Source organism: Cupressus sempervirens, chromosome 5 (genome assembly GCF_028749045.1).
Source record: "Cupressus sempervirens isolate cs-2001-9-10 chromosome 5, ASM2874904v1, whole genome shotgun sequence".
Taxonomy (NCBI): domain Eukaryota; kingdom Viridiplantae; phylum Streptophyta; class Pinopsida; order Cupressales; family Cupressaceae; genus Cupressus; species Cupressus sempervirens.
In genome coordinates, this window is record NC_143122.1 from 378,780,089 (window position 1) to 378,852,177 (window position 72,089).

A 72,089-nucleotide genomic window follows, 5' to 3' on the forward strand; every position below is an offset into this window, starting at 1 on the left:
TAAAGATTAGGTTAGTAAGGGAGTAGGAAATGGAATTTTGCTAATAGAGAGTAGCTTTTGCATACCTCTGCATTGTAAAAGAAATAAAAACTAACCAAATTACCAATATATGTATATTTTCTATATCATTCGTTATAGGAATTATAGAATCTTAATTAATAACATCAGACTTGAATTGAAATATCACATGAGCAATGACAAGCAATTAACAGAATTGAAATGTTTTCATTATCAATGTGGATACATATTATACAAGAATTATGACAAAATTCACAAGGCTCCAAGTTTCAATTATAAAATGAAAAAACCATTGAAACCATGTGGTTTCTTCTAATCAACATATACAATTGGTAGGTTGGTATTAAAATTGGAGCTGAAGTTTGAGCCATTTCTAGTATAAAGGATTTTTTAAGGCAATGGAAACCTAAGTCCATAATTCCCAAAACATTTTGAGGATGGGGGTACTAAGGCAGGGGAAAAGTCCCTATGGAGCATAGATTTGGGGTCATTAGCTCTCCATGGAGCTCAATATCCACTACCTCTATGCAAGCCCTAGAAACTTGTAGCCCATGGGATTAAGTCCATGGCAAAAAGGTGTATACAATAGGATGTTGAACCTATCTATTGCAACCATATTTTATCTTTCTTTTTCTTACTTCATGTTTTTTTGTTTTCATTACTTTTTAAAAATTTATATTGAAACTAAATATGATAATTATGATAAAAAAATTTAATCATTAAATTATTTTATTATAACTATATTATTAAGATTTTATTATTGTAATACAATAATATTATAATTAAAATATATCATAATATTAACATATTATGATATAAATATAAAAGTACTATATATTATATATTATTATATAATGATATAATTCTAATAAATAATTATTAAGAGTATATAGTTTATTCTATTTACATACTTAATTTAGGTAAAAGACATATTAGTCATAGTTTCATAGGTTGCATTACTTGCACTCGAGTAGTTTCTTTAGCTACCATCACATATTATTGGGAGACTAGTCTCTTCCTATACCCTATATTCATTATTTCCTTTCCTATATAAGTGCACTTGCATAGATTGTAATATTACCAATCAATCAAATATTCCTTTCTCAACACCTTTTGGTGGTCAACTTCTCTTGGTGAGATCCTAATGATTGTAGCTTTTGGTCTCCTCTTTGCATCTACATAGTATTAGAGTAGTCCCACTAAGACTCTAACGGACTTGAGAAGCTCCTGAAATTGTACTTGTAGAATCAATCTATCCCCTAAATATTTCTTGACATATACTCTACTTAATTTGGCCTTATTTTTTGTAGATTTTCCTCCAAGAAACATTTTAAAAATATCATTTGCATTTAAATTTTAATGAAATATCTATTTCTTCTATTTAGAACAAAATGTCAATTGGATTTTGTTTAGCCACAAATGATAATCTTCATTGGTGGTTCATTCTTGTTGCTAATCAAACAGACCCAATGTCACATCCCTCTAGATTATTCGTAGTTTGATATTTAGGTTATGTTGATTCCCTAAGAGGTATCTAATTTATTTTACAACATGGTTTTATGTGATTTAATACCATATATGGTTTCAAACACATGGTTTTCAAGCACGTGGTTTCAAACCAACCTCTCTCGTTGGTTTGAAATTTAAAACTTATGAATGAAATGATCCTTTAATCAAAGAAGAAAAGAGTATTACCTTTCTAAAATAAGGTAATAATGCTTGCATGCAAGAAAGAGTTTGTTTCTTATTTACTTGACACTCTTTATAGGAAGTCTCTAGTTCATTTACATTGTTAGTCATTTTAAGATGGAGTAAAGTTCCCTCTTTTCTACTAAAAAAATTTACATTGCAAAATGAGTATGTTGTGGAAGTTTCTTGCAAATATATGTATATTTTGGTGCATGTATATACTTTAATAGCATAAAGGATTCTATATACATTTGAATTGAATGGAAGAAATGTTCATTTGTTTTCAAGCTAAACACTACCTTTAGAGTGGTAAAATTCTATGATTAATTTCTAAGAAACTAGGTGTATTAATGTTGTAGTGGTATGTAGGTGATATCTAGATCAAGCTACCTAATTTGTGATGAAATTTTAGAAGAAATTACTTGTATTTTCCAAGAACAAGCATAGAAACTTTTTAGTTGTTCAGAGTGTACCTATAAGCTCTAGTTGTTAATCATTGCAATGGTGCCATAGCTAAATTTTTTAATAACAAACTTCCATTGAGTAGCTTTCTTATAACACCATTGGTGGGGTTTTAAAATTTATTGACTATAAAGCACAACCTATGGAAGTAGCACAAGTGCATGCACTCAATAGATTTAGATGAGGACATTGATTGAGTATATGAGCTTGAGGGAGCACATTGTGCAACTCTAGGTTGGGTGGAATATATAATTGCAATTAGTTAAAGTTAAAAACATAAAAATAAAAGAACCATGATAGATGGTCTAATGCATAAATGCTTGACACTTGTGTCAGAACATATAGAGAACAAAGAAAGTAAACTTTTCCTTGAGTTAACCACTAGCCTATGGTAATGTTAAGGTGCAAATTGGATAAGGTGAGAACCTGGCAACATGATACCATAAAGAGTGAATCATTGGCCAAGGTACACAAATCACATGCTAGTGCTTGTTAGCTCTTAAAATTTGAGTTACAATACTATATAGATGTTGACCAATCTCGCAGTAGCTATAGGGTATTATCGACTATGATCATAGGGTACTCCACCAATTTTTGTGTGAATTGTCATAACCATGATTCATTCCTTACAAAGGGTCAAGCTCACTTTGAGGAGGAACTAAGAAAGGGGGATCAATAATTGATCCATGGTTGTGTGGTTAAATTCCCTGGTAATATATTTTCTATCATGATGCAATATGGAACTAAGAAAACTAAATAAAATTCCAAATGCTAACATAAACAAAAAGAGTCTTTTCTTTCTTTTGTTTTGATAAGTCATTGACCAAAACCTAGATTATTTATTATTAATTTATTATTATTGTTAAGATTAATTATTATTATGTTAATCTAAAGTAGATTCAAACCAAGGACCTCCCTAATGAGAGCCTCACAATTTACCATTGTGTTGCAGGATCTTGCCTAGTAGTCTTTCCTTCCTTGTACTTTATATATGATGACAACTAAAGTTGAAGAACTAGTTTCCTCTTAGAATGAAATTTTAATTTATTTATTTAGTCTTTGTGAAAATTATTGTATTATCTAAAAAAAATCATTATCATGTTATAATCAATATATTTTAATTATTTTTTCAATTCTATAATCTTTTGTAAAACTAGCTGTAATTTATAGTACATTATTACTTTTCAATGCATTTTTACACCCACACTCGTCAACCAAAATGATCATTCTTTGTGATTGGTAGTTTGATGCCTTAGTTAGTGTTGGTGTTTGAAAACTACCAAGCTACAAAATACTCAGTACCAAGATGTAGAAGACAAAGATCTTAGTCTAAGGATAGCTACCTTCTATATTCAACTGGAACATCTTCAGATCTGGACCAACTTCAATAGAATCATAGGGATTCTCTACTCTTTTGGCTCTATAAGACAAAGGTGGGTACACCTTAGGATGCAATTTATAGGTTATTTGGATATTTATCTTTAGATTTTACACTATTAATTCTAGATCTATCCCCTATAGCAGATAATGGTCACAATTATTCTTGGATTTATATGAGTCCTTGACTACAAAAACCAACAATAAATTAGAGGGAAACAATTACAAACAAGTGATGAACAATAGTTAAAATCTTTGAACAACAAAATAAAAATTGAATTGATTTTGAAATTATGCTTTGTGTAATCATATGAACTCTTCAATATGCATCTTAAATCATGATTAGTGCCTTATCCATTGCTACATAGAGTCCAACCAACAAAACTTGATCTATTTAATTTCCTTACAATTAAATCATCAACAATTAACCCTAAACCCCATTCTTATGAATATCCCTCTGATATGATTGGAAACCCTATCAATTTATTGAAGCACTTACTTAATTCTTTGAATTAAAAGCAACACCAAATTGATATACAACCTATCCTAGTTGCATTAAATTGTATGAATCTTGCTCATTCAATTTCAATATAACTATTTTCATAAAAGTTTGCACCCTTGTCCAAAGTTTTTACCTAAGGATAATTTTGTGAAACATGGAAACAACCTCTAAGTTGTGGGACTTGAACTGTGAGGTTGAGTCTCTGGAGAAGGTTAACTTCCTTTACTATCAAGGTGCATGAAACTACACTTGGAGAGGTAAAGGGATAAGGAATGCATAAAAGAAAACAATCTAATCTGATCTAAAGGGGTGATGCACCAAAATAGAGTGTTTGACCTTATCTCTACCCATGAATGCATAGTTAACCAGTTATAACCTCAAAGAATACAAATTCAAACTTTGCTTAATTCATCAACCACATGTAGATTAGACAACAAAAGAATGCTATAGGAAGAGTCTTCACTTAATATCATTCAAATGTCAAAAGTAGATACAATCATGCAAATTGCAGAATATAGGCAAAAACATTAACCAAAGGCAAAGAAATCTTGCACATTGTGTTAATGGCTAAAAGAGACTGAGCAAAGGATTACAATGGCTCAAAGACATAAGAAATTACAATAGTACACATGGAAGAAATACTAGAGAATCAGAGAAAGATCCACTGTTACAAAGATTACAATATCTACCTTTATAGCTCAACCATAGCTAAGATATTTCTAATTGAAGTGACTTCACAACCACCATCATTAAGTGCTTAGAGAACAATCAAGTTGATGCAAAAACTAGATTTATTTGGTACACTTGTAGAGGCATGAAAATCATGAAACCCTGACTTGGAAGAAGCCTTGAGACTAGTGCATTTAAGCCTAAATTTTGACCAAAAATTTCAACCAAGTCTTTTAAATGGGTTGGTTGGTCAATTTATAAAGCAAACTTTTTTTTTTCTTTTAATAGCATGCCCATGTTGGTCTCAATTATGACCAATTATTTTGGTCTCAATTGCGATGCACATGACAACATGTAAAACAAAAAAAAGGGGCAAAAATCACATTTCATTTGAGTGCAAGTCAGTGTCGAGGGTTCCGGAGCATTCTAGCAAGTCGGCGTCGAGGATTCCAGAGCATTCCAACATTTCACATGAGGGCATAGTGTATCTTGGCATTTGACTTATCCTCTATTACTTTCAACTTGGCAATTTTCTTATCCAGTTCAACCAAGGTATCATCTTGAATTAACATTTTTTTTCTAGTTGCAACTAGATCATCCTTGGCATTGCTCTTAGACAATAATCTTTTCAATGTGATAATAAGTTTTCTTTACCATGTCAGAAATAAGAAATTTGTTTTGTGGGTTTATAAATCTGTCGAAAAGAGATGGGAAAAAAGAGATGCTCCCTGTGAAGCAGGGATTCCTAGGTTTAGGACACTTAGCTTCGCTCCAAATATTTTGATGTTGAACCAAAAAATCTATTGGGTTTATTCAAATGGAGATTATGTGTTTGTGTTTGATTTGAATGGAGATGGCATTATCAAGAATATTTTGATTCCAGTGGGGAGGCAAGGTATATGGCACAAGACCTTAGGAATTTTTATGTACAGGGGCAAAATTATATTGGTTTATAAAGGTGAGCCACCAGTACGTACATATGCTCTCATTTTTAATGAGCTTGTTGAGCTTGATGGTAACTTGAGATTTAAATATGAAGCAGTTGTATTGCCCAAAAAATTGTTTCTTAGAGTAACTTGTGTCAACAAGGATTTTATTTGGGGAATTCAAGAAAGCAAGGGTTATGGCAGTCATATAATTTGTTTAGATTTTGATAGTTTGAAACTGAAAAAATGGTTAGTAGAAGATTACCCATTTATGTTGATAGCCAGAAACTTAGTATCCATGTCACCAAGCTTTTACCCATGCACTTAGACTTTTTGAATCTATTGTTCTAGATGATTTTAGAATGTTATAGGGTATTGGAAGTTACTTTATGCGAATATTGCTATAGACAAAAGTGTTGTGAGGTTATATATAGCCAAATAAACCTACCTTAAAATAGTTGAACATACTTTCTTTAGACATTGAAAGGGGGTTAAGAGGTTTCATGAAAATGCTATATCAGTGAAAATAAAACCCGATTATCCAAATTTTGTCAAAGTTTCTTCAAGCATGTGTTATACATGTGAGGCATTTCATATTTTTCTCAAGAAAATGAGTGTGTGTCAAAATATGTCAGCAAACTAATCTTTTGATGGGGTAAACTAAAAAATTTTCAGCAAAATGTGTTCCTTATATTGTGAAACAATCATTTGGATATAATTTGCCAGTATTCATATGCAAGGGAAATTTAATTTGTTATCAACTTGACATCATAAACATAATATAATAGACTGAAAAAATAAGTAGTTTGTGGTTAGTTTAGGGGTAGTTACAGTTAGTTGTCGATTTTAGGAGGTAGTATAAGTTTATAAAATTTGCACTGATCAATGACATGAGGAGAATGAATGTAAACCCATTTTGAACAAATAAAGTATTGAATTTCCTGCATAATTCCTATATATTGACATTTTTGATAGTCTAATTCTTTTTTCATAGTTTTGTATTGTGTTGCTAAGGATTGATTAGTATAGATGGTGGAGTATTGAATATCCATTGCTTTGGCATTTGCAGGGATTAAGACCCTGTGATATTTGTAGAGATCAAATCATTTTCCTAGGAATTGACAAACCTTAATATAGGTTAAGTAAGAACATTATGAAATATATTTTAACATTATCTTACATGCAATAAGACCTAACATTTGGGAAATAATATGGGGAAACGTATATAATATCTATCCATAAGGATGTGGGATGTCATGCACAAAGAAACATGTGCAAAAGGTGCAAGAAGGGTCTAAGAAAATCATCTTACTACTAAGAGGATGGAGACAAGAGTGAGTAGATGTGGATCTGTCCATACAAGACAATAGGGAAGCATTGTGAGGGGTATCAAAAGAAGAATGTGGAGTCTAGAAGATGTCCAAATATATGTGTATTCAAATCATGTTCGGTTCAAAGACTATTTGGAGGAGTAATCAAATACTTGTTTTGATAATAAAGGACATTCAACATTGTTCTTGGGTGAGAGATTTTTGATAGGGTAGGTTAATAAATATTGAGGTTAGTGTGGAAAAATTCTTGAAGTTGCAAGGGTTGAGTTCCCAAGGGCAAGGGGAAGAATACTATCTATGAGGATTAAAGGGCATAAGATTGCAATTATTCAATATATCAACACTTGATGCATTATCTGAAGAATTTTATTTTGTGTGACCTTGTTTAGGATGATGATTAATATTTCTTTAAAGTGTATGACATTATGGTGGTTGCCACTACTTGTAAATCTATTCTTTGTTTAGTTAAGCCTATGCAAGATCAATCAAATGCAATTCTACTTGTCTAGTTCTCTTGATTAAGATTTCAAAATCCAATATGGCAATTGGCCATGGACAAAATGAGAGCTTGAGAAGCTTAAGCCTATGCCAAGTCAATTAGATGCAACATCACTTGTTCTAGTTTATTGACTAAGATTTCAAAATTCAATAGTGCAAACAAATTGACCATGGCCAAAGTGGAAGCTATAGATGATTTATCCAAGTATCCATCCTTTGGTCCTTAGGATGTAGTAGAAGAGGTTGTGATAGGGTTTAGGGTTTAGGGTACTATGATTAAGGTAATAAGTGCTATTGTCAAGTTTAGAAGACATAACCACCTATACAAAATTAATATGGTCAGTGATCAATTGGAAGGCATAATCTCCATTTTCTCATTGGAATCTAGATACATGTTAACTATAGAACCTAGAAGGAATGAAGCTGGTATCTAAATTTCAGATTCATATAGGCATCAAATTTAATGAACTTTGACTACAAACCATCTTTGGGAAGGATCTCCAATAAATATATCTTAGAGAATTAGTACTGCAGTTTAATGTCCCAAGGTGATGTATTAGCTTATTTTGTTAAATTTTTAGAAATAGAATACAAATGATAACACATTTTTTTTGTTTTGATCATTGAGATCCCAATATGAGAAAGTTGAGAATCTACAGTAGCTAGGATGTGAATAGTAAACAATTTATTTCACTTACCCAGTTTGGACAAGTTAAGAGTGCATGGTAGTTGGGGTGTAAACAAGAAGCAATTTATTTTGCTTATTGCTGTTAAGTTGCATAGTATATAGGTTAATCTAGAGAGTCAGAGACAATTGGTGGTGCACTAAAAATGTTGAAGTTATGATAATGCAAGAAACAAACTGGAGTTGTATCTCTCTCATTTTTTAGAAAAAGTTTGTCCACACATGCTTAGAAGAGAAATAATTCATTAATTAGTGTGTAGTTTATAGTTAATCAACACACACACACACACACACACACACACACACACACACACACACACACACACACACACACATATATATGGGTAGGAAAAGGAAATGAATGAGAGAAATAAGAATGTTAAATGATTACTGAAGATCATAATGATACTATAAACAAAATGCAATGGCCTTTCACAATTTATACACTTAGTGTATTTATATATCTTTATATACAAGTACAGACCAGAACCCAATGCTCTCAAGGAACTAGGCTATGGAAAGTAGGGGTTTCCACTACAGTAACAAAGAGCAAGCTATCACTCACACACACAAACACACAGTTAGTTAGTTTCTAGCACCACGATGGATATATCTAGTTTCTTTCATCAAACAGTGGATGTTTAATATAGCCATCGACAATATACATGTATGAATTGGTATAATAAAAGTGATGAATAAATATTGGAGAATATTATGATGCATAAAACAATTGCAGTCACCTCTCATCAAACAATTTTCCTTGTCTAAGTGTGTAGGCATGCACATTGCACACACATGATGACACAATTTTGTGAGAGATGACTGTAGTTTGTTTTATGCATCATCACGATCTTTAATGTTCAATAAAATTTTTATTGCATTCAAAAATGTCTTAATTCTTATTTATTGTTGATAACTACATTCTTATAACCAACCATTGTTTGGTAAACTGCTACATTTTTGAAAATATATTTAGGCAATAGGCATAGACTTTCTTGATAGAAGACTTTGTACATTACAATGTTCTCATGTATTGATGAAACTTTCTTTCCCTAGGCACATGTTGTAGGTTACATTGGTTATTAGTTTTATGTATTATACATATTTATGCATAATTTTTGGTAGTTTATATTATATATTTCATAATAAGTTATCAATTGTTGATAGTCTGCACATCTTATAAACCACTGATTGTTTGAGCCATTTCTCTTGCTAAAGCATTCTAAGGAAATAATGATAGACTTTCTTGAGGCAAGACTTTGCATATTATAAAATTTTCTTTCGATCTTTCAAATTTGAGCCTAAGGATTGATGACTTTTCTCTTCTTAGGTACATCAGGCAGGTTTAATTGACTATTATGTTTATATGCACTTTTAAGGTGGTTTTGTGATACATTTTTTTAATGTATAATCATTGATAGTCTAAACATGTATGTGTAGACTATCAAATTTGGAAGCACCATGCAAAACAGATTGCATAAATTTTCTAAAAATGTGCACATAAAGATGTATGAGACAATCAATTATTGATCAAATAGAAGTAAGATGTCAAGAAAATTGTTATTTTAAGGACAAAATTTTTAGGTAAACTTCAGCAACATAATAGGCATCTATAAAAGAAAAGTGAGGTTTTCAAGTCACTAATAAGAGAGATTCATGATATTAACTGCAATATTAGGAAGTATTGATGGCATCATTCTTAGAGTGACAACTAACACTAAAATAGAAAAGTGTATTTGAACCCTAATTGAATCTGAACACAAAAAAATTCAACAAAAATTATAAGAAGCCTAGGGCTATAGTAGGCTTTGGTATCATCTCTTGAAGTTTTTACTGCTGATTGGCAAAGGGTTTTATATTTTTGAATATGATTTCTATATTGTATCAATCAAATATAGAACTTTAAATCAATTTGAAAGTAATATGCTCATCACTATTTCTGATGTTCATCAATTTTGTGTATGTGATGATCCACTTTTTTATCCAAATGATGGCTTGATATAATGACCAGTCTGAAGTTTTTTATTGAGGTTTCTGATATTTAATCTCATTTCTTATGTGATGTTCTTGTTAAGATCATCCCCTTTGATTGAGGCTATATGCACATGCAATCTTTATTTCTTACCAATGGTGGATTACTTCACACCCTCCTTGGTTGTTGTAAGGCTCTTGGAGTTCTCAGTATGCTACTAAAATAAGGTTTAATAACTAAGTCCAAATATTCATGTTACTTTGGGTTTCAATTTAAATGTTTCAAAAATTTCCAAGAATTAATGAAAGTTTCTAAAGCCAATTTGTTTATGGTCATTTAAACTCATTCTATTTTATGCTAATATTAGGATTAAATGGAATTTATAGAAGCAGAAAGTGCCATCTGAATTTGTGTTTCTTTGTTTGTTTTGAAGTGTAACTTGCATTTCTTGGAAGTGTTCCACCACATAGATCTCCTTCAACAAAATTATCTATGCTAGGCAATTGGTAACTTCTTTTCTTTCTATGGAAGATCGTAATTGACAAAATCTAAGGCCTTTATAAATACTATAATGAAGCTTTTAATGATATGATTGCTCATTGGATAAGTGGATTATTGAAAAAAAAAGACCAAAATATTGTGTGTTTTCATTTGAGTGGCTTTGAAGATTAAATGTTATTTTAAAAATAATAACCTTATTTCTTGACAAGAGTATGTATATAACCATTAAAAATATCTAGAAATATATCTTGGATTAGAACTAAAATTAACATTCACATCTTCTTCTATTTTAAAATTTTGAATCTATAATATATGATTTTGATATCCTTCACAATCAATGAATACCATAAATTTGTCTTCAACTCGATCTGGACTATTACTATACTTTCGTTCTACTTCTTTTTACATCAACTTATTGTGGAAATTATTATCAAATATTGATGGTATTCTTTTTATATAAATTGGATAAGTGGCACTGGTGGAAGTTAAATAATCAACAACTCTTTTCTTTTCAAAATAGAGTTCAAGCTTCATTGCATCAAAGTCTACTTAAATAATAGGAGCTAAGAAACTAAAGATAGTACCTATGCCTTTCGAAGTCAAGTTGCACTTTAAAATTTGACATATAATGAGCATATTGATATTTTGATTAGTCACTATAATTCTATTTATCAAAATGTGTCATAGAGCTAGTAAGCATTCTATTTCTTTTAGAAAGTGAAATTCTCTTACCATATGCAACAAGACATCACCTTTGAATTGATTTCTCTAATGAATGGTCTTTAGAACCTTCTTGTTAAATTCAACCAAATTTAAGTTAAGTTTTTTGGGTATTCTACTATCTTCATTACTTTTGAAGAACAAATATTAGTTTTGTTCAAGGTTAAGTGAGCTTTATTTGTCTCCAAGTTTGTAAAATTATCATCCATGCAAAGTATGTGAAAAATAATCTGTTTGTGCTAGATGCTTCCCTATAATGTTTGGATTTTTAGGTTCTCTAAGCCATATCAAAGTGGTTTTTTTATGTTACAAGTGATCTTAGATCTCATATATTACTTAAAGCTCTAACTATTCCATACACTCCTTTGGTTCTGACTATTCCAACATAGTGACCTTCAAAATGACTTAAAAACCATGAGCTTACAAAGCAACTACACTCTGTTTGTATCCTTATCACTCCAAATCATCAATAGAGTCATGATCAATCTCATCTATGAAGCATATTAAAAGCTAAGGATTTGGAGTGACTCTATCATTTCATTTTTTTCCACATCTTGTTCAAACCATATAATGCAATCTCATCTATGAAGCGTATTAAAAGTAAGGATTTGGAGTGACTCGTATACAATTCATTTTTTGTCATTCATTATATGGTTTAAACAAGTGGGGAAAAAAATCAGATTTTTATTATGAGTTTTTTGTTCATCAATCTATGTTAAACTAGTCAACAAAGATTTGGTCCTTTGAGCTGCAATGATTTTTGAGAAAAAACCTAACTTTTAATCACCATATCTTAAGTGAATTTTGATGTTGAGGTGATCCGAGTTTGATCATTTATTCTTGATACAAGTTGGTGTCGAGTTTCCTTTTTATTATTTTTTAGATATGTTGCTATTTATTTAATGTGCAATTGTGGAGAACTTTTCAGATTATCGACTTTTGTGTTTCTGAGGTTTTCTTACAATTAAGAAACATTACTTGATTAAAAAGTTCACAATGTCTTTTATACTCATGTGGGGCAGATGTTACACATCCACACCCTAGAGAAGATTCTAGTCCATCAATAGTGGTAGTAGGTTTTCACTATAGATCATTGTTTTCTATTGTTCTAGTTCACACAATTCATATGAGAAATGCTTATCTTAATATTTTGGGTTTGGTGCAAATGTCAGGTGGTTGCATCTCAAGACTAGCCTGAAGTCACAAATAATTAAATTGGGGAAAACTTTTACAACTTCACAGACGATGGATTAGGGACGTGCTCTAAATTACTAAATGACGAAGAGGAGAAAACCCTCTAGAGCACAATTTCTACCCTGATTATTATGCATTTTATTAACACTAAACCAACCAATGAAATTGAAAATTCTTAGACAAGTTACTACTTCTCAAAATTAAAAATATGATTTTTGGAAATTCACTTGCTACTTGAAATTTAAAGTATGATATTAGGAAATCCGAATGATTATTTCACTTTGATTCTTTGTAGGGAGCTACTAATTTCTTTTCGCAGAGCAACAGGACAAAGGCTTCTACGAATCATATTTTATAGGTAATTTATTTCATTTTGATTGGTTTTTGTGGTGAGATTTAGTTCTACATTTCTTATGTCTCCTTAGTGATAGCTTTGGTATTTATTCAGAGATGGTGTAAGTGAAGGAAAATTTTACCAAGTTCTACTTTATGAACTAGATGCTATTCATAGGGTAAGTTACCTAATACTCACTATAGTACTTACTATTCAATTGAGATAGACACGAGTCATTAGTTTGTTTGTATTCTCTTTGGATTTTGTTAAAGAAGACAACTGAATGCTATATGAACTAAAAATTTTGTGGTGTCAATAGGCTTGTGCATCTCTTGAGCCAAATTACCAGCCCCAGTGACATTTGTTGTTGTTCAAAAGTGGCACTATACTAGACTATTTGCAAACAACCATGTAGATAGACATTCTATAGATAGAAGTGGGAACATCTTGCCAAGTCTTTAGTACATAATAAAGCAACTGAATTTCATAAATTATTTTTTTGATAGTTGATTTGTTTAAATATTGCCTATCACAAAAAACTTAGTACATCTCATCTTTTTTCTGCACAGGAGCTTGTAGTTTTAAAGAATCTGAAGAAGATATTGTAGCAAAGGTATATTTGGTGTCCTTTTTAAAGTGAAAATGTGACTGGAAATTTTGTATGTTGTCATATTTCACATGTAGAAAGGTCGAATTGTAAATAGAGGTGAAGCTATATGGATTTAAGTTTCTTCTTCATTATTTATAATGCTCTCGATTCCTCCTTTATAGCTGTAAAAATATTTGTTTATTTTCACCTTTCCAGATACTGTTTACTAGGTTCTTCAAGATTCCAAAATATTCTGGGCTAACCCCACTCCAACATGTCCTAACTCCTACTTGGTTCAGAGACCTAACTCCTTTCTATATGTGTCTTCCTCTTACTACTCCATCTGCAGGTTGGAAACAAATCATCCTTCTTCCACCAATGAGTCATTCCATTCAAGAAAGACCATGTCTGACGATATCAATGCACAAAAAAATAGGGAGACAATTGCTAGACTATGGTCTAACTTAAAAAGAAAAGGTGATGGAAAATGTTATTGTCCTTGCAAAATGTGTAAGGGCTTAATGACTCGAAGATATCTAATCACAATAGCTAAGCAACATTGTAGGCAACATGATCACATTGAAGGGGGAAATGAATATTGTCCATTGGTATGTATTTTAATAGTTTATAAATTACATAAGACATGATTTGATGATGATGTCATGGTCATGGTTAATATAAGGTCATCATTTTCATATAGGTCAACATCCTTGAGTTTCATGTTATGGACCATGACAATTTAGAGAATGCAGATTTCCAAACGAGGGAACATGGAGGTGTGAATATTGAAGTAGAAGGTAATGATACCATGGAAGATGACCAGGATGATGAAGATCATGATGATCAAAATGAGCATGATGATCAAGATGATCACGATGATCAAGATGATGATGATGATGATGATGTTGACGCAGAGCTTGATGTACCTATACTTGAGAAGGCACATGAGTCCCTATATGAAGGCTCCAAAACAACTCTTCTTGCCACTGTATTGTTGTTGGTGAACTTGAAGGTTATGAATGGTTTATCCAATGTAGCAATGACATGTATGTTAAGGTATGCCATCTTCTTTCATTATTTTACTCGTAGTTCCCTTAAAATTAACATTGGGTTCATATAGCAATTAATATTCTTTAAATTAATAAATTATATTTTTAGTTGTAGGTTGATAGGTGAGTGTTTGTTACCACCATCAAACATTCTAACTTGCTCATATTGAGAATTATCTGCCATCATTAAAGATATTGGAATAGAGTATCAAACAATACATGCATGTCTGACTGATCATAGTATATATCATAAATAGCATGAAGTTGCAACACATGCCCTACTTGTCATATTAGTAGATATCAATCAGATTGATTAACAAAAAAGGTGCCTCGCAAGGTTCTTCGGCATATTCTCATTATTCCATGTCTGCAGCGATTATTCAAGTGCAATAGCTTGGCACAATTTATGGATTACTATGCATGCAATAGAAGTCAAGATGAAATTATGTGAATGCTTGTAGATGGTTTGGAATTTAAGGAAATAGAGGAAAAATGGCCACACTTTAAAGAAGAAACTCATAATCTCAAGCTTTCATTGGAAACAGACGGTGTTAATCCTTTTGGAGAGATGAGATCTACTTACTTGGTGTGGCCTAGTTTTGTTATCAACAATAACATACCTCCTTGGTTGTCCATAAAGAGAGAGCACATAATGTTGACACTGATTGTTCTAGGTATTTTTTGATTTAGTGGTCATCTAAATTAATTTATTATTACTAATCCATCAAAATGGTCATAATAATTATGTAATGTTTTTGTTCATTCAACTAGGTAAGTACCAAGTTAAAGATATCAATGTATATATTGAACCCCTTATCGACGAGTTGATGGTGTTATGGAATGGGGTTACTATGTATGAAATTTGTAGACCAATAGGAAAAAGAAAATTTCAATTTCATGCAATGCTTGTATGGACAATACACGATGCCCCTAGGCTAACACATTTTTGTGGTATGTTCTCTTCTTAACACCTCTTTTTTGGTATGTCAAAGTTAACACATTTAATCCAATTATACACAATCTTGTAGGTCTTCAGAGAAAGGGAAAATTTGCATGTCCAGTTTGTGGTCCAAAGATGAAATCTCATCATTGAAAGAGTTTAAGAAAGTAGGTGTTCGATGAGAATAGACACTTTCTACACAGAAATCATAAGTACCACATTACGAAAAAATATCTTTTCAATGAGAAAGAAGAGACTACGTCAAAGCCACAGAGAATGATACCTCACCTTAGAATTTGGCATACAATAAAATAAATCATCAAGGTAATGTCATTCCATATGATGGTTCTTGTTTCAAATTTATATTTTGATATTGTGTTTTGTTTACTGATGATGTGATTGATGCTTGTGAAGTTCGTCAAGGCATCAATGACCAACTTCCAAAAGGACTAAAAATTTATCCTATGCAATTTACTAGGTTGTCGTACTATGAGCAACTCCCAATTGTGCATTTGTTTGATCGTATGCATATTGGAAAGAATGTATCAGAGACATTATGGAAAATCATGGATGGAAGGCGTGACAAAGACCAAATTGTCAAAACTTGTAGTGATATTGAAGAATCCAACAATGCAATAAAATATGGTATTTGATCAAATAAAAATGGATACTAGATTGATACAAGTTCCCTTAGTTGGTTATTGTTAGAGCAGCAAAGAAATTCTATAAAAAAAGTCATTAAAAAATACGATTTCCCACAGGATTTGCTGCGAACATAAGCAATCTCATATCAAAGGAAAGTGAATTTGGGATAGGGTTGAAAACACACAATTTGCATAAATTTATTAAGGTAATTCTTATTATTTTGTATTCACTATATATTTATATACTGCATGTAGTTTTAATTGCATTCTTTTATAAAATATTGACAAGATCATTTTACAAGTATTGCAGTACACTCTACCTCTATCTCTCACACACCACTTTGACAACAATGTGAAACAGGTTATATATGATCTTGGAAAATACATGAGGTGGTTGTCATCTAAATAAATCAATAAATAAGATATAAAATATTGGAAGAGAAAAATTCCTCTTCTAATGTGTGAAATGAAAAAGTGTCTTCCTCCAAGTTTTTTCAATGCACAAGAACACTACCTCATACATCAACTTGAAGAGATTTAATTGTGTGGACCTATACCAACTAGGTCAATGTGGATGGTTCAGAGGCACTTAAATTTTTTGAAAGGCTTGGTTCAACAGAGAGCACATCTTGAGGGTTCTATGGTGGAGGGATTATGGTATACCAAACCATGGTGTACATTAGTGAATATCTTCTTAAGTTTACATCAAAGATCCATGTAGATCATATTTGGGATCCCAACTCAATTAATAAATTCAAAGGGGAGTACTTGATGGGCAAAGGTAGATTGAGGAAAGTGAGAGGTAAATCTAAGATGTTATTATAGTTAATTAATTCTTATAAATCTTCAATATAAGTTATTTATAATTGGTGTATTTTTTTTGAAATAGGTGGTCGAGAGTGGGATGCAATACATTTGTATATTGTGAACAATCTTGACTGGATGATAGAATGGATTGAACGATGTCAACAAAATGGTTGCTCATTAACATGGGAAGGTGTTGCTTCATTGGTTACAGAAGCTCATCGTAATGGAGATTCCAATGTTATGTTGATGGTAGTTGATCTAGTAAAGGTTCTAAGATGGAGAGGTATGTAGAAATTTATTAATGATCATAACTTGACGTATATTTCATATCAACTCACGACATGCAAATAATTTACACACACTTCAAAAATTGCAAGTCAAGCACCACAAAGCTCTGTACTATCATGGCCACAAATTTTGCATAAAAAAGTTGGATGACACAAAGAAAACTTGTGATTCTGGGATAATTGTAGTTTTCGAGGTCACCAATATATCATATAGAAATGAAATACATCCTCAAAAATCTCAAAATCAATACTATGGCATCTTGGATGATATAATTGAGTTTGAATTTAGCACCTTCAAAGTAGTTCTATTTGTCATCAAATGGTACAGGTTACGACTAAATCAAAATGATCTAGATAGAATGGTTATTCAACATGATAATGGATTTACAATGATTAATACAAGGTCATTTGAGCCAGTTGGAGATGAGCCCTATGTTCTTCCAAGCCAATTTGAGCAAGTGTTTTACTTAGAGGTTTCGCATAAACAGGGTTGGTCATTTTTTGTTAGACATGATCTGAGAGGAATGCCGATAAAGTATAATTTTATGGAAGAAGAAGATATTGAAGATGATGAAGAAGCAGATGATGAAAACAAGATGATGGTGATGACGATGATGGTGATGACGATGATGGTTATGGTGATGATGATGATGATGATGGTGATGATGATGATGATGGTGATGGTGATGATGGTGATGGTGATGATGGTGATGATGATGGTGATGATGGTGATCATGATGGCAATGATGATGGTGATGATGATGATGATGATGGTGATGATGGCGATGATGATGATGATGATGATGATAATGATGATGATGATGATGATGATGATGATGAAGAAGAAGATAATCAATGACTACAAATGTTGTCACCCCTTCTGTTGATGATCTTGCATTCCATATATAAGGTAAATTGGTTCCTGTTTATGATGTTGCATGTTGTTCATGTTGTCTTCTAAGTTATTTGTAGCATACACGTATCATGTAATTTTTAGCTAACTTAAGATAAATGATTAACATATGCAGGAAATTTAATTACATATTTATTGTGTTCATTTCTAATGATTACAACATATGTTATTTATAGTTACCAATGTTTATGTTGTGTCTGATTATCACCCTTTTTGCAAACAGTCAATTGACTACAGGTACATCATCATCCCTTCTATTGACGATCTTGCATTCCACATATAAGGGAAATTTTTTCATGTTTACGATGTTGCCTATTGTTCATGTTGTCTTCTAAGTTATTTGTAGCAAACATGTATCATGTAATTTTTAGCTAACTTAAGGTAAATGATTGACATATGTAGGAAATTTGATTACATATTTATTGTGTTCATTTTTAATTATTACAACATATGTTATTTATAATTACCAGTGTTTATATTGTGTCTGATTATCACCCTTTTTGCAAATATTCAATTGACTATAGGTACATCATCACCCCTTCTGTTGACGATCTTGCATTCCATATATAAGGTAAATTTGTTCATATTTATGCATATCATGTAATTTTTAGCTAACTTAAGATAAATGATTAACATATGTAGGAAATTTGACCCCTTTGGCATGGATCGTGCACAGTGACATGGATCAGTAGGTATAAGTCAATAAATAGACATAATTTTCTTATATTCTTCTTTTTTATCATTGAGCACGTATGTTATAAATAGACATATTATATAATCATATAATGTATATATAGACAAAGAAGGCCCATATAGAAATATAATTGTATAATCACTTTCAACTTACTACATTTTATATTTGTCACTTTCACTTTCCATTTGATGGATTGTAGGACCCACCAAATAGGTACTTGTCAAATCTATCTACATCAAATGAGAGAAATGAGGAAATGATAGATGAAAGCTCTACATGTAGTACAACTAAAATAGGAGATCAACTAGAGGTCAAAAGATTAGAAGTTTTTTTGATAAATGCATGCACTTTTGCCTTGCTAATAGGGGGTCATGTTCTTATGATGATGAGACCAAAGGTGACATCAAGGCGCCCTTTTGGTACACACACATTGAGAAAGAATGGGTACCCAATGAGCTACCTCCAATTAACACAAATTTTTGTGTTAATGAGAGGATATATCGCATTGCTCCATCCTCATTACATGGTTTGGGGCTATTTTCCATGGATGGGATAAAGGTATGTTACAAAAAAGTTGTTGAATTGTTCAAGTATGTCGGTCCATGTTACAATTACAATGATTGGATGTAGATTATTCGATATAAAAAAAAGTATGTGTAGGTATGCACTATTAGCTAATTATATACAATGGAAAGAAAATAATCAAAGTAAAAGATTTTCTATGTACATTGATGGGAGACCAAAAGCAACAGGTAATATTGCAAGTTTTATAAATAGTACACAACCTTCCTCAACTAGTAAGTGATGCAGGAGCATCCAGAGGTCTAAGGGCAATCTTGTGTCACCCAAAAAAAATGTACTTAGACTTAGTTTCTGTTTCATGTGTTTTCATTTCTGAATACCCATTTGGGTCAAATAAAGGTTCCAACTCTCACAGTTCCACTATCAGTGTTCTAGGATAGAGTATTTGAACACCTTGGGATACGTGTAAATGCCAAAAAATAGGAGTATGTAATTGAGCCATCATTTTGGTGAACTAGGAGGTGTAAATTGGCCAGATGAATGTAATTGTAATTTAGAGCATTCTAGAAAAAGAATCAGGTCAAAAGGCCCCACAGATTGAAAGTTATCGTAGTTTTTTGGGTTTTGGAGACCTCCTAAGAATGCTTCAAAGTCAAGTTAGGGGCATTAAATGACCTCAAAAAGGACCAAAAAATGGGGGACGAGCAAAGCTGGTCCATAGGGCTATAGAGCACTTCAAGAGCTTTTCAAAAATGTAAATGGTTCGTCAATCGGAGCTACGATTCAAAAGTTATGCCTCCCAAAAGTTTGGTTACGTTTCTGGATTCTTCTAGATTTGCGTCGACTTTTAACGCAGCTTCTGGAGCCTTTTATTTGGTCGGTGAATGCCTACTAGCACTTTGTAGAATGTATTCCTAGTCCTTAACCCTCTGGGGTCTATTTAAGGACATTTCTGGCATTGTAAAAGGTAGTTCGGAGTGGAGTTTGAGAGGAGGTACTGAAAGGAGAAATTATCTCTAGATTTATGCTATTGTAAGCCCTTAGGGCATGTTTTGAAGTCTATTTTCTCTGTACTGAATGTACTAGCTTATTTTCACAATTAATACAATTTCCCTTTTCCTGTTGGGTTGTGTCCCCATCAGTAAGCAACCCAATTGCATATTTGAGGTGCGTGAGGGGAATGAAGTTTTTGTTTGTACAATAAAATCAATAAGTGCAGGGGAAGAACTATTAATAGATTACCATTTAAATCACATAGATACAAACAAAGTTACTATCATGAGGGTTGTAAATACTATATACCATTTTGCTAATAAGTTTTTTTTTACTATCTATTGCTTTCAGCTAGCTGAATTTTTAATGTTTAATATTTGTGACAGGATGATATGGATCTGATAGATGATAGAGGCCACCAAGATGCCACTCTCACCCCTTCTTTAGTGAGAGTAAACCTTATTGAAATTGTACAAATTAGATAGTTGAAAAATGTTATATTATTACGTTATTTTATTTACAATTTTTGAGTTTTAATGATAGTTTTACTGATATTCCTCTCACAATTTGATGTTTAGGATAAGGGTAAAGCACCAATAGTAAGTACCGAGCTACTAGCTATGCCTTCTGATGAGGATATTGCCGAAAGTCACAATGTAACATAAATGTTGAAGAAAAAAATTTAAAAAATTTAATTTAGAAATAATGAAAATTCTGGATGAGGCAAATATGGAATTCGAGCAAATGATGTAGAGGTTATCAGATTTGAGAGCGCAAGTTCATCGTTATGAAGTAAGCAGTAATGAATCTTTAGTTATATAACAAAAGTTCAATAAATATTTATATTTTATAATCTTTTATGTTGTGAAGTAAAATATGTAATATGTGCAAAAATACTTTATTGATGCATTTTTTTAAAGAGTTGTAAGAAACTTTAACTACTAAATTCTTGTTATACAACATTTTTTGGCAACTGATCCACAACCTAGTCAAGGACAATGCGGTGAGGCCGATAGTAGCAGAGCTCCGACTGCCACTAGTAAAATAATCTTTTAGTTGACAAATTAGAAGGAATTTTTTATTTTGAACATTCAAAACTTCTTAACTCTTACTTTTAATATTTCAAAATGTCTTTGCTAACAATGTATTGTTTAGGTCATCTAGTGCAGGAGACTCCTACGAGGTTGATGGATGCCTGTACAAGATTGTCGACTGCAATGTCGACAACAAGGGGATGTCCAGCTGGTAAATCCTTGTTTTGCTATATTTGGTTTTGTGTTAATTATGAGTTGATAATTTGTACTTTAATCTTGGGTGCATCACATAGTCTATTATTTTTTTTGTGGTAAGAAACACACCATGTGGTACGCTGCCAGATGTGGATCATAGTGCATGTATTTGTGATAATTCATTGTCATTTCCTAGAGCTACCTATCTTTCTAGCATGGGAGCTACACAAACATCGTTGTTGATTGATGATGATGAATCAATGCCTTTGAAATGTCCTAAGATTCCAAGTACTTTAAATAATTATTTTTTATATTGTAATAAGGATTTTCTTGCAAGACGTAAACATGATAGGAAGTGGTGAATGCAAGGGCTTTTGATGTGGAATGATGCCTCATGACCTTCTTTAGTATGTCATATTGTGCAAGTTGTTTAATTATTTTGGAATTCCTTTTTATTAGGGGTTTGGTAGGATCATCTAAATTATCAATGACCTTTTGTTTATACCAATAATTCTCTAGTTTAGTGATTCAATTTGAGCTATGAAGTATTTGATTTAGTACCCATGGTGGTTTTAATTAGGATTGCTCAAATGGTAATATTTCAAGTACATTGATGGGAGACCAAAATCAACATGTACATTTATATTACTTATAATTTAGAGTTCATGGTTTTAGACATTTTAAAACTTTTTTCCAAACTTCTTTTTTGGTCAATTTTGGTCAAGTTGACCCTCCAACCCTAAAATAGATCACTAAAAAGATGAAATGTATCTCATTTTATGTATTTGTTATTCACTATGAAAAGTATACTTCACATGATTCATTTTAATGGTTCTTACTATTAATTATCCCATGACATTTTTTGCAGGAAATGATACATTTTATAGGAGGCTTTATGACCTCACACTATGAAGATTTGGGCCCACCATATGTACAAGGTTGAACATCATAATTGAACTAATTTTATCCCATTGTTTTTTTTTGCATATCATTAATTGGTGCAACATTTTTCCTTTCATTCAGGTCTTTTCTTATACTAGCTATATCTAACAATTTTGTGTTTTTTCTTAAAAGGTGGAACTTCCAAGATAAAAAATTAAAAAATGAGCTCATCAAAGATATAGAGCATGAGTTTGGTAGTAATATTTTTGATCATAAAAATTGTTACAAAAAGCTTCCAAACATCTTAAGGTTGTGAGGGACTCATATAGAAAGAGTCTCATCCTAAACTTGAAGTACAAGCGTCCTCCCTTTGTTTCAATGAGAGACTAGAATGAGTTCATTTTGGATGCAAAGGAGAAAGGGGAATGTCAAAAAGAAAGTACACCAAAAAATTTGAAAAGGTATGCAATAATATTAACTACTAGTACATTAATGAGAAAATTTAGGGTTCAACTTCAGTATCAACAATTTCAACTAGCTCAATTCAATCTATCTATTGATGAAAGGTATGTAATTCATATGCTGACACAGTTGCTTTCATCCTATTATGAATGCTCTCTAAAATTTGGGCATCTAATAAACTGTGGTAGTTGATTGCACATAGAATTCCTATATACAACTGTATATATCTCAATTTGGGCATAAATCCTACATAAGATATAAATAGTGCGCTTATAACTTCAAATATAGCTATATTATGTACTCCTACCTCTTAGTTTCCTAACATATGCCCTAACTTTCTAAAGTTATTAATCTGGGAGTCATTACCTTTTTGTGGAGAAGATATTTGGCACCATATATATTAGAAACTAGTTGAGTATCTACATTTTGGGAACCATGATGTAGATCTGAGAAATACAACAAATTTTTTGAATAATTTATTTGTTCAGCCTAAAGAGTTTTAATCTGAAAATAGTGAAATGTAGGAAAATTGTTGGCTGGAAACAACATGAAAATGATTCTAAACTACTGGCAAACCTGAGCCATTAATTTTTGTGCATTTCCCATGGCTCAACTCTCTAACTTGAATCTTATTTTATTGCTTTGTTATTCTATGACCCTTTTCACTCATAGTAGCTACTAGGATTAATGTCTTGAAAATATAATAATGCTCAACTACATGTACCATAGTTGTATGTGTTAGTAGTATATTTTGCCTCTTGACGCCCCAAAACTTATAGTAAGATTAAAAGTGGAAATCTCATGATCCTTCATATTTTTTTGTGGCTACTAACCCTTTCCAACTATTTTGGATTATATCAGGCCACCTTATAAGTTATCATTTGCCATTTAGGCAATCTCAACATGATGACATGAGAAAATATTTGAATTTGTCATTTTAAAATTCTGAATCTATTGTGAATAATGGGTAATTAAAGATCAATTTAAAAGGCATATATGTGATGTTGTTTAGTTTTAGAAGCTATTTTATAATTAAAGGTATGATGCTATAATTTCTTCCATTTTTTCATATTTTTGGTGGAACATGCTACTTTATGCTAAAACCTTCATACCAATATATAATAATCCAATAATTAGTACTGATCTTTATATCTATATCATCTAACATATTTCAAACTTTTCATAGGTTGCAAGACACATCAAAGGCAACAAAGGCTAGGCTGGAAAAGGTTGGGCAGTACAGACTTAGCTCTAGGGGATATTCGAAAATCAAAGCACGCATTGTAAGTAGCAGTAAATGAATTGCAAAGAAAAATTATTTATAAAATGCAAATAATTTTTTTAATTAATAAAAAAATGTAGGGTGCTGATTTTAATCTAGAGGCCACGGAAGAACACAAAAAAATTGCCTTCAAGCAAGGCTATGCAGCCATGGCTGAACACCTATGACAAGATTCCATTGCCCCAACTGAATAGTCTCCTGCATCATGTGCACAGGTAAATATGCCAAAAATATATTAGAAATTGAATACTTGAGCAACAATTTATTTGATAATAATGTGCATGACATTGCAATGCTGCCTCTTAATTGTGATAGATCATACGTAGCATCATGAAGCCCCTAATGTGCATCGTACTGTCGATGGAGGTGCTCATTTTTTATTTAAAACTAATTATGTAATTATTAATACAATTTAACATCTTTAATTGAACTTGGTGTAACCTTTTTGTGTTGAGGATATAGAATCATGTCGTGCTGAATGAGTGCTGGAGGATGTTAAGACCGATCAACAGGTTAATCATGTCACACATTCAAGTAAATAAAATCTATGTTTGCTTCTTTTAAATTAATTTTTTGATTTATAGTTCTTTTACTTAAATAAAAACTCATAATTCACTAATATAAAATGGTGCAAATTTAATTCATGAAGTACTTGTTATTGCAGTGGACCCCCCTTTCGTGTAGCAGCCTCATGATGTTCTTGAATAGATGAGGAGGAGACATGCATTAGAACCAACAGAGGAGGGGGATGACGAGGAAATTTATATTCCTCTTAGAAATTTTATAAAAAAAAAAACAGCAAGAAAACCAAAAAGAAATGATTATTCATGAATGAATTACTCTTGAATATTGTTAATGAATATTATTCATTAATTTTGGGAGTTAATGATTATTATGTTAATGAATTATTCATGAATGACTTACCCTTGAATGTTGTGTGTTAATGAATTTTCTGTGTTAATGAATGTTATCGTGTGATTATAATTATTGAATGTTATATTTCAAAAATGGATGAATGAATGAATGTTATTAACTGTTAATAGGGAATTTAGAGTGATGTTGGGGGGGGGGGGGGGGGGGGGGGGGGTGTTAAATGAGCTTCCACCTTCATGTGGTTGGCCTTGTTTAGTAGAGAATATTTAACTATTCTGAAAACCAAGTGAAGCTCAAACTTTAACGATAAGCTTATAGTTAATAGTGACAACTAATTAGCAAGTCAAAATGAAGTTCTTCATTATAGGTACCTTTTTAGTTTTTAAAGCACGATGTCATGTTTTAATATTTTGTAGCTTTTTTTCTTAAGTTAAAGTATTCTTTTACTATAACAACATAATTTATGACCATTTTGGTAACTATTCTAACACTGCTTTATGAAAAAATCCTATTTTGGCAAAGATGGCGATAACTGGTGCTGTCTATTCCTTGGGAGATTGGATTGCATAGGTTTTGTATCTCAAAATCATTTGCATGTGGTAGAAATGCATAGTTAAAACCATTTCATTCTACATTTAAAAATATTGATGATAATATTACTTGTTTTAATTTATATTTTTGTCTATAGTCATTATAAATGTTGCAACCTTAGTAAGCTTTTATAGGCTATGAAGAACATAGTTGAATACTAGAATAATTTTGTGGTTAAGCATTTGTGTTTTCCCTACTCATAGTCCAATTTATTTACAATTTTGAAGGGTACGATTAGTGCACAATCTAAAATTTTATACTCATTCATATATTTATTTCATAATGAATTCTATCATTGAGTTTTCTTGAATTGATTTGTAATAATATTTTTAATCTAGGGGGCTTTGGTTTCAACTTCAATGGAAGAAAGAAGTTCAATACAAGAACACATAAGAAAGTCAAATCTATGAGTGTTGAAGATTCCTCCAATGTATTTAACTATATTACCTACTATACTCTTTACATTTAACTATATATGTTGTTCTTTGATAACCACTCATCTCATTATATGGCAGGCTAAGAAAGAGAACAAAGAGAACAAATCATTTGGTTTGATGTGCATAGATGATAATATTAGAAGAATAAATATGTTGTTCTTGGAAATTATGAGAAGATATTCATCTCTTTCTACTTATGATATAGGTTGGTCTTTAAATATTCTTTTATATAGTTTGATGATATTTTTATAATGATCATGTAAATGTAAGAGACATTTGTTTGTTGGTGCAGTGCTAGTGCTTATCCTATCAATTTGATTCTTGGCCTCTCATTGGTAAATCATTTGGAGAGCTTGGGTATGGCAAGACATTTCAAACATGAGATAAAAGAGGTTCTAGATGATGTCCATAGGTAATTGGGAGATATTTTTTCTAACTAATTGTAGTACATTTTATGAATTGATTTGCATATTGTTTGAAATAAATGTTCTTCTTGGGCAGATTTTGGATAGAGAATGAAATGGGCAAAGGAATTCCATCAACATCAGACATAATAACCATTTCTAACAGTTAAGTCTTAATTTCACATAATTCTTGTTTCTAGCATATTTTATTCTATTTTTTAAGTTGTTAAGAATTTTCGTTTATTTGTATAGAATTAGGTTTTTTTGGTAAAGTCAGTTAGATTCTTATTTCTTTTCTTAGTATATATATATAATATGAATTATTTTCAATTTAGAAGACCATGTTCAATTTATATAACTAGTAAGTACTGAGCCACTAGCCACTAGTACTGAGCCATTAGCTACCCCTGAGACCATGCTTGCGTAAATGATTGGTAAAATAGTAAATATATATAATTTCTAGGCTTAGGTTCCTATTCATCACTGAGAGATTAACTTGTATCTAGAGATTTCAATTTAGTAGAATAGGTTAGCAATCTATGCTTTCTAGTTGATGGAGCATTCTAACATCCTTTCAACCAATAGTTATCTCTAGCCAGTTGATTGGAATCAATTAAGGTTTTAAATGCTCAACAGTTTAATACAAACAAGCTCAAATTTGGGAATGAGTCATTCAAAGCTATGTATTTTTTATTTCAATACATTTTGGAAACATGTTCAACTGCCTATTGCTTTGTCCTTTGTTTTTACCTTCCATGATGAGAAAAAATTAGATTCTTGGGTATTTCTGTGATAAAATGAGTAAAAAAATATGAGGGTGTATTGATAGAGATAACAGGGATGTAGTTTGAAAGGAATGAATAATATTTACTAAGCATCTCAACAATCAAAAATCAGTAACAGATGATATAAAGAATAAACCTTTGTTCTAAACCTTACAAATTCTTTAGAAGAAGTGGTCTCTTCTTCTAACAGTGCATCTAATGAGGACTGTAAAACTATATTTTCTCTAGAGATCTGCATTATACAACTCCACTATGGTCAGGCCTTTCTATTTTAAAAGAGCAGTTACAATTCTACAAGTGAAATGACTCTTTATTTAGGGTTGTGTGATAATCTACCTAGCTCTAACATTTCTAACTTTGAATCTGATCCCTTTGGATACTCCATGAAGGAGATGATGTTTCTACACATCATTTGTGAGTAGTTTCATCTTACTAAAATATATTTCCAACTTCATGAGTAAATCAACACATCATTTGTGAGAAGTTGCATCTTACAGCCACCCTCCCTGATCATTTTTTGTTGATACTAGTTTTTCCAACATCATGAGTAAATCATAGATGAATCATTGGCAACTAGCAAAATAGATTCTGATAAATGTAATGGGTACAAAAGATTCTTATATTTAGTATTATCTATGTAATTCTTTTTTGTTCATTGGTTTCAAACTTTCACCAATGCCAATTGGGTAGATTCAATAGATAATGTAAAAACCATAGCAGTGGCTACTTTTTGCCTCAGAGCATGAATTGTTTCATGGAGTAACAAGAAACAAAAAACATCAACTATTTCCTCCACTGAGCACATCACAACTCCTATTCTCAAAGCTTAGTTTGGTTGAAAAGGTTGGTTGCTTAAATGCATGTCATTAAAATAGGGGAAGTAGTAGCTCACTGTGACAATCAACATCCACTAATATAAGCATGTTCCAATCTCTTAGTACACACAATACATAATTTGCATTAAACCAAATGAATCAACCAAATTGATGATAGAATTACTACTTGTCAACTCAATATAATAGACATTCCCTAAACCTATAGGTACATTTTCTAATTGCATGTTCCTTTTACACATCACTTTGTTAAGTGCATTAACCATATATTGCATTCATTACATTTTCATTGCACATATTTCATTTACATCACAATTTCATTACATTACTATATCTCATCAGTGTTTCATATATCAATCACATAACATTTAGTGCATAAATAAAAATACTATATTACATGCATCACATATCATAAAGCATGTTATTGAAGTCCATAATATACAACAAATATATCATATCCATTCATCAATCATGGTTTAATTTTTAGTTACATCCTATCATCACATATACCCATACATTAAAGTCATCATCCACATATTTCTATTTCATAAACCATTATAATCTTAATTATAACTATTTCATATCATATGCATCACATAACACATATCCTACGTCACAAAAATGAGTACCATTAACATATACATCATAATAACATATACACATAGGTACATCCATGCAATAACATAATAATCATGTAGAACTAATTGTATCATCATATAGAACATCAAATAAAATATATATGAAGTCCATAATATCCATAAAATTACCCATCAAAGTACCAAATCATATATAATTGTATAAATATCATAATAACAAATTGAATGCTACATCTAAAAATATATCAAAATGCATAAGTATTGACATAAATATCTTCCCATGAAGTCAAAATTATTTGTCACATGACTAGGTGGTATTAATATAGATAGCTAGGATGGACCCCCATCATGTCATTTTGGTGGCATTGGTGGAATGCCCAATGAACCCTAGGATGCCTTGCTTATGCTCCGTAACTATATCTGTTTAGAGGATGGAGGCTTCCTCTAATTCTTTGTCACTTCTTGGTGCTAGATTCCCATATAATATGTTTCCTCTGATCTTTTTATACCTTCCTCTCATAGTGAAACAAAGGCATTGACCACCACCTATCTTAACCCTATAATTGTGGCTTCCTATTCAGTGCTTTGTTTCTCTTCTCTATAGTTATCTTTATTGTCTCTTCTATTCATCTCACTCTACCATCAGTATCTAGATCTTATTTCCAAAGTCCTCATCCTCATCCTCTAGACCTACAATCACAATGTCATCCCACCCTAATAAAACTATAACTCATCCACCCTCCTCTATAGTTTTGGTAATGAAATCTCTAAATACATGATCTACATTTTGTTTACTTGCAGACTGAGATACAATTTTGTCAAATTTTTGAGAGATTTTTTTCTTGTCCCATGGCTTGCCATTGAAGTAATATATACACATAGTAGTTTAACCTCAGAGTAACCAAGCCATACAATAATAGCATAACTTAAAGAAAGTAACTGAAATTCCTATAGAAAAAGTTATGCATTGTGAAGTTTGGAAATATGTGCAAATGCCCCAAAGCCAACAAAAATAATAGATTATATAAATTAATAATTTGAAACCTAGCAAGAAAATACCAGATTAGATAAAGTGAACAATCACTAGCATGCGCTCATTTCTCTTAGGAGGTTATCTTTGCTGAAATAACACATGCTAATCTCTTACAAAATTTAGATCATGATGATAAGTACACCCCAATCATCTTAGAAATATACAAAAAATCTGTCCAAGTTTATGGGCTATTATTATTATGAGCTTTATAAGTTTATATATTTCATTTTCTGTTAAAAATTGCTATTACATTTTGGTTTTCTTTGTGTTGTACATAATTGAAATTAAACCCATTTATTTCTTATTACAGGACCACATCAGCCTTATGCTCAAAAAAAGAAGAGGAAGCCTCATGTTATAAGATTAGAACCACAAGAGCCATAGGAGAATGTTGAAGATAGTCACCATGTGCCTATTAGCAATAGGCACATCATGACTATCTTTGGCCAATAGGCACATCATGACTATCTTTGACATTCTTCAATCATGAATTCTCTTTTAGTTGAGCTTGCAAGGGAGATCAACTAGTGAATATGCTCTATTAGTGCCTTTAGAATCAACAAGAAAGTGGGGTGTGGGACCTCCTCTAAATAATGGTACCGTTGGATCAAATCCAACATTAAGCAATCAAGGTTTATAAGAACTAGCTCCAAGGTAGTTCATTATATTAGAACATCGAAAATGGTGCCTTGTACTACCTTTTTATGTTTATCACTTACCTATCTACAAATCCACAATTGATATTGATAGTCTCTTGCCCTCACCATGCAACTGAACTACTTTACTTTTATTGAGGCAGTTGAACTATGAGTGCCTTTTGTGTTCTTGACAAATTGTAAGCTTTCAACTTTTGTGAAGCCACTACAGATGCAAATGAATAACTGGCAAGGTGTCAATTTTAAGCAATTTTTTTGTTTCTATAATGTACAATTCAATTGCTAGAAATATTTTATCTAGAGGTATCAATTGATAGATTGTTAACTTTTCATGTCAATTTCTACTTTGGTTGGGTAGTTCTCCTTGCATTTGTAAATCTTGCTGCAGTCTTTAGCCTAATGATAGTTTGGTATTACATCCAAGGCAGTAACATAGTTGACTTAAAAATTTGCATTAAAGAAAACATCAAGGGATAATATTTAAATTGTGGATATTTGTAAATTATGTTGATTTTAGACATAGTTATAGTTACAGTAATATATGCGCTCTTATGATGATGTGATTGGGACTGTAAGTTTTTTTGTCACGTTTATCTGTTTCAAAAATAGAGATTAGTTAGTGAAATTATTGGCTTTCATTCCTAATAAATAATTCTTTCCTAATTTTATTTTTCCCTGTAGTCTTCACAAGCAATGGTGTCTCAAGAACTAAAATTTAGATGGGCTGTGCCAATTATTGCAAAGGCTTTGCTCTCATAGGAGCCCTTTAAACTGCACAAAATTTGAGTTGTAAAGCATAATTTCTTGGTGGAGACTTAGGATATCGTGCACATTTCTTCCTCCTTCCCATTGTTTTGTATGAAATAAATCATGTGATGAATGAAACAATGGTGTGGAGGTAGAAATGTGCATGATAACTTGACTCTTATGCACCAAGAAATTACGCTTTATAATCAAATTTGTGTAGTTTAGAAGGCTCCTATGAGAGTAAAGCTTTTACAATAATTGGCACAGCTCGTCAAAATTTCTACCTATCATTGGTCTCAATTTTGATGCACATGTATTCACTTTGATGTCAAATTTATGGCATCAACATAGAAAATTAAGGGGTGTTGGTCATAATTTTGACGCCAAATTGGTCAGGGTTTACGTCAAAATTTTGACCAACGACACTCGCAAATGGGAAAATAACAGTTTAGGTTGGACTAAGGAAATCGATGAAATTCACATTGGTAAGTCCACCTTTATGAAGTCAAAATTTTGACACAAAATGTCTGCATCAAAAAATTGACTAAAAAAGATCGATAATAAGTTTAGTTGCCAATTCAACCAACTTTGGTCACAATTTTGACCTTTTCGCATTGAAATTTAGGCCTAAATTTACTAGTGTGAAGAAAAAAAACCCAGTGCTAATTAATGCTAGAACCCTTAAAATGGACAATCAGGCAGTGGAAAGAGTGCTCCCTTGTGCCGTTTCAAATCTAGCATTAACTAGAGTGGTTAAAATTTATCAAAAAGATCAGATCTTGCAAGAAACCCTATCTTTCCTTATTTCTAGCTTATGAATTAGCAAAATTATTAGGTCAATACAGTCACACAACTAGAATAAGCCACATGGGCCAATCATGTTATTTCTTCCACCACTTCATAGAGTCTTCACAAGTTTGACCATTTTAACCAACTAACCACACCACTCACTAAAACTTGACTGTGATTGCTTGCGATACTATCAACCTTAACTGTGATGTCAACTTAATTGCATTTTCCTTTCAAACTGGGCCCACCAGGACACATGGAAAGACCTCCTTATGTCACTATGATTAAAGATCAAACAACTTTCTATAGCAACAAAGTGAGAGATGTTGATCTTCCTCCATCTGACGACCCTGAAAAACCATAAATCCTACTAGTGCACCAACCAATAGAGATAGGGTCTTTTTCCAACCTATCTGACACTTCATCCACATCATCATGACTTACAAAAGGAAAGGACCCAACATACCTCATGTCAACTTGTCACTTTGTCACTATGGTTAAAGATTGAGCAACTTCCTATAGCAAAAAAGTGACCACCCTTGATCTATTTGCATCAGATGGTAGAAAGTAGAACCGAGAACATGTGGCCCATGACATTGACACGTCAAAGGCTTGGCTAATAAAAATCCCACTGTATGCCGGCTCAATCCAAATCATCACCCTATCACCCTATAACCCACACAACATGACATTAACATGTCAAAATAGTTAAAAGATGACGCACAAAAGAAACTTGGACCCACATAGACATGTCACACAATATCACTTTTTCATATGACATAAAAAATGTGGAACTCCCCAAAGTGACAAAGTAACAACCATGGATGATGAAAGATTTGATAGTAAGGTACACTAAAGGAACTGGTCTACACACCTTGTGTAGTCATTACCTTGTCCAATGAGAAATCAACAAAATATTGATGTGTTCTGACAACTGCTCAGTTGTCTTGATAGGAAAGGGGGCCATCGAGTGATCACTATGTTACATGAAATAAAGGTTGTGCAACTCTGCATAGTGGCAAGGTGACAACCGTAGATCATGAAAAGATCTGACGATGAGGAAAATGTTGTTGGACATATGATTGAAAAGCTCATTATTGAAGATCAAAGAGCGAGATTATTGCAAAGAAGGAAGATTGTTGTTAAAAGAATGTTTTCAATCATTGTTTTGTCATTGATGTCAAACCTACTATTTGTAGGAATGACATTTTCTTATAAGATCCAAGTATTATCACCTAGTCGATTGATGAAAAGGATTTGATCAACAAGATATAACAAGACTACCTAAGGGAAAGGTTGAGTTATGATGTTGTAATGAAGTGCAAGGATTAGTTAAGAAAATGGTTGAATGATGTATTGATGAAGGCTGGTCACACTTAGAAATATTGAAGGAACAAGTTGTAACAAGGTTGACTACAAAGCTTAAACTAAGATCATTAGTGGGTGTTGAGCAAGTTAGTTGAAGCTGAGAAAATTCTCAGTTGGAGTTAAGAAACAGGAAATTCTAGTGTGTGCTGAGTGAAGTTTAGGTGCCAAGCATCAAAAAATCTTAGCTAGTGCCAAGTAATCTTTAGGTGCCGAGCATTAGGAAAAACATAGTTGATGTTGAGTAACACAGTATGTATCAAGCACCAATATTTCAATAGTGTCAAGTTGCTGCATTATTTCAAATGATGAAGATTCACCAAATCTAAGCTGACAAAGTTGTCTTGAATTTTGTGAACTAGTTGGAGGATAAGGATGATGAGTTGGTGGCATAGAATTCTATGTAAACTATTTTTAGGAAAATTCAAGAGGATTATTCAAGAAGTTTCTAGAGGAAACAAAATATGGGTTAGATGCAATGAATCCTACCTAATCCATACAAATTGAAATTAAAGAATGGAAGAATTGAGTAGGAAAAGAGTTCCAAGACTTCTATTTAAGGAGTCACAAACCAAGAAGCAAATGTTGCTGCTTCCAAAGAGCCAAATTGCGAAGTAGTTAGAAGGGTGTCAAGGAGAAGACATCTAGAAGAAGGAAGAGCACAGAGGCTCTACTTCTACAAGTGGTCAAGAAGAGATAATTGCACTAGTACATTGAGCATGGAGACTCAAGAAGACTAAGCATGAAAGGAGGCCAAGCTATCAGAGTTGTAGAGATTGAAGGCTAGCCAATGGTATGAGCTGAGAAGTGATCTGAGATCTACAAGTTAAGTTATATGTTGTAGTCAGGTCAAAGATTTTCTAACACTCTCTAGAAATTGTATTAGATATGAAAATCCTATGGACTTAGGTTGGTTTAATAGCCATTTCTAAATTCTTTAACAGGGTGGCATTCCAAGTGAATATTCTAAAGTCTTCTAATCGGGCCCACTTCTAACAGGGTGGTTAAGTCCTCTAACAAGGTCACATTTAATAGAGTGTTGTAAGCCTTTAATAGGGTAGGCCCTTCACAAGGCATCACTTCAAAAGAGTGAGAATTGAGTAACATTTTACTGGTGGTTTTTTTCAAATTGAGTTTTCATGTAAATCACTATGTTATGTGTTGATTTCTTATGTGTTATTCTTGCATGTTGACTTAGTGTAACTTGCTGGTTAGAAAAGTTAAAGCTTGGATGAATGAATGGTTGAATGGGCTCACTATGCTTAGTGAAAAGTTTGAATAAGGCATTTGGACCTTGAATAACTAATTCACCCCTCCTCTTAGTTATTCTAAAGCATTTCTAAAAATTGGTATCAAAGCCATCTGCTGATTTAATTTCAAGGTACTAGAAGCAGGAAGATCAAGATGTCCAAAAGAGAAGTTTCCAAGCTCAATAAAGACAACTTTAATACATGGTAGAGTCTGATAAAATTGCACCTTGGATCAATAGGTGACTATCCACAAACCTCAATTGGAATAGAATATGTAAATCCAACAGGACCTCTTACTACAGATGATTTGAGCAAAAGGAAGGAGCACAATCGAGCAATGTTGGAGATTGTGTTTGCACTTACTTATATAGAATATGATGACATCAAAGATTATGAAACTACATTCAAGATGTGGAAAGCCTTATCAGATATCTATGGAGGAGATCAGAATGTCCAGAGACCAAAGAGAGAAAGCCTAAGAGGAAAGTTTGATGACATGAAAATGGAGGAAGGTGAAAATGCTGCTTAATATGCTGCAAGAATAAAAGAAGTGGTAAGTGCAATAAGAAGTCTAGGTGATCAATTGGAAGAAGAAATTGTCATTATCAAATACTTAAGAACTCCACTCCCTATCTATGCTATTAGAGTTTCAGCCATTTAAGAGCTAAGGTGTGTACAAGGGAACACACTAACCTTTGAAGGAATAGTGTGAAGACTTACTACATTTGAATTGTCCAATTTTGATAACTACAGACCTGAGAACCTTGAATCTACTTTCAAGGCCAAGATGAAAATAAAAGACACTGAGGAGGAGACATCAAGCAAGAAGAGAAGAAAAGGAAAACATGCATCCAGTGATAACAATATAGATGAGGAAGATGTAGAACAACTAGAAGCACTATTGGCTAGGAGATTCCATAGAGGAAAAGGTAAATTCAAAGGTAAGCTCCCTATCATATGTTTCAATTGCAATGAAGTGGGTCATATTGCTACAAGATGTACATAGAAGAAGAACTAAAAAGAATGAAACAAGTATAGGAATAAGAGAGAAGATGATAGCAAAGACTACAAGGAAAAAGATAAGAGATGCTACATTGTTGAAGAAGATTCTGATGGGAATGATGATGAAGTAGTCTATGTGGCCATGAAGGATGAATTAGATAAAGATGAAGTTGAAGTAGTAAAATTGGTTACCTATGTGAACAAGAATGACAAGTGGATCATAGACAGTGGATGCTCACATCACATGACAGGAGATAAAAGTAAGTTCATTACCTTTACTCAATATGATGAAAATAGTGTTAGATTTAGTAATGATGCTCCATGTCAAATCAAAGAAAAAGGCTCTATTAAACTAATAGAGAAAATTTTATGTGATAATGCATACTATGTTGAAGGATTGAACTACAACTTGTCAAGTGTGTCACAATTAGGTAATGTAGCTTGCAAAGTACAGTTTGGAAAAAAAGCTACCAAGATCTATGACACTGATGGATATTTGATAGGAAAAGGTGAATAAACTAGGAGTAATTTTTTTTACCTAGATATGGAAGATGCAACATGTCTTTTTCTTAGACTTGATGATGTGTGGTTGTGGCATAAAAGGTTGTGTCATGTTAACTTTGACAATCTAATTAGCATCAGCAAAAAGAAGAAGGTCATAGGGTTGCCCAAATTAAGGAAACCTGAAAACAAAATGTGTGAACAATGTCAACTAGGGAAGATGACTAAGTCTAGCTTCAAAAGAAAAAAATACATTTCCAAAGGAGTACTAGAGTTAGTCCATACCAACTTATGTGGTCCAATAGAAGTGCAAAGCTACCTAGGAGATAGATACATAATGTTACTTGTAGATGATTGTTCCAGGATGATGACTACTATGTTTTTAAAACAAAAATTTGATGCATTTCAAATGTTGAAGTGGTACTTGGCATGAGTTGAGAAGGAAATAGGAAAGAATCTTAGATGCTTAAGGTTAGACAGAGGAGGTGAGTTTACATCAAAAGAATTTTAGATATTCTACAATGACAAAGGTATCAAAAGGAAAATATCACCACCAAGAACTCCACCGTAGAATGGTATTGCTGAAAGAAGGAATAGGTCAGTGATTGACTATGCTAGAACTTTGATGATGGAGAAAAATGTTTCACTAAAGTACTGGAGAGAACCTGTAAGTACTAAAATCTACACACTGAATAGACTTCAAGTCAAGAAAGATACAAATGCAACACCTTTTGAATTATGGTATGGTCACTCACCTAATGTTAAACATTTCAAAGTATTTGATTGTAAATGCTATATTCTTAAAGATACTAGAAATGGAAAGTTTGATGTGAAAAGTGATGAAGGCATATTCCTTGGATACTCCACTAGAAGCAAAGCATATAAGTGTTTGAACACTAACACTAACAAGATTGTGGAGAGTGTAAATGTAAATTTTGATGAACATGCAGAAGTTCAAGTTGATGAGTCCAAGCAATCAAAGGATTATAGATCCTTCATATATTTTTATGAAGGAATGACTATTGAAGACAATGCTACAAATCAAGTTGGGAATCAACAAAAAAATTTAGTATCAGTGAAGTCTCAGCCAGTAAATGTCGAGCTGCATTCAAAAGCTGAGCTACAGAATGTAGAAAATGCACACTCTGATTCTAAAAATAGCATACATGAGATGAATGATGAAGTGCTAGATGAAGAAGAACAAAATTACTCTGAAGTTGAAGGATCAAACATGGAAAGAAGGATAGAACCAAAATTAGCCAAATATGTGAGAAGACATCACCCTACAAATCAAATCATTGGTGACAAAGATGCTAGACCAATGATAAGAAATTGGCTTAGGAGTGAATCATATCTATTAAGAAAGGTTGAACTCAAAATAGTGAAGGATGCACTGCGAGACGATGACTGGTATAAAGCCATGGAAGAGGAGATAGATCAAATTGAGAAGAACAAAACATGGACCCTAGTTCCTAGACTAGCTAATAAGAATGTGATTGGTGCCAAATGGGTGTTTAGAAACAAACTTGATTGCTGACATCTTCACAAAAGTACTACCTAAAGATGCTTTTAAATATCTCAAAGGTAAGTTAGGGGTGATACCCCTTACCAACGCTACTTAAGAATAAGCAAGACTGCCTTGCATCAAATGAGCTGATTGTTAAAAGATTTTACACATTGATGTAGAGGATGTTTACTTTAAGATTCATGCCTAAAGTAGTAGAAGTGTTGAAGTTCCAAATCTGTCACAAGAAAGGTGATAGAGGGAGAAATAGAATGAACTTGCAAAAGCTACACTTGCATATTAAGATACTAATATGTCTTTGGTATTGTTGTCAAAGAGGGAAAAATTGTGAGAAATTGGTCAAATGTTGATGATCTAGGAGAAATGATAAGAAAATGCAAAATCTGATCAAATGAAGATAGAAGGAAGAAGTTGATCAGAACAATAGAAGGTGAGCAATATAGATCGAGAAAAACAAAGAACAAGGATACAACAGCTTAGAGGGAGAAGAAAAAATGAAGCAATCAAGATAGTAGAGGGAGATATGAAAACTGATGGTAATACAATTACTTTTTGGCATCTAACTTATTGTTTTAACCTAGTTAGCATTTGGTTAAATAGTTTAGTCTGATGGTTGATCAGTTTGGTTTGCCATCAATGCCAAAGAGGGAGATTGTTGGACATTTGATTGAAAAGCTCATTATTGAAGATCAAAGAGTGAGATTATTGCAAAGAAGGAAGATTGTTGTTAAAAGAATGTTTCAATCATTTTTTTATCATTGATTTCAAACCTACTATTTGTAGGAATGACATTTTCTTATAAGATCCAAGTACTATCACCTAGTTGATTGATGAACAGGATTTGATCAACAAGATGTAACAAGACTACTTAAGGGAAAGGTTGAGTTATGATGTTGTAATGAAGTGCAAGGATCAATTAAGACAATGGTTGAATGATGTATTGATGAAGGTTGGTCACACTTAGAAATATTGAAGGAACAAGTTTTAACAAGGTTGATTGTAAAGCTTAAAGTAAGATCATTATTGGTTGCCGAGCAAGTTAGTTAAAGCTGAGAAAATTCTTAGTTGGAGCTGAGCAATAGGAAATTCTAGTGTGTGTCGAGTGAAGTTTAGGTGCTGAGCATCAAAAAATCTTAATTGGTGTTGAGTGATCTTCAGGTGCTGAGCATCAGGAAAAACACAGTTGATACCGAGTAACACAGTATGTATCGAGCACCAGTATTTCAATAGTGTTGAGGTACTACATTACTTCAAATGATGAAAATTCACCAAATTTGACCTAAAAAAGTTGTTGTCTTGAATTTTGTGAACTAGTTAGAGGATAAGGATGATGAGCTAGTGGCACAAAATTCTATGTAAACCATTTTTGGGTGAATTCAAGAGGATTATTCAAGAAGCTTCTAGAGGAAACAAAACATGGGTTAGATGTAATGAATCCTACCTAATCCATACGAATTAAAATTAAAGAATGGAAGAATTGAGTGGGAAATGAACTCCAAGACTTCTATTTAAGGAGTCATAGACCAAGAAGCAAATGCTGCTGATGTTGCTACTACCAAAGAGCCAAATTGTGAAGTAGTTAGAAGAGTGTCAAGGAGAAGACATCCAGAAGAAGGAAGAGAACAGAGGCTCTGTTTCTATAAGTGGTCAAGAAGAGATAATTGCACTGGTACATTGAGTATGGAGACTCAAGAAGACTAAGCTTGAAAGGAGGCCAAGCTATCAGAGTTGTAGAGATTGAAGGCTAGGCAATGGTATGAGTTGAGAAGTGATCTGTGATTTGAAAGTTAAGTTGTATGTTGTAGTCAGGTCAAAGATTTTCTGATACTCTAGCAATTGTATTAGATATGAAAATCCTATGGACTTAGGTTGGTCTAATAGCCATTTGTAAATCTTTTAAGAGGGTGGCATTCCAAGTGAATGTTCTAAAATCCTCTAACCAGGCCCACTTTTAATAGGGTGGTTAAATCCTCTAACAAGGTCACATTTAATAGTGTGTTGTAAGCCTTTAATAGGGAAAGCCCTTCACAGGGCATCACTTCAGAAGAGTGAAAATTGATTAACATGTTACTGGTGGTTTTTTCCAAATTGAGTTTCCACATAAATCACTGTGTTATGTGTTGATTTCTTATGTGTTATGCTTGCATGCTGACTTACAGTAACTTGATAGTTAGAAAAGTTAAAGCTTGGATGGATGAATGGTTGAATGGGCTCACTATACTTAGTGAAAAGTTTGAATAGGACATTTTGACCTTCAATAACTGATTCACACCCCCCCCCCCCCTCTCAGTTATTTTAAAGCATTTCTAACAAATGCAGGCCTACAAAAATATAACTTAGGAAAACATACAATATTATAAGGTTTTCATTTATTTAGTTTATTTCATATGTCCATGGGATTTTTTAATATTAAAGGTGGGAAGGGGTTCAACATTTGAATTCAAATGTGGCAATTTTTGTGGGAAGGCAAATTTGGCCAACAATAACCAACATACAAAACTGAAGACTAAATATAGAGACACAAATATGGTAGAACTTTCCTTTGTATTAATCTTTCTTGTGTTGGAAATGATTGAAATGATCATAAGGAAAGTTTTTGGAATGATATATGGAACTGGTAAAGAATGTTCTCAATCATTGTTTTGTCATTGATGTCAAACTTGCTACTTGCAGGAATGACAATTGCTTTAGTGATCCAAATACTATCAATTAGTTGATTGTCAAGGAGGAGGCAATCAATAAGATGTAACTAGAATACCTAGAGAAAGGTTGAAGTTATGATGTTGTAATGAAGTACAAGGATCAACTAAGCTATTGATGAAAAAGTGTATTTAATGACATACAATAAGATACAGAGAGTGGGCACACTGCAACATATCAAAGATGTAAGGCTTTAGCTAAGTCTTTAGTAAAGCCCAACTAAGTTCATTAGAGAGAAGCAGCCGAGCAAGCTAGTACATGTCGAGTAAACTTCAAGTGCCAAGTCAACTTCAAGTGCCGAGCAAGTTCAGATGCCAAGTAAATTTCAAGTGCCAAGTGATAACAAGTGTCCAGCAAATCTGGGTGCCGAGTAACACAGAGATGTTGAGCACCAGTAAAACCAATAGTGTCGAGTAACATAGAGATGCCAAGCACCAGTAAAACCAATAGTGATAAGTAACACAGAGATGCCAAGCACTAGTAAAACCAATAGTGTCGAGTAACACAGAGATGCCGAGCACTAGTAAAAAATAATAATGTCGAGTTGCTGCATTATTTTGAAAACAAAAAATTCACCAAATCTAAGCTAACAAGGTTGTTATCTAGAAGTTTGTGAATTAAAAGGAAGATAAGAAAGATGAGCTTGTGGCATAGAACATCATGTAGAACATTTTTAAGGATACAACTAATGAAGTTTGAATATAAGAACAAGATATGAGGTAGATACATTGTATCCTACCTAATCCATTTGAAACCCTAAAATTGGAGAAGGAAGATTGAGCGGCAAAGACAAATCAAATTTCTATTTAAGGAGTCATAAGTTAATAAAAAAATTATGAGAGAGGCGGTTAGGCATGAAAGCATGAAATGCTGAAGGAGGTGCTAAGAAGAAAAGAGAACATAGTGATTATGTTTCAAGTAAGAAGACCCTCGATATGGATGCATTGGCATGATGAGTAAGAAGACTCAAGGAGACGAAGCTTGAGAAGAAGACAAGCAGTCAGAGCTAAAGTGATTGAAGCCAAGCATAAGGATTGAACTAAAAGTGTGATTTGAAATCTGCAAAGTATGTTGTAAGTTATATCAGATCAAAAGGCCATTATTATTACATTCTAGCAATTGCAACAGTTAGTTTAAATCCTATGGACTTAGGTTGGTTTGATAGCCATGAGATAAATCCTTTAACAGGGTGACATTCCAAGTGAATGTTCTAAAGTCCTTTAAACATGCCCATTCCTAACAGTTTGGTGAAATGCTCTAGCAAGGTCACATTTAACAGTGTGTTGTAAGCCTTTAACAGGGCAGGCTTTTAATAGGGCATCACTTCAGAAGAGTGAGAATCAAGTAGCATGTTACTGGTGGTTTTTCCCAAATTGAGTTTCCACGTAAATCATTGTGTCATGTGTTGATCTTGCATGTTTTATCTTTGCATGTTGATTTTATTGTAACTTGCTAATATGATTTATTTAAGTTTGGATGGATGAAAAGTGTATGGATTCATTAAAAGTAGTAAAAAGTATTAATAAGGCATTTGGACCTTGAATAACTGATTCACCCCCGCCCCCCCCCCCCCCCCCCCGCCCCCCCCCCCCTCTTAGTTATTCTAAAGAATTCTAACAATTGGTATCAGAGCGAGATTGATGATTCAGTTTAAAGGGACTATAAGCAAAAAAGATCAAAATGCCAAAGAGAGAAGTTCTCAAGCTCAACAAAGACAACTTTGTTGCATGGAAAAGCTTGATGAAGCTATATCTTGGATCCATAGGAGATTATGCCCAAAATTCAATTGTTACTGAGCATGTAGATCCAACAGGTGCTCTTAATGCAAAAGACATGAAAAATAAGTAGGAACACAATTAAACAATGTAGGAAATTGCCTCTATAATCAACTATGCTGAATTTGATGATATCAAAGGATGTGACACTGCATTCAAAATGTGCAAAGCCCTATCAAACATCTATGGAGGAGATCAGAATGTACAAAGAGCAAAAAGAGAAAGTCTCAGAGGAAAGTTTGATGATATGAAAATGGAGAAAAATGAGAATGTTGCTCAATATGGTGCAAGAATAAAGGAAGTGGTAAGTGCAATAAGATGCTTGAGTGGTCAATTGGATGAAGATACTGTTAATAGTAAGTTCTTAAGAACCTTGCTCCTTATCTATGCTATTAGAGTATCAACAATACAAGAGCTAAGATGTATACTAGGAAACAATCTAAGTTTTGAAGGTATAATAGGTAGACTCACTGCATTTGAGTTATCTAATTTTGACAACTATAGACCTGAGAATGTTGAATCTGCCTTTAAGGCCAAGTTATCACTGAAAGATGCTGAACAGGTGAAATCAAAGAAAGGAAGAAAAATGAAGTATGTATCCAGTGACAGTAGCACTGATGAGAAAGATGTGGAACAATTGGAAGCATTGCTTGCTAGAAGATTTCATAGGGGTAAAGGAAAATTCAAAGGTAAAGTGCCTATCATTTGTTTCAATTGCAATGAAGTAGGTCATATTGCTACCAGGTGTACATAGAAAAAGGATTACAAGGAAGGCAACAAAAACAAATTTAGAAGAGATAATGACAAGAGAGATTACAAAGAAAAAGGTAAGAAATGTTACATTGTTGAACAAAATTCTGATGACAATGATGATGAAGTTGTTTATGTAGCCATGAAGGATCAATCTAATGAAGAAGAGCCCACAACACTGGTAACATGTATGAACAAGAATGACAGGTGGATCATAGACAGTGGATGCTCACATCACATGATAGGAGACAAAAGTAAGTTTGTTAACTTTACTCAGTATGATGGAAATAGTGTTAGATTTGGTAATGATGCTCCATGTAAAATCAAAGGAAAAGGTTATATTAAGCTCACAGAACAAATTTCATGTGATAATGCATACTATGTTGAAGGATTAAACTACAATTTACTAAGTGTCTCATAGTTAGGCAATATAGGATGCAAAGTAGAATTTGGAAACAAAACTACAAAAGTCTATGATACTAATGGTAAATTGATAGGAAAAGGAGATCAAACAAGGAGTAATTTGTTTTACCTTGATATGGATGATGTTTCTTGTTTTATTGCAAAATTTGATGATGAATGGTTGTGGCATAGAAGATTATGTCATGTCAACTTTTACAATCTGGTCAACATCAGTAAAATGAAGAAAGTCAAAGGTTTACCAAAATTGAAGAAGCCTAATAATATCATGTGCAAACAATGTTAGCTAGGAAAGATGACAAACTCAAGCTTCAAAAGCAAAAACTATACATCTAAAGAAGTACTTGAATTAGTTCATACTGACTTATGTTTTCCAATGGAAGTACAAAGCTATAGAGGAGATAAATACATAATGTTGTTTGTTGATGACTATTCTAGGATGATGACTGTTATGTTTTTAAAACAAAAATTTGATGCTTTTCAAATGTTTAAGTGGTATGTGGCTAGAGTTGAAAAGGAAACAAGGAAAAGCTTGAAATGCCTAAGATCAGATAGAGGTGGTGAATTCACATCAAATGAATTCGAGATATTCTGTAATGATAAAGGAATCAAAAGACAAATGTTAGCTCCTAGAACTCTCCCACAGAATGGAATTGCTAAAAGAAGAAATAGATCTGTGATTGATTGTGCCAGAACACTAATGATGGAAAAGACTATTGCCCTAAAATACTGGAGAGAAGTTGTAAGTGTAGCTGTTTATACACTGAACTGAGTACAAGTCAAGAAAGGTACAAATACAACACCTTTTGAATTATGGTATGGTCACTCACCCAATGTAAAACATTTCAAAGTATTTGGTTACAAATGTTTTATTCTTAAAGATGCTAGAAATGGAAAATTTGATGCAAAAAGTGATGAAGGCATATTTCTTGGTTACTCTACTAGAAGTAAGGCATATAAGTGTTTGAATATTAACACTAACAAAATTGTAGAAAGTGCAAAAGTCCAAGCTGAAGTAACAAAGAAAATGGAAGAGTACAAAACCTTTGTGTATTCTTATGAAGGAATGACTGTTGATGATGATGATGTCAATCAAATTGAAACTCAACAACAAGTATCAGTCTCAGCCGAGTCTCAACCAGTGAATGTCGAGTTGCATTCAGAAGCTGAGTTGCAGAATGAAGAAAATGCACAAACTGATTCTGAAGATAGTACACATGATGAAGAACAACCTGACAACAAAGTGCATAGTGATCCTGAATCTGAAATATCAAACATGGAAACAAGGACAGAGCCAAGATTATCCAAATATGTGAAAAGACATCACCCTATTGAACAGATAATTGGTGACAAAGATGCAAGACCAATGACAAGAAACAGACTAAGACATGAATCATGTCTGATCAGCAAATTTGAACCCAAGACAGTATACAGTGCATTACAAGATAATGACTAGTATAAAGTTATGGAAGAAGAGATTGATCGAATAAAGAAGAACAAAACCTAGAGTTTGGTTCCCAGACCAACTGACAAGAATGTGATTGGCACCAAGTGGGTATTCAGAAACAAGCTAGATGAGAATGGTGAGATTACCAGAAACAAAGCTAGACTAGTATGCAAGGCTTATTCTCAAGAAGAAGGACTAGACTATGGGGAAACATTTTCCCCTGTCGCTAGAATGGAAGGAGTAAGAACTTTACTTGCATATGCTGCTTACAAAGATTTTAAAGTCTATCAGATGGATGTAAAATCTACTTTCTTAAATGGCATACTAGAAGAAGAAGTCTACATTGAACAACTAGAAGGATTTGTTGATTAACACAATAGGGATAAGGTGTGTAAGCTACATAAAGCACTCTATGGTTTGAAACAAGCACCTAGAGCATGGTATGAGAGACTTCACAAGTATCTAGTGTAAATTGGATTTGAAAGAACTGATGATAACAACAACATGTACATCAAAGAAGAAGAAGGTAAAGACATTATTGTATCTAAAATATTTGTGGATGACATAGTGTTTGGTGGAAAGGAAGTACTTTGCAAAGGCTTTGCTGATAAAATGAAACATGAATTTGAGATGTCTATGTTTGGAGAAATCAAATTCTTTGTTGGATTGCAAGTACATCAACTCAAACATGGTATATTCATTACACAATCAAAGTACATCAAAGAGATTCTTAAAATGTTTGGATTGGGGGAATCCAAACCAGTCAGCACACCAATGGCAACACGAAATAAACTGTCCAAAAATGATGAATCAGCTGAAGTCAATCAAACAATGTACAGATCCATGATTGGAAAATTACAATATGTTGTACATAGTAGACCAGACATAGCATTAGCAGTTGGAATAGTAGCCAGATTCTCTGCTAATCCCAAAGAAACTCATCTCATAGCAGTGAAAAGAATACTGAGATATCTTAAAGGAACTGATAACTTTGGTCTATACTACAAAAAGAATGGAAAATTTGAGCTCAATGCATATACAGATGCAGACTAGGGAGGTAACATTGATGATAGAAAAAGCACAAGTGGAGGTGCACTATTTCTAGGCAAAAGGCTAGTTACCTAGACTAGCAAGAAACAAACATGCACATCCTAGTCCACTGCAGAGTCAGAATATGTAGCAGCTACAGTCAATTGCACAAACATTGTGTGGCTCACACATCTATTGAAAGGAATGAAAGAAGAGGTAACAAAACCTGTGATACTGTATTGTGATAACATAAGTGCTATAAACATATCCAAAAATCCAGTGATGCATGAAAAAACCAAGCATATCGCAATAAAGTATCATTATGTCAGAGAATTGGTAGAAGATAAACAAGTGAAGTTGGAATACATTCACACAAAGGAACAAACTATAGATATCTTTACCAAACCATTGCCCAAGGATGCTTATGAATATCTTAGAGGCAAGTTAGGGGTAATACCCCTAACACAAACAGTGTAAAGCAACAAGGATGTTGCCCTGCATCAATAGAAACAAATGATTGAAATATTAATAGATTGATGCAGAGGATGACAGTAGGAGCAGAAACTCCAAATCAGTCACAAGCATGGTGATAGAGGGATAAAACATCAAGAATGCAAAACTTACATGATAAAGATGCTACATCTTTGGCATTTATGTCAAAGAGGGAGAAATGTGAAACTTGATCAATGCAAGAAAGAGGGAGATATATATGAAAGAGGGAGATATATGAGATCAGTAGTAAAGATGCAGTAGCAAACAAATGTAGCAGACAATGTATACAATCTTGGTGGTAATTAAGTTGATTAATTGATCAGTTTGGTTTTCCATCAATGCCAAAGAGGGAGATTGTTGGAAATGATTGAAATGATCATAAGGAAAGTTGTTGGAATGATATATGGAACTGGTAAAGAATGTTCTCAATCATTGTTTTTTCATTGATGTCAAACTTACTACTTGCAGGAATGACAATTTCTTTAGTGATCCAAATGCTATCAATTAGTTGATTGTCAAGGAGGAGACAATCAATAAGATGTAACTAGAACACCTAGAGAAAGGTTGAAGTTATGATGTTGTAATGAAGTACAAGGATCAGCTAAGCTATTGATGCAAAAAGTGTATTTGATGACATACAATAAGATATAGAGAGTGGGCACACTAAAACATATCAAAGATGTAAGGCTTTAGCTAAGTCTTTAGTAAAGCCCAACTAAGTTCATTAGAGAGAAGGAGCCAAGCAAGCTAGTATGTGCCAAGTAAACTTCAAGTGCCGAGTAAACTTCAAGTGCCGAGCAAGTTCATATGCTGAGTAAATTTCAAGTGTCGAGTGATAACAAGTACCAAGCAGATATAGGTGTCGAGTAACACAGAGATGTCGAGCACCAGTAAAACCAATAGTGTCGAGTAACACAGAGATGCCGAGCACCAGTAAAACCAATAGTGCCGAGTAACACAGAGATGCTGAGCACCAGTAACACAGAGATGTCGAGCACCAGTAAAACAATAATGTTGAGTTGCTGCATTATTTTGAAAATCAAAAATTCGCCAGATCTAAGCTGACAATGTTGTTATCTAGAAGTTTGTGAATTAAAAGGAAGATAAGAATGATGAGCTGGTGGCACAGAACATCATGTAGAACATTTTTAAGGATACAACTGACGAATTTTGAAGATAAGAACAAGATATGAGGTAGATACATTGTATCCTACCTAATCCATTTGAAACCCTAAAATTGGAGAAGGAAGATTGAGCGGCAAAGGAAAATCATATTTCTATTTAAGGAGTCATAAGTTAATAAAAAAATTATGAGAGAGGCGGTCAAGTATGAAAGCATGAAATGCTGAAGGAGGTGCTAAGGAGAAAAGAGAGCATAGTGATTCTGTTTCAAGTAAGAAGACCCTCGATATGGATGCATTGGCATGATGAGTAAGAAGACTCAAGGAGATGAAGCTTGAGAAGAAGACAAGCAGTCAGAGCTGAAGTGATTGAAGCCAAGCATAAGGATTGAACTGAAAGTGTGATCTAAAATCTGCAAAGTATGTTGTAAGTTATATCAGATCAAAAGGCCATTATTGTTACTTTCTAGCAATTGTAACAGTTAGTTTAAATCCTATGGACTTAGGTTGGTTTGATAGCCATGAGATAAATCTTTTAATAGGGTGACATTCCAAGTGAATGTTCTAAAGTCCTTTAAACAGGCCCATTCCTAATAGTTTGGTGAAATCCTCTAACAAGGTCACATTTAACAGTGTGTTGTAAGCCTTTAACAAGGTAGGCTTTTAAGAAGGCATCACTTCAGAAGAGTGAGAATCAAGTACCATGTTACTGGTGGTTTTTCCCAAATTGGTTTTCCATGTAAATCATTGTGTCATGTGTTGATCTTGCATGTTGATTTACTGTAACTTGCTAATATGATTGATTTAAGTTTGGATGGATGAAAAGTGTATGGATTCATTAAAAGTAGTAAAAAGTATTAATAGGGAATTTGGAATGTGAATAACTAATTTATCCCCCCCCCCCACTCTCAGTTATTCTAGAGAATTCTAACACCTTGAAAATAATAAATTTATTGGTATATATCAAGAATAACTCAAAATATGACAAAATACCATTTAAGATTCACTAGTATTCCTAGATTGCAAAATTGAATACAACATATAACATTGACACAAAAGCTATCTAGACTAACTATAAAATAGCATAAATACTAAAAATATATAGACTCCAGACTTCAACTACACCTATTGGAAATCATTTTATAGGAAATATTGCAACAAGCTTTAGATGGGAAACAAACACAAAGATATGTTATCTTCTGTTATAGTACACACATTCTTCATACTTAATAAAAATTTGGATGCAATTTCAAAATTGATAGGTGGTACTATCAATAGGTTTCTTCAAAATAATTTTGTTTGTCTTCATGCTCTTGTCACTTCCTTTCCTTTTCTTTGTTCTTTTTGTTCACTTTGCCTCTAACTACATCCTTGAACTACCTAGTCACTGTAACTTATGGGATATCCTTTATATCTGCAATGACTTCCCAAATGGAAATATCAGTGTCCATATCAGACCATGTGGCATCTTGGATGGTGTCTAACTCATTAATGGACTTATTCTATTTAGTATCAATCATAGCCTTTAATTCTCTTGTGACTTTGTTCATATCTGATTCAATTCTAAACAAAAAGTCAATCATGTCATAGACAGTTGTTAAATCTATCTCATTATTGTAATAGGCCACAAACTGTCGATGCATCAAAATACCCTCAAAAGAGGAGGACCATTCCTACCATTCTTTTATTACTCCATCAAAATATAGGATAGTAGGAATAAAATTTGGAATCCCAGTAGCAATTGTTTTCATTTTACCTTGGATCAATTGCATTTTACCTGAGAAAAAACCATGTAATTAATTCACTCTATTAATCATCTTCCTAGCACTGATAATTACCACCTTAAGTAATTCCTTCTTATGAGGTAGTAGAGGAACTAAGCTAACAAAAAATTGAGTATATGGCTCCCATGTTGCAAATAGAGGGGATAGAAGGGCTAATGCTTATTGTCTGCCTTAAATATGGGCACACTTCTATGAGTCATTATATCCAAGATTGCTCAAGAATGAGGTCTCGAATGGTGGCTCATAGCTCTCTATTCATGGAGTTCAAGGGTTTATAACGGAGGCCCTTAGTTTGACCTAATTTATGCCCATACAAGTACACCATGAAACAAGAGATTCAAGAATCCAATATGCATGCAAATGGAGATGAAAATTAATCTAAATGATAACAATGGAAAACAATGCAAGAAAGGAAATGTAATAACAATGCAATACTAATCTATGAAAACAAATTTGGATCTAAGCTAATATGCAAATTCAAAGATGAAAACTCATGATGAAAGCCATAGATGCATGAGACAAGAAGATAAGAAGATAGAAGTTCTCCACAAAAAAACTTTAGTACTCAAACTCCTTCTTTAAAAATTGCTCTCCAAATCTGCAGTATAACAATAGCATAATAATGGATGTCCAAAATGAGGAGAGGGCTCTCCCTTATAAAGGAAAATATGGAGATGAGAGGCTTCTCACAACTAATATGGGATAACAGAGTTTGATTCATGTGAGACAAAATTCCACCAATGAGAAAAGAGGAGTGTCAGAGAAGAAAGTGGAAAGAGGAAAAAGATAACTCCCACATTAAGTGTAGAGAAAACAAAAAATAGGTTTATTTAATTACTTATTTGCTTTATTTCTTTTTTCATGTGGGAGAAAAAAGGAGGAAAATTAAATGGAATCCCACTTAGAAAATTAAAAAAAAGATTTATTTAATTTTTTATTTGTTTTATTTCCTTTTTCATCAAAAAAAGATATTTAAGTGGGATTTTTATTTAATTAAAAGGGAACAAGTTCTTTTAATTAAATAGAAAATATTTAATTAAATTAAAAGAGGGAATTTTTTGTTAATTAATTAAATGTGGATGAATTATTTAATTAAAAGAGAAGTTTTCTTTTAGTTAAATGGAGACTTATTTTATTTAATTAAAAGGGAGATTTTCTTTTAATTAAATAAGACTTAAGATAAAATGAACAACCTTAAAAATAAAAACAATCGAATTTGATCAAGGAAATTGATTTAAATTAATTTAATAAAATATTACAAATCATTGATTTAGGAAATTCGATAAATTGAATAATGGGGGCCCATAGTCTAGGTGACCATTTTAAGGTGCATACATTTGCCCCTCTTTGACTAATGTGTGATCGATTTGGGAACACATGTAGTCAAAGAAAGAAATTAAAGTGTGAGATTAATTTGGGATCACAAAACAACTCAAATGTGTGGTTAATTCAAGAACACATTAGGACAAAGAATACAAATAAATTTTGACTTTAAAAAGTCAAGGATAAAATTGATAAAACTGAATCAAGGATTGAAATTGATAAGTACTACCCCCTCATGATTGAAATTGAAATGAGATAGAGGAGAAACAACAAATTGATAAATTTGATCAAATTGAACAAAAGATAAAGTTCTTGATGTAAGATGAAATATATAAGAATTATAGAACCAAGGTAGATCATCAAGCGTGAAATATTATGCCCCAAAGGTGAACTAGAAGAAAAGAAGTGGGGTAAAATAAAATGGAAGATAGAAGTTTGGAAGATATGAGACAAAATAGATTGAAGAAGAGAATTTTTTTCATAAGAAATAGAATGCTCTAAACTCAATCAATTGTTTAAGATAGAAATTTTGATTGAGATTACAAAAGAAGATAAGGAAATGAAAATCAAAACATGACCATAGTTGATCAAAAGTCCATAATAAAGATGAAGGGAAAACCCTCTCAAACTCATAATGCAGCCTAAAAATGCAAACTAACATGAAAATAATAATGCAAGCTACATGAAAATGCAAAGGTGTACTTACAAAAGAGAAATTGTAACATATGATTTTTGTGTTCATCATTCATTAGAGAATGTAAAAGAATTTATTTTTGTCATTGGGGCATTATTAATGGACATCAAAAATCACACAATCATCACTAGTCACAAACGCAACTATGAAGATATGAATGTGATTTATATTGGATTGGAATGTGGAAAGATTCTAACATAAGCATCAAAAACATAAAGGTCAAGATGACTTTGATGTTAGCTTACCCAATTTAATGTAGCAAAACCATGCTCACATCAAGGCATAGATGCCAGGATGACCAAAAAAATGGTTGTTCAAAAATAGTCAAGGATGATGCCTCAAATCTCCTAAGTGTTTCAAGGGGACAACAAGAGACACTCTACAGTTCAAGACCACACCCACAAGTAGAAAACAAATAAAAACATGTCCCATGCCCCAAGTCCTCTAGCTATGAATCCTGGAGAGAGTTATCAAACAAGGACACTCAACAAAAATCAATAATAGTCAGCACACAAAGAAATGATCATGACATAAGTCAAGTATTAAGTGTTGTGTTTAAAATTTAAGTGTGTTAACTAATACTGAGTTCTGAGGATAAGGATCAAATGCTTGCAACAAGGGAAGATCACATGACAAAATTGGGTAAGACCAAACTAATAAGTGTTGAAAAACATTCGATGTCAATGGTTGTATTAAAAAATGCAGTTGGGGTGGTGTTAAAAAATATTGTTTGCAAGGTGTCCTAAAGACTAATGCATCCAAGAGACCAAAGCCAACGTAGTTATGCCCCCTAGACAAAGACCAATTCCAAACAAAGGCAACAAGGACAAGGCGTGAAGGAGAAAGGCTAAGTGTTAAGGACACATGCTAAGAAATAGGGGTGCAAAGGCCTCAAGTAGCACCTGTTTCCAATTTTCACCACTTGGATATATATATATAAAATTTTTAGGACTTTTTATATTTTTTTAATATTTTTTGCTACGAAGGTGCATGTTTCCAAGTTTTCACCAAGGCACTTTTTCTTTTTCTTTTTTTTGTTGAATTTTTGATTTTTTTTTTTGTATTTTTGGAATATATAATTTATTTTTGGAGATACATCAAAGTGCCTATTGCTAAGTTGTCACTAAGATGATCATTTTTTTCAAAATATTTTACAGTTTTTAGAATTTTCATGATATATCATTTTTTTGAATTTTTTTGAAATATATCATTTTTTTTGGATTTTTTCAGGATCAATAAATATGTACAAATAATATACAATGCCCTTAGACAAAAATAAGGACCAGACTCTCAAGCAAGATCGCATCATGCAGTCCCAATGTCTAACAAGGTAGAGGACATGAATGATTACCAAGCTGGTGGAAGAAATGAAAGACAAGAGAATGAAGGAGAATAAAGGGAAGAAATTCTCAAGGGAAAACTCCTCAAAAGTACCCAAGCTAGGGAAAATTTGTCATGTAACACACATTTGGACAAGAAATGAAAGGCCAACATAGGATAATTCAAGAAAACATAATGTAAAAGTGGGAAAGATGCAATCCAAAGGAGTAGACATGCAAGAGGCTTCATAGCATCATATTTTACTCTTTTTTATTAGATCAAGACCAAAGGAGTAAATGGAAAAATGATAGGGAAAAACTAGAATGAATGGAGGAAAATAGATATGAAGGCTAAATATGAAAGGAATGAAAACAAGATCATCATAAGATATCTCATAAGATACCCAAATTTTTGTGTATAGGTCAACTTTGTCAAAATCAAAGAGAGAAGATGGAATGGATGAGAGATGTAGAAGAACTACGCATGATACCTGATTGTCAAGTTTTCATCATGGTACTTATCCAAGGTGCCACAAGAGAGTGTTTTTCACCATAGGACAAATTTATTTGTCTTTACTTTTGCTACCAAGGTGCCTAATTACTAGGTTTTCACCAAGGCACATTTTCAAAAAAAATTATTTATTTATTTTTCAAAATTTTATTTTATTTTTTGAATTTTTTGGAAGTAGTCAAGCTTTTTAAATAATGCTTCTTGAAATTTTAAACCATGACATGCAAAGGAGTTGAAATAATATGCTCAAAGATGCTGATAGGGAAAGGAAGGTGGAAGACAAAAATGGAGGATATAGCTTTATGCAAAGCAAGTGAGATTGGAAGATGGAGATGAAGGCAAGATCAACGTCAAAACACACCTTGAAGGGTGGCAAGAGGATGGAGAAAATGTGAAAGAAGGAATACATGAAGGAATATGGTGAGTGGATAAAAGAGGTTGTGGTTTAGGCACTTGGAATAGAAGAATGCTTTTGGAAGAAGATTAAGTGGAATTCTTTGGAAGCTTGAATGTCAACTTCAATTGTTGTTCAACATTAGACTCTCTCAAGAGGGACTTTGGAATCCATATAGCTTTAGGCCTCTTTTCATTTCTTTTTGATGATTTAGAGATAATATCTTCAATGATGGATTTTGGAACCCATACTTGTCTTATAATTTTTTTCTTAGATATCTCTTTTGACTTTATGCCCCCATGTCAATTAGAGGAGACATGGTGGTCTTATTTTTTATATGGATTCTTGAATTTCTTCTTTTTCTGGTATTGAACATTTAGGTTACTTCCAAAAGACTTGGGACTAGTGGAAGAGGAAGGATGATATGACTAGTTTAGGTGAGTGTGTGGATGAAAAGGATTCAAGGATATGCATCTACATTGATCTTGAGGAAAGATAGGAGAGGGAGGGACATAAGGACCCAAGATGGATGATGAATTAGAAGAGTTGGGAGGGGAAAGTGTAGGGACATACAAACCCAAGATGGAAGGAAGATGTGAAGCATTTAGTATCAATGGAGGAGGTATAAAGATGTATATGGAAGATGAAAAAGGGTAATCAATAAGTTCATCAACATCTATATGACAATTAAGGACATCAGCATCTTTAGAGTGAGCATAAGGATTTTCAATAGGATCATGAACTTCTTGAATATGAGCAACTTCTTTGATAGGAGTACTTGAAGCTTGAGAAGACTTAGGAAGAGTAGAAAGTGGAAGGGAACATGGAGTGGTAGAACAAGAAGATGGAAGATTTTGATCTTGACAAGGATCTTTGGATAGTATTAGCATAAAGTTTTTCTCTTGATTTTCAATAGGCTCAATACTAGAAGTATCAAAACCATTTTTAATAAACTTAATGGAAGTATCATGTTTGGAAGGCACAACTATATTAAGGTCATTTTTATTGTCAATAAGCTCATCGGTGTAAATAGTAGCTTGATCTTGCTTAGGAGAAGACTTAAAATATGGTGGAATGAATGAGGAAGGGCATAGAGGATCAAAAAGACCAACAAATGGATCAAAGACATCTTAAAAATAATTGGATGACATGGAGGGCTCTTGATCTTGATCTTTCTTTCTATTATTTTCTTTATCATTTTTAGAGTCCTCTTGACATGAAGCCACTCGTAAGGAGAAAGAAGCATGTTGGAACTGTATGGAAGACTTTGGAATAGATGATGAAGGACTATATAAAGTAGGAATTATAGTGCATGAAGGCTTAGGCTCTTTAGGTTTAGCATTATCAGAAGTATTTGCAACCAAGTGAAGGTTAGCTTGAGTTTCTTTAAGAGGTAGCCTTTGAGGATAACTATAGGGAACCACATGAAAAATATTAGGATCTTTTTTGGATGAAGGATTGGTATAAGATTTGAGAAACTCAAAATCTCTAGGGGATGTATGGATAGTGGAGGAAGTAGAAGATGGAAGGGGAGCATCAGGAGACAAAGTTTCAACACTAACATGATCTTGCTCAAGAGTGTAATCTTTATTTTCAGCATGAGGCTTTTGAGAAGAGAAACTATTATGGCATTGATGTTTTATTTTAGTGGAAAAAAATGCTTTCTCTTCCTCAAAAAATGTAGATTTATCATTTAGGTATTGTTCACAAAATTTATCAATGTTGTTTTCAAAATTCAAGTCATATGGATTGCCATCAATATCTATTTTTGAATCATCTCCTTTAAGCACAAGCATAGGACAAGGAGGACTTTTAGGAATCATAGGAATATAATAGTCATTATCATCATAATCATTGTCACTATAGGCATTATAGATAGGAATATCACAAGACTTTTCATGTTGTTCATTATGGTATGTCTCAATAAGAGGAATAAGACTCTTGGTGGAAGTAGAAGAAGAATGATATCATGAAGAAGAGGTAGGTGAAGACCTACATAAATGATATTTGGAAGAATCATGGTAAGGCTTGAAATATGAAGAATTTGAATGATATTTAGAAGAATCATGATAAGACTTCGAAGATGAAGATTGTGAATGATATTTAGAAGAATCATGATAAGACTTGAAAGATAAATAATTTGAACAATATTTAGAAGAATCATGATAAGACTTGGAAGATAAGGAATCTGGACAATATTTAGAAGAATCATGATGATAAGACTTGGAAATAAGGAATCTAAACAATAGTTAGAAGAATCATGATAAGACTTGGAAATAAGGAATCTGAATGATATTTAGAAGAATCATGATAAGACTTGGAAGATAAGGAATATTTGGAAGACAGATATTGTGATCTGATCTTGCATATGATCCTAGCAAGAACATCTAATTTCTTCCATTTTTCAATCATTTTTGCTAAAAGGTTAGCATCCATATATCTATTTTAGTAACAACACTTTTCAAATTTGAGAAGGAGATCAAGTTCATCTATGCTCAAACAAGGGTCCCTAACAAGATATTCAAGATCCATGGTTCTAGAAGAAGAAGAATCAAGCATGGAAGGAGAGAAAGTATGAATAGAAGAAGGTAGACTATATGATAATAGGAGGAAAAGAATCAAAAAGACATGAAGAAGAAGAAGAATGGAAATGGGAGATTAGAAAGACATGGAAGATGAAGAAGAAAGAAGACCAAGAGTCATTTTGTGAAATTTAATACCATTTGAGTTCATTTGAATGTTGAGAAACATATAATAGAACTTGTAACCAACATGAAAGAATAGGTACTAGTTGATAGGATAACCCTAAGAAACGTTGATATCAAAGTAGGATAGTAAAAGCACTCACTTTTCCAAAAGAGATGTGATAAGATAGAATTCTATAATAGGCATAACCCAAACTACCACAGAGGTGCCCACAACTTTGGGTGAATACCCTAGCACATATGGACCAAGAGGATAATTTACCCAAATTATAAATAATTAAAATTGAATTTTGATGAAATTAGATAGACAAGAGATTACTAAGACTCTCCAAGCATAATATCAAAGAATCCAAGGTATATCTTTCACAACAAGGATGGTCTCTAACTCACCAATTCCAAACAAGGTCTCTTCTAAAATCAATGATTACTAATTCAAGAGGTCAAAGCACAATAACCTAAGGTGCAAATAGGCTTCTAACAATGGGGTAAGTAGCCTAATCTGAACTAGATCAACTTAGGCAGATTGAAAATAATAGGACAACAAAGTAGTTTGATCGTAAAGTCTTGACTCAAGAACTTAGATTTTGTTTGTTTTAAATGTCCAACTAGGTGTATCAATAAATTTTTAATCATGAACTAGACATGCAAGATAGAAATTAGGGATTTCAAGAAAATGTCTTCAAACAATGAGGAAGGGAGAAAGAAACCTTGCACATGAACAAGAATAATGTCATAGTATCAATCTAATACCTAGAACCACTACTGTGTATGTTCTTAAAATATTTTCCAATCACACACATAGTCCTAGAAAAGAAAATTTGGCAGCACTATGGTTCTTAGTAATGTTCAACTCTATAGCTTTTGCAATCTAGATTGGGTGAAATCCAATCTCGACACACTAGGGTTTTGACATATTCCAAGAATTTAATCAATTAAAGATATTGAGGAGATTTGATAGCCCAAAAAAAGACTACACCCGTGAGGATTTCCCCCACAAAGATATTTATATAGTGGTTGCTACTACCACGTCAAAAATGACTATTATCGCTTGAGGTTTCATCCATGTTGTTGACCCAATAAAGGGAATGTCCACTACGATTAACCCTCTCTAATCAAGGAAGACTCGCAAAGTTGTACTACATGGGAATTTGGTTTGGGTTCAAGGGTTCTAAATTTTTGATGTGTCCAAAAGGGAATAGAGCATACTCCTCTAGCCTCTTCACCTTACCCAAACATAGCAAACAAGATTCTTTGACACAATAATTTGAAATCACCTCACCAACTATTTGAAAAATCCAACAACAAATACACCAATCTCAAAAGAGAAAGGACTAATGGATGTTGAGGAAAAATCCAAGCATAATAATGAGATAATAACAAATATCCTTCCCTACCTACAAGGGGATCCTTCATCAAAAGGAGCTTCGTATGTAAAGCAAGCGAATGAAGCTCAGTCTCTCAAGATCTCCCAAATAGTGTTCATAGGGCCTAATTACTATGTGAAATATAGATGTGTGAAAGAAAAAGTGTGAATCTATGAAAGCATGTAAAAGCACTCAAGCCAAACACATGAGAGAGTTCATTTTACTTCCAAATCCAAATGTTATAGAGATTCAAAAAAATACTTGGTAATCCTTGCAATGCATCTTTTCTCTATTGTACCTTTCATTTACACTTAAATGCTCACTCGTAATGAAGAAATCAATAATCAAAACAAGAAAACACAAGATATGCAATGTATATCCAACTTATGCAAAAATAGGGTTAGATCTAAAAATATAATTTTTAAGAGTGATAATAATTAGAAAATAACCCAAATGAAAGCTCACATCATGCATTGATCCATTGTAAAAATTAAATGCAAGCTATTCATCAAATGCCCTTTTTAAAATTGATTTTTGACCTAGTCATAAAGATTGGACCTATATGATATGAATTTAGAACCAAAACCCTAAATTAAAAAATAGAACCCTATCAAAAATTAGAGAGCTTTCCAAAAATGTTAGAATTTTGAAAAGATCTTTTAATTTGTGTCCTAGGGAGCCATTTTATCAAAACAAACTAGTTTTTGTAAATCAAATTATTGAGCCGTAATATGATCTCTAAAATAAAAATACAAAGAGAAAACTCTATTTATAATTCAGAGAAATTTTCAAAAATGAAATTTTTTTCAAAAAAGGTGCTAATTTTCTCCCAAAGATAATTTTTCATGAAAAATTATCGAAAAATCATAAAAAACTGAAAATACCTCAAAAAAATCTAAAAATTGGCATGAAACTTTTTTAATATGTCATCACCTTGCAAAAAAAATTCAAATCAAAATACTTACCCATTTGGGAGATATGATCAAATCTTTCAGATCTAGAGTTTTTTGTCTCCAAACAAATTCATACAAGGGGGTTAGATCTAAAAATGTCCAAAACCAACAAGTAAAGGTGGGTTGCCCCATGGTGGGCACAAAAATGTATGCCTAAAATATGGGCACACTTCTATGAGTCATTATATGCAAGATTACTCAAGAACGAGGTCTCGAATGGTGACTCATAACTCTCTATTCATGGAGTACAAGGGTTTGTAATTGAGGCTCTTAGTTTGACCTAGTTTATGCCCATGCAAGTACACTATGAAACAAGAGATTCAAGGATCCAATATGCATGCAAATGGAGATGAAAATTAATCTAAATGATAACAATGGAAAATAATGCAAGAAAGGAAATCTAATTACAATGCAATACTAATCTATGAAAAAAAAATGGATCTAAGCTAATATGCAAATGCAAGGATCAAAACTCATGATGGAAGCAATGGATGCATGAGAGAAGAAGATAAGAAGATAGAAGTTCTCCAGAAAAAAACTCTAGTATTCAAACTCCTTCAAAAATTGCTCTCCAAACTTGTAGCATAACAATAGCATAATAATGAATGTCCAAAATGAGGAGAGGGCTCTCCCTTATAAAGGAAAATATGGAGGTGAGAGGCTTCTCACAACTAATATGGGATAATAGAGTTTGATTCATGTGAGACAAAATTCCACCAATGAGAAAAGAGGAGTGTTGGGGGAGAAAGTGGAAAGAGGAAAAAGATAACTCCCACATTAAGTGTAGAGAAAACAAAAAATAGATTTATTTAATTTCTTATTTGCTTTATTTCTTTTTTTATGGGGGAGAAAAGAGGAGGAAAATTAAATGGAATCCCACTTAGATAATTTTTTTAAAAAAATTATTTAATTTTTTATTTGTTTTATTTTCTTTTTCATCAAAAAGAGATATTTAAGTGGGATTTTTATTTAATTAAAAGGGAGCAAGTTCTTTTAATTAAATAGGAAATATTTAATTAAATTAAAAGAGGGATTTTTCTCTTAATTAATTAAATGTGGATGAATTAGTTAATTAAAAGAGAGGTTTTCTTTTAATTAAATGAGGACTTATATTATTTAATTAAAAGGGAGATTTTATTTTAATTAAATAAGACTTTGGATAAAATGATCAACCTTAAAAATAAAAACAATCAAATTTGATCAAGGAAATTGATTTAAATAAATTTAATAAAATATTACAAACCATTGATTCAGAAAATTTGATAAATTAAATAATGGGGGCCCATAGTCTAGGTGATCATTTTAGGGTGCATACACTTATGAGCATTGAGATTTAGCTCCTTACATAGATATGTAACCACCATGCACATACTATGAAATTTTTTTAGGGTACCTATCTTGTGCATCATCAAGCTCTAAATTTTCTTGATCTCTACCTCCTTGGCACCATAACATTCATCTATATTCATCTTCTGACTCTCTTCAATATTTTCTATATCAACTTCTATCTACGCTTCTTAGTCTTTTAGCTCTATGATGGGTTTTGCAACATTTCTCAGGCTCCTGATCTCTTCTTCCATGATAGCCAATCTCTATTCTAGGACATAAGTCCTCTTTAGTTCTTCCTCATACTTCTTCCTAGAATCAATGGATATGTTGCATGTTTGATGCAATTGTTCTTCTAACATATCCATTTTGCTCTTACCCATTAATGATGATGTGCTCATCAGATTATGGATTTGGTCACTAGACACAATAGTGACATTACAAAATATTACATTACCTTGGGGGGATTCTTTTATTTCCATGAGGGTTGGTTTATTTCCCTTAAGAGCCATGCTCCATATAGCCATTGTTTCACTATCAATGTTGAAACGAGATCCTTGCAACTCACCAACAATATTAGTCTCTTCAAAAGAGATTGATTTGTCTTTCCTTTTGATCTGATCCAACATAAAGGATGAGCTGAGCTCCCATCTTGGGAAGAGAAACATCCCACTTCTTGTTACAAGCTTTCTTGCTTCTTCTACTATCAAGATTTCACTACTAGGATCATACTCCTGCAACCTTTGTACCAACTCTCTAGTCTTCTTAGGGGAATCTCCTAGTTTTTGTTGTAGGGTAAGCTCATTTGGCTTTACCTTGTATAAAAATGACTTGAATTCATCTAACTTGATGAATTCATCATCCTTCATGAACTCTTGAGCTTGAGTAATTTGATAATCTAGCATTTGAATTTGCAATTTAGTTTTATTTCGGATTTTTTCATGCTCCTTAGCTTTCTTTAGCAAGAAATTATGTCTTATTTTAGCAAAAAATTTGGATCTCCTAGGCAAAATTTGCAATTCCTTTCCTTTGATGTTATCAGGGATCTCAACAATTTTATGTTTCCTCCTCCCTTGTGCCCATGAGAAAATTTTTGGCTAGTCATCATCAACTTCAACTATTATGACATCCTCCTATTGAGGAGATTGAGGCTCTACCCTGTTTTGGATTTTAGCAAGTACCTATGTCATTATTTGATTAAAATTGTCTAGGCACCTATTATATACATCTAGGTATGCTGCCTAATGGTAAAAATCCTAAAATGATGGATCAACTACCTTCATGGCATCTTCAATGTTCATTATCTTATTCCATTTTTAGGTTCTATCCCTACAAACCTCTATCTTTAAACAATTCATTATGTAGTCCTCTTCCCAATTTGGTTTGCTTCTATGGAGGGTATACTTTCTCATTAGTTTAAGAGCATGCTTTAATAAATCATTCAGATCATAGGTCTTAGTAATGAGGGAAGCTTGAACTCTCCCATGCACTGATCTATCTCCTCTATAGAAATCGCTTATCTTTGTGTTCCTTGCTACAAAAGAGCCTCTCTTAATAGTAGGACCTAAATATTCTTTATTCATCATCAACAATAGCCAAAAGAATTCTAACTAGCCTAATCTTTTAGGGATATATTTGGGTAATACATGAGGGGGCTGTGGACACCCAAAAGCCCATATACTCAAATATTTTTCAAAGATAAACAAACTAGCCCAATCATAAGTACGTTATCCCCATTTGGGCAAGCAAATGGTCTTATTAGCATTCTTACCCCTCTAGGCACTCTTTCAGTTATATCTACTAACATGTTTGTAATATGAAAAACATAGTCATTATAAAAGGCAATATCACTAGCATAGGGATAAAACCTTTTCCAGAAGCGAGTCCACATTTGCACGGGCAAGTTCTCTCCATTCTCTTCAATGGCTTTAATGAAGTATGCACTGATATGCCCTATGTTCTTGTATAGAATGATGTGCATTAGCAATGATTAATGGAAGAATCTTAAGTTCCCAAGTTCTCCATTCTGAGCCACCACAATTTCATCATGCATCCTATTGATGATATACTCCACAAAATCATACCCAACATTATGACTGGGATCTTAGATATCCAAAGCAATGATATATATGTAGCCTGGGGCATTATTTTTGTCATCAACTCCTATCACCTTGTTTATCCCAAAAATGGTGTACCTAAAATACTTGCAGAAGAAGTCAAGTGGCATTAGGTATCCTATCTTCTTTGGCATCTCATGCTTCTCTAACTTTGATTTGGGAATGTGTCTCTTCATGACTCTTCTAGTAAAGAAACTCTTAGAAATTTTGAAAGCTTCATTCATATTCTCCCTTTCAATCGGCTTTGTCATAGGTCCTCCTAGGTCAAAGACCTCAATGAAATTTTTCCTATCTACTCTACATAGGATACTTATATCCTTCCTATGGAAAGCTTTAGTTGTTGTAGTATAGGATCTGATCAATGCCTTTATTAGATCAACATCTATTATTATTTTTGCCATTATCAATTTTCCATGTTCCTAATCCATGGGTTACAAATTGGTGACTTTTCAAACCTATTCTAATAGAAATACTACAAAAGCTCATTTCCATTTGTATCAGATACAATTGTGTCTTTGCAAAAATATATACATCCCTAAAGATATGGACATTCAGGTTCTGAGCATGTGAAGACCCTGGAAGGAAATATACCCATTCATCTGCATATAGAGTTGCCAGCTTAGGTCTAGGCTACTTGGTAGCTTGTTAAGATCCTTCTATGTCAACTGGGGCTATCATTTTCCCTTCTTCTTGTGCTACAATTTTGTAGTCAAATCCTTTTAAATAGTTTCTATTATTTTTAACTTCTGAGAACTCTTAAGTTCTTTGCAATTTCTAGAAATCTCTTAGTGCTCAACTTCTATCTCTAGATTATACAAAAGACTATAGCTTATAATATCATTATATCAACTTATTAATAGAGAAGAAGTAGTGGAGAATAATTTATATCTATTTATGTCAACCTGCATGAAAAATCTCAATTTTTGTAAAATTGCCAAAATCTACTTGTATTGCCAACTTTTCAATCCTTTTATGCACTATTGATAGGACATTAGCTCAAAATCATAATGAGGCTCTTAAGAGTTAGTTTTCTACATTAAAGCTCATCCTAATGACCCAACGACTCCCTTTGTTCACTATTTTGTAGTCATTTCTACCTTAGCACTTAAACACTAGCGACGATCATAGCTTCATAACCTTTTCACCCCTTCGCAGTCTATCTAATGTTTTTCACCATTAACCACATGACTAAGTGCCTTAAGGATTTTGAACCCCTTATATAATTTCATTCGTCTAGTCACTCCATGTTATTAACACTTGCACTTACTACTTATGACCACGCAAATACCCTCATCAGTCATGAAGTCACGACTTTGCACACTTTTGTACTTATGGGCTTTTATTTCTGTGACCATGTGATCAAGGCACTAAATGTAATGTTTAATACTTTGTAGGGTCAAATCTTAGCTTAACTAATAATGAATTTCCCTCATAACCATGTAGGAAAAGGCTCTTTATGCTCCTTTAATCTAGTTGCCACTTCACAATTTATTTCTATTGACATTTTTTAACATCACGACTAAGTGATACTCTATCTTTTTTTCATGTTGACTATTTTACCGGGTCACTAATTTCATAGCTCTTATCCTTCTTAACTATGTGACCATGTGAACAAAGGATTTTCATACATTTTGTAGTCTTGTTCACCAAGTCATGACTTATCCTCTTCACTATTTATCTAGCATCATGACTTTGTGAGTTAACATACTCTTAGTCAATCACCTAGTTGCAGTCTAAAAATTAGATACTTCTCTTAACCGCATGACCAAGTGATTAAAGATTTTATGACAACTTTTAATAGGTTGTGATTCACATTGCATATCATGACTTGTCTATCTCAATTTCATGACTAAAGATAATGTTAAATATGTTTCCTTGGTTTCTTCTTCATAGTCAATTCTTCTAACTATCTTGTCACTCTTGCAATCATGTGAACATAACATTCTTTTCATGTGTTTCTAATAGTTTCACATAGTCGGGGTCATATTATAGTCTTTATCTTCTGAGGCCCCTATTATGTGAACATTTCATTTTGCCTAGTCATTGTGAAGTTTCATCTTATCTTCACATTCAAGCGACCATGTGACTGAGGCTTCACTGAATATTTTTCTCAATCATGGTGTAAAAAGATTTTGAGCACTTAACCTTCATGACTCAATGATCAAAGGAAATCTTGTTGCTTTACTAAGTTGCACGATTTGATGCTCTAGTCTGATGAAGATCTTTGATTGTATGATTGACTTGGTTGCCTGGTCACTTTTAAAATTCTTATGAGCTCACCTAAAAAAACAAAAAGGTTTAAAACAAGACACAACCCTTTGAAGATTTTGAAAATTTAAAACTTATAAAGGGTGCAGGCTTAAAATAAGGGTTTGCTAGGGGAAACATCTTTTATGAAACTTAGGAAAATCCTAGGTGCTATGGGATGGAAAATTATCAAGTTTAGGGTTTTTGCTAGAGGATTGAAAATAAAATGAAAGAATCCCTATATATACACCACAATTTAAAATATTTTCACAATAATTATTTTTTAAAAATTAGGCATAGTGAAAATGAGGGCTAACAGTGGCTCTGTCTAGGGATGATGGATAACTTGTATCCATGCAAGAATGCAAAATTTCTAGTAGTAGAAGACCATATACTTGAAACCCATGGAAATTTTTTTTGAGAACAATGCTTGACAAAGTAAGGGAATACACAGGAAAACACACACTATATAAAGATTTACAGGAGCTTTACAAAATTCTATAGAATGTATAGGAAACCTTAAGCTATTGTTCATGGAATTCTTAAGTATTTTAACAAAAATACCTCTTCAAGAACTATCCATGAATTGGTATCTCAAGAATATCACCTGATAGTTCTCTTATGAAATAGGAATATTCACCTTTATTACCATGAATTTGATAAGGGCCAAGCCAGATGGGGTCAAATTTACCATGCTTCCCTTTGTTTTCCAATCTAGCATTCCATAATAATACCAACTCCTTAGGCTAGAACTTCTTTTTTGATGCCTTTTTGTCATAGAAATACTTCATCTGTGCTTGTAACTTTACATTGTGTGTAGAAGTAACCCTCATCTCATCCAACTATAAAATATCATCCATTCTTATCTACATATAATCAACAATATCTTCATCATAAACTTGGATGAACTTATACATTTTATTCAGATTGTTCTGAGGCAATCTTGCATGGATCCCATATACTAAATCAAAAGGAGCACAACCAATAGCCTTTTTCATTATAACCCTATCTACTCATAATTCTAGAGGCAACTTGGAATCCCAAGCTCTCTTATTTTCTCCTATAATTCTCTTGAAAATCTTGAGTAAACTTTTATTGCTGAACTCAACCTGACCATGTTCTTGGGGATGGAAAGGTGATGAGGTAGACTCAATGATGCCATATTTCTTGAAAAAATATTTATATTCATTTGATCTAAATCACATAGCATTATCAATGACAATTTTTTTCTGGGCACCCAAATCTAATAATGATAGTATTCACTATGAAATTGATTACCACCTTGCTTGTTGCATTCCTAGTAGGAATTGCTTCTACCCATTTTGTGAAGTAATCAGTAGCAATCAAGATCCAAGAATGCCCTACACTGAACTTATTTGAGATTTTACTAATGAAACCAATACTCCACTACTAGAAAGCTGCTTGCACCTCCACTGGCTTCAATGGCATATTCCTAGAAAACTTCAATTTTCCACTAAATCTCTAACATGTAACACATTTCTTTACTAGCTCTTGTGCATTTTTGAATAGTGTAGGCCACTAGAATCTAGATCTAAGGACTTTATGTGCTATTGTTTTCAGCATATAATGGCCCAACACACTCCTTCATGCATGTCACTAAAAATCTTCTTTAATTCTTCTTCATTTACACATTTCAGAAGAACACCTTCCACATCTCTCCACAATAACTGACATCTCACAATGATATATCTGATGGCTTGCAACTTTAGAGCCCTCTTCTAATTTTAAGTGAGTCTGGATGGAGTTTTCATATGTTGTAGGTAAAATATTATATCTTTTTACCAATTAGAAGTGTCCATGTCACATAGATCACTCCTATAATCATCATCAAGTTGATTAATCTGATTTACATCAAGGTTAGCTTCTGCCATCAGTTTAGCAAGGCCTTGACCTCTAACCAACTTGGTGATCTAAATATCAATATTAAATTCCTAGATCCTCCTATTGATTCATCTACATCTTCTCCCTAAAACCTCTTGCTGTGAGAAGATGTATTTCATTGCAGCAATTGGAGAAAATGCAATTATAGTGGCTCCCATTAAGTAACATCTAAATGCCTTTACCACCTTAACTAATGCATATGCTTATTTTTCATTTATGTCATATTTAAGTTCAACAACTTGCAAAGACTTGTTGAAAAATACAATTGGCTGTTCAAAGTGTTCCTCATTATTCTACAACAAAACAACACCAATTGTGTGAAAAGAGGCAAAGGAGAAAATATGCATAGGCTTTGCATAATTTTGGGCTCTTAAAATAGGGGCATCCTTGATGGCTTGTTTTAGCTTATGAAATTCCATGCTTGGCTCTTCATCCCATCTAAACTCAAAACCTTCCTTCAATATTTTGGAAATAGGCATACCTATCTTAGCAAAGTTAGTGACAAACCTTTTGAGAAAGTTTATCTGCCCAAATAATTATTAAATACCCTTTACATTATTTGGATTTTGAATTTTTTCTATTGCTTTGACTCTCTTGAGATCCATTTTGACTCCTTTTCCAACTAAGTGGCCCAATAACTTACCCTTGGTAACAACAAATGCACATTTTCTAAAATTTAGATAGATACCAAACTTCAATGCTCTGATGAATACCTTCTCAAGGTGTATACAATGATTATTCTCATATTTTGAGTAAGCTATTAAATCATCTTGGTATACTACTAGAAATTTTTCAATAATATCTTCAAAGGCTACATCCATAGCTCTTTGAAAAGTAGCACCAACATTTGTTAGACCAAATGAAATTCTACTATAAACATAGGTACCCCAAGGTGTTGTAAATGTAGTCTTATACTATTATGATTCTCTTATAATGACTTTGTTATAGCTTGAGAATCCATCCATCATGGACATGAGTTTGATCCAGTTGCTTTCTATAGCATTGCCTCCATGTTAGGTAAGCCATAGTTATCTTTCAATGAATATATGTTTAAGTTTCTGAAATCAACACATAACTTGATATCTCCATTCTTCTTCCTAACTAGAACCAAATTTTACACCCAAGATGAATGCCTAATAGTCTTGATGATCCCAAAATCTCTTAGCTTTATCAATTCTTCTTCCATCTTGGGTGCAAGAGTAGGATTGAGTGGTCTTTGCTTCTATCTGAAAGGTTTTGCACCATCCTTCACAGGAACTTCATGTTGTAAATAAATCCTCTTTGTAAGCTTTTAGATCATCATAGGACCAAATAAATTCATTTCTAGTTGAACAATTTCTTTGCAATACTATTGTAAGACAAATATATCTTTATTGAAAAAAATACCATTAGGTGTGATTCCATAAATACTATGCTAGTTGGTTGAGTAAGAATCTTGCTGGAAATGCCTTATCTTGCTTGTATATTATCTTTGTAGCATCTACATTAAGATAACTTTATATTTATGTCTAATTCATGTGCTAAAAAACCATATTTTGATTAAGTAAAAATAGGTTTTAAAGGACCCAAAACCTTTTACAAAGTAACCAAAAGTCTAGAGAAAAAAGAATTAAGCTACCATCTAAGTCTAAAAACAAAGTTCACTAAATAATAGGCCTCCAAAAAGAGTATAGAAAAATAGGAAAATAGGAGGCCAACTAGAAATATAGCTAAAAAGACAACAAAGGAACAACAAAAAACTAGCACCCAAACAACTATATAATCTTCAACAAGTTAGCAGCCTAGTCTGCCAAGATGTGCATATTCTCTACAGTGGTGTTCACCTCTTCCATCTTATTCTTCACCTCATTCTTCTTAGAATGAGCTCGAGTATGTTTACTAGGTCCTTGGTTCTTAACAATAGTAGATGAATCCTTTTCTTTATCTTGCTCATGCCTCTTCAGGAGACTGCTTACATTATCTGCCATAGTCTTTAAAGCATTACTATTATTATCATTCATTTTCTTTATCATCTTTTCTATATTATTCACCTTGGCCTCCAGGCTTGTCACCTTCTTTAAACTATCACTATTAGCCTTCTCCAACACCCTATTTTTGGCTTTAATTTTTGGAATCTTTTTCATAAGGTTTTTAACCTCTTTAGCATTTCCAATAACCTCTGAAAGCCTGTCAATGTGTTGACCTAAAGTGCACTCTCCTCTAGCCAATTTAATAACCTACTCCACTTCCTTAGAAATAAACTACATTTGCTATTTCAAATTTCCAACATCCTATAGAATGGTCCTAGGGCTTTCTAATGGTCCTTTAGTAATTCTAGCCTCACCCTCATCCTTGTTGAAATCTAGAATTTTCTCTTGATCCCCAAATTCCTCTTTTTCTAGCACAACCTTCTTCATATAATTCTCAACCCCCTCCTCCTAAGACCTCATCAATTTTCTTTTCCTCTCCATTCTATGAGCAAGAATTTCATCATCTGATGGGGTTGAAACCCTATCATCCTTGTGACCCTTAATATCCAACCCCTTTCCCCCGCTCCCCTTCTTCTGGGAAGCTCTCATCTTTTTCTCACCAAAGTCACTACCATGGTGAGATTCACTCACCTCAACTTTCCTCTTCTGCTTCTAAGAGCTATGCTCAATACCCTCTTTCAAACTCCTTTTTCTCCCCTCTGCTTCATCCTCAGTGTCCTCATCATGACCTTTCTCCAAAAGGCTACCCTCCATTTCATACTCCACCCCCTTCATACTACCCCTAGGTTTTTTAGCCTTTTTGGATTTTAAAACATTCATAATAAGAACCGTAAGTGCCTCATGACACACACATCCCCCATTTAGATCATTTTGAATTTCCTGAATAGAGAAACCTAGTGAATGCCTCAAATAAAAGGGGAATTTGATCCTTATACCATGCCTAAAGTGGTTAGCTAACATAAAGTGGTAACCATAAAGCTTTGTAAATCAGCCATCTAGAGTAAGGTGTTCCATGATAACAAACAACACAAATCTCCAAGGTCAAGAAATAGAGGTAGAGTTGAAATAAGAGTTACCAATTTTCACCAGTCAATTTTGCTCTTTTGTTGAATCCACAAATTCATTAATAGCCCTATCCAATAGCTTTCTATCCCAATAGAAGTTGATGCCTTCCATATCTAGCCCCATTGCTTCTGTAATCACCTCTTCAGTCACATCCATTCTCTGATTTCTAACAAGGATAGAGCCATACCTCCATGTTTTGATAAATAGCTATGTTATGATAGGATTATTTCCTTTGAGCCTTTCCATGTAGTTTGTGAAATTCCTACTCAAAAATATTTCCCATGCCTCCTCTTTCTTCTTCCACTCCTTGTAGCTTGCAAGTTCCACTCTCTTCCTTTTCCCTCCCATTTTCTCCCCTTCAATGTCATTGGAAAGCTTTCTCTAAAAAAACCTATGCAGACTATTAGCAATATGAATATTGCAATCGAAGTACAACATGGTATTACCAACCCACAATACATGTATAATAAAGCTAGGGGTTCTAAAAATCATCACCCACCATTTCCCAAGTTTAATCAAATCATAATTGCAAATCTCTAAAATCATCATTATTAAAACATCTCTGCCTACACCTCACTTTATCATAATTGATAACTTGGTGATCATCCATAGGTAAAGGATTATTATGATCCCAAATAAATTTATGATCACTTAAACAAGCCACATTGGCAACCCAATCAGCAAAATGATTTTCTTCCCTAAAGTTATGGGTAACAATGCATTTATCAAAAGAATTGATAATGTTAATAGCCTGAAAAATAATATTGCTAATAGTCCATGAAGGCTTAGAAATTTTATTGAGACAATTGATGATATTAAGTGAGTCTCCTTCCACCAAAACCTTCCTTAAATTCAAATTCTTAGCATAGATGAGACCATGAAGGGTGGCACAAGCTTTAGCCACATGATTAGTTTGACTACCAATAAGGATAGCCATACATCCTAATTTCTCACCATAAGAGTTCCTGATAACTATACCACAACTAGCAATACCTGGGTTCCCTTTAGAAGCCTTGTCAAAATTTATCTTGAACCAATTCATCAGTGTACTATCCCATCTAGAATTATCCCTTGGATTAGGGCCTTGCTGGTCCTTACACAAGCTTCTAAAGTTCCAATTTTGGATCACCCTATTTTCCCACTCATTATGAGGTCGCTGGTCAGAACCATTGGCTTTGATATTTTCTACAATTAAAGCCTTAACTTTATAAAAGACTTGATCAACACTAGACTCTACATCTCTAAAGATCCTATCATTATGCTCCTTCCATATCCCCCAAAAAAAGGTAAGGGAGAATAAAACTCCACAGTCTTAAGATCAAAACATTCTTGGAAGGGGGAATCCAACTAGTGAAAAACATTTGGCTAGTGGCTACAAAGACCTAGACCATATTCAATAGGTCACACACCTTATCCTAGAGCCTTTTAGTAAAAGAGAAATGCAAAGTAATATAGTTGACCGATTCATAATCATTCTTGCACAGAACACACCTATTAATAATTATGAATCCTTTCTTCACTAAATTATTAACAGTCAAGATCTTATCCTACAAAAGAATCCAAAAGAAAATATTGATTTTAGGTGTCATACCTTTCACCCAAGCCTTAGCCCAACATGGTTCATGGTCCACATCAAAAGAATTAGCATAGGATGAGGAAATAGAGAATATTCCATTGGAATCAAACTTCCATATCAAATCATCCTCTTTTTGACTTAAAAAGATAGCATTCAAACACTTATTAAGGTCAACCAAGTTGTCATTCACCCTTTTGAGGCCTAGCCACATGTCATTCTTCCAATAATCGACCATTAAATTACCAATAAGATTCTTACATTGCTCCATATAGTTGTTCCATCTTGGATCCACACAAAGTGGATAATCCAAGATCCAAGTGTCTTCCCAAAAAAGAAATATCCTTCCATTGCCCACCTTCCATCTGACCCCTTTCTTTATTATGTGTTTATATTTTTGAACATTTTTCTAGATCATGGATCCCCTTTGCACCAAATCATAATGAAGGAATTGATTAAAATTATTGTTCTCCTTGTTATATTTGTCAACCCAAATGTTCCTCCATGCCCCTTCCTACTTATACCATCTCCATAATAATTTAGCCAATAAGAATTCATTTATAGTTGTAACTCTTCTCAATCCAAGTCCTCCCTTGTTAATGGGCATGCAAACTTTCTCCCAAGAAAATAGTGGGAACCTTTTTTTAATCTCCATTCTTGTCCATAAGATGAGCTTCTCAATTTTTCAATAGCAAGAGAAAACTTTTGAGGGATTTTGAAAATACTCAAAGCATAAAGCATAACACTTTGAAGGATATATGTAAAAACAATAATCTTTCTAGTGTGACTAAGGAGGGACCCTTTCCATCCAACAAGTTTCATGTGAATTTTATCAATTAATGAACTCCAAAAACTTTCTGGGGGGTCCAAACACAAAGGTGGCCCCAAATAAGAACCAAGAAGAGAACCAATTTCACAACCAATAATCTTTTTTATTTTATTTTGCCTCACCCCATTGAAATTAATGAAATAAATTACACTTTTGTTCCAATTAATAACTTGTCCTGAGGCTCGCCCATAATCCTCCAAGGCTATTTTAATATTCCTTGCATTTCTAACTAAGGCCTTTCCCATCACAATAGAGTCATCAAAAAAATTTTGATGAGAGCAAATTATAGCAGTAGAGGATGGATTTAGGCCCACAAAGTCCCCCATACTCATCATTTTTTCCAGAAATATCCCCAAAAATTTAGCCAAGAGTATAAAGAGAATAAGAGAGATTGGGTCCCCCTATCTGAGACCTCTAGAAGCCTTGAAGAAAGGGGTAGGCAATCCATTAACAAGTACTTAAAAAGAGGTAGAAGAAACCAACATAAAGATCAGATCCCTAAATCTTTTATTAAACCCAAGCACTTCAAGACCTCAAAGAAGGAAAGTCCAATCTACTCTATCATAAGCTTTGGAAAGGTCCAACTTAAGAAGAAACCCTTCTTTCTTAGACATCAAAAGAGAGGGAATATTTTTATGAACTGTAATGATGGAGTCCAAAATCTATCTACCAAGAACAAACCCATTTTGCTATCTAAAAATAACAAAAGGAAGAAGAGGCA